The 68,153-nt window shown below is 53.0% G+C and overlaps 4 protein-coding genes across 9 annotated transcripts in view; all 4 read right to left on the bottom strand.

Moving 5' to 3' along the window:
* Fblim1 (filamin binding LIM protein 1) overlaps positions 1–403 on the bottom strand; it is a 20,260-nt gene extending 19,857 nt beyond the window's left edge. The window contains exon 1 of one of the 2 annotated variants that reach the window (XM_042669757.1): positions 378–403. The gene's annotated coding sequence lies outside the window, so the exon portion shown is untranslated. The remainder of the gene's footprint in view (positions 1–377) is intronic. The other variant, XM_042669756.1, reaches the window with a different exon arrangement.
* A 10,840-nt stretch (positions 404–11,243) lies between these two features.
* On the bottom strand, positions 11,244–16,690 carry Tmem82 (transmembrane protein 82). The gene is made up of 6 exons (XM_042669714.1): positions 16,496–16,690; positions 16,243–16,315; positions 15,893–16,067; positions 13,660–14,077; positions 12,136–12,326; positions 11,244–11,393 (listed from the first exon to the last, which is right to left on the bottom strand). Exons 1-6 carry the CDS (start codon positions 16,581–16,583, stop codon positions 11,244–11,246), a joined length of 1,095 nt encoding a protein of 364 aa, XP_042525648.1. The 5' UTR covers positions 16,584–16,690.
* Positions 16,691–17,930: 1,240 nt separating this feature from the next.
* Slc25a34 (solute carrier family 25 member 34) lies at positions 17,931–22,780 on the bottom strand. 2 transcript variants are annotated; one of them, XM_042669801.1, is made up of 5 exons: positions 22,236–22,780; positions 21,093–21,158; positions 20,857–21,009; positions 20,416–20,550; positions 17,931–19,150 (listed from the first exon to the last, which is right to left on the bottom strand). In XM_042669801.1, the coding sequence occupies exons 1-5, from the start codon at positions 22,620–22,622 to the stop codon at positions 18,968–18,970; spliced, it is 924 nt and encodes a 307-aa protein (XP_042525735.1). In that variant the 5' UTR covers positions 22,623–22,780; the 3' UTR covers positions 17,931–18,967. The 2 variants fall into 2 exon arrangements, with proteins under 2 accessions (XP_042525735.1, XP_042525736.1); XM_042669802.1 differs by lacking the exon at positions 20,416–20,550.
* Positions 22,781–24,403: 1,623 nt separating this feature from the next.
* On the bottom strand, positions 24,404–63,998 carry Plekhm2 (pleckstrin homology and RUN domain containing M2). Of its 4 annotated transcripts, XM_042669747.1 has the most exons (21): positions 63,908–63,998; positions 43,059–43,165; positions 42,730–42,839; positions 41,640–41,739; positions 41,041–41,128; positions 39,193–39,379; positions 36,767–36,826; positions 32,884–33,112; positions 30,384–31,208; positions 29,604–29,673; positions 29,404–29,494; positions 29,122–29,186; positions 28,706–28,794; positions 28,145–28,277; positions 27,717–27,907; positions 27,297–27,362; positions 26,671–26,830; positions 26,190–26,369; positions 25,981–26,097; positions 25,175–25,315; positions 24,404–25,121 (listed from the first exon to the last, which is right to left on the bottom strand). In XM_042669747.1, exons 1-20 carry the CDS (start codon positions 63,965–63,967, stop codon positions 25,178–25,180), a joined length of 3,066 nt encoding a protein of 1,021 aa, XP_042525681.1. In that variant the 5' UTR covers positions 63,968–63,998; the 3' UTR covers positions 24,404–25,121; positions 25,175–25,177. The 4 variants fall into 4 exon arrangements, 3 of the variants coding, with proteins under 3 accessions (XP_042525681.1, XP_042525680.1, XP_042525682.1); XM_042669746.1 differs by having other exon boundaries at positions 24,404–25,315; XM_042669748.1 differs by lacking the exon at positions 36,767–36,826 and having other exon boundaries at positions 24,404–25,315.
* Positions 63,999–68,153: the final 4,155 nt, after the last annotated feature.

Raw genomic sequence — 68,153 nt, 5'->3', positions numbered from 1 at the left:
CCGGCCTCGCTGCGCCCAGGGCAGCGGGCAGCGCCGCCGTCCCCGCCCGTGACAGGCGCCGAGGGCGCGGAGCCCGGACCGCGCTCGCCCCGGCCCGGTGCGCACCTGGGACGGGACCCTCCCGCCCTCCCTGGCCTGGCGGGGAACGGCGCCTTTGTGCGGGACCCCGGCTGGTGCCCGCACCGAGCCTCCGACCTCCACCCCGGGACCGGGACCCGAGGGCTGAGACGGACGGACAGCAGCCACTCTGGGGTCTCCCGAGGTTGGGGTCCGGCCGAGGATACGGGGCGCTCGTCCAGATCCGTCACCGGGGTGCCGCCCGCCGGGGGCGCAAGGACGGGACCCTCCCTCCCTCCCGGGCCCGCAGCACCCCTTACCTGCGCCCGAGCTCCCGCGGCCGCGGCCGGACGCCGGGGCGGGGCGGGACGGAGCGGCCTCGGGCCTCCCCGCGCCCGCCCCCCGCTCCCCGCGCCCGCCCCCGGCCCGGCGCCCGCGCGCCTGACCATAAAAGGTGAGGCTCGGGGGAGGGGCCGCCCCCACCTGCCCGGCCGCGCCTCCCCGCCCCCTCCCTTTGTTCCCCGGCCCCCTCCTCCCCACTCAGTGCCCCCGAGTGGCCCCGCCCCCCCGGCCCTGGGTGGGCGACCGCGGCCCAGACCCTGGGACCAGGTGGTCACTCCCCGCCCCCCCAGCCTCGATGTCTGCGCTGGTAATCCGGGAGACACTGCCCACCTCGCCAGCCTGGCCTCGGAGGACGCAGTCGGTGGCTACATGATGGGCTCGGGCCTTCCTCAGGGGCGTCCGCCCGGGGGAGCAGATCTCCTTGACTTGCTGTCCTGGGCTGCCCCTGGGTCTGGACCCCCTTCGTCCCTCCGCAGGTGGGCCGGGCCGGCGGCCGCTCAGGTCGTTGGATTTGTCCCTAGGCCAGCCACTGACCCCTTCTCCGCCTCGCTCCGGCGTTCAGGAGGGCTCGGGTAGGGTAGGGGGAGTTTACTGGCCCCCCTCGCCACCTCTCCTCTGAGTCCTGGACTGCTGGGGAAGAGGGGAGGGAGAAGCGGGATGGGCCGGCCCGGATCCCTGGAGGCCAGAGAACATTGCTGGGAAAAGGGATCTGGGTCTGATTCAGAGGCAAACTGATCGTTCTTTTGATTAAAGCACAGTGGAGGAGGCCAGGGGAGCCCAGGGCCCAGCACCATTGCAGCCAGTCAACACCCCACCCCCCACCCCCAGCGAGGCTCTTGGGTTCTGGTGAGGGGCTCCGTGGTGTCCATGTGTCAATGGAGGGGTGCCTGGGCGCCGGCCCCCTCCTCCCTCTTCTCTAGGTCCCTCACCTCCTGACCTGCCAGGCCCTCCCTGGAGCACCTTGTCATAGCTTTTTGTATATGACCTTTGGCCTCTGCAGTGACAAAGGCAGTTGCTGCAGTGGCTGGGTTTCTAGAAGCTTGTGTGCCTGGTGCAGACCTCTCATTCAACCCCCCAGACTCCTCACACCAGGGTTGATTGCTCCTGCTTCTCAGGCAAGTGGACCCTGCCACTGGAGAGGCTCAGGCCCGGCTAGGGGTCAGAGGTTGAGCTGAATTCAAGCCAGCCATTGGGCATATTGCTCTGCTGGTCTGCAGGTCCCCCCTCCATGACTCAGAGTCCAGTGCTGAGTTGTCCACACAGCCTGTGCCCACTGCGCTGGGCATCTCAGCCTGGGAAGGCGGCCTCTGGCTCTGCCACAATATAGAAGAGACACACTGCCTCCGAAGGAGGAAGGAGGGAGCTTCTGAGGCACTGCCTGGGGTCACAGTCACAGTGGGTTTTCAGAACCCCAGAGGTTTGTCAGGTTGAAATGGAGCCACCCCCCACTCCCCAGATCTCCATATCCCAAGCTATACCTCACCGCAGAAAAGTTGACTTGGGGCTTCACCCAAGGTCAAAGCTGCTCAGGCTAAGACCCAGGCCTCCTGCTTCTGGCCTGGGCTGAGTCCAACTGGGAACAGCAGAGGGGAGTGTTGGGGTCCTCCTGAGACCACTCACCGGCTCTGCAGCACCCCTGGCCTCCGTCCTACCTGCTGCTCCAAATGGAAAGGACTGTCCTGGCCAAGGCTCCAGCACAGCCTGGGTGTCAGTGTCACTGATAGGCAGGTGCCAAACTTCCTGCAATGGAAACCCAGGAAGTGTGCTAGCTGAGAACACACGCCCTTTGTGTGCCAGCACTGAGGCCAAGCTCCCCTCCTACCCCCCTCCCTGCCCAGCTCAGCCCAGCTTTCTCCCCTTTCAGATGCCCCAGCAGGTAAAGGACTAGACTTCTACTGAGGCCATGTCAGCCAGACCCTGGGCAGCAGGGACTGGGAGGGAGGATTTGAGACATGATCCAGGGCCATGGAGGCCGTGTGCTGGCCACACCGCTATCCAGCACTGGCTGGACAGTTGAGGCAGGCGTCAGGGAGCCAATAGGAATTGAGCCAGACATCCTGTGGGAAATGGAACTGGGACGGGTGGAGACATTAAAAAAATAAGATTAGCCGGTGCCAGTAGCTCACGGCGCCTGTAATCCTAGCTACTCAGGAGGCTGAGATCTGAGGATCACGGTTCAAAGCCAGCCCGGGCAGGAAAGTCCATGAGACTCTTTTTTTTTTTTTTTTTTAACTTTGGAACTATAACCGTTTATTCATATTTTACAGATAGACAAATTGACAGACATGTTGGTACACACATGATGGAGCATGCTTAGATTTTAAAATCGGCCGTTTAAAGTTTTTGGAATTCTAGCAGTATTACTTTGCCTAATTATCATGGAACCACATGGTCAATTTAAAACACAAACCTTTGCCAACAACAAGAAACCTTTCAGTACACAGGAGACAAGACACAGGCATGTGGCATGGCATAATGGTGCCAGGGCTGGTCAGGTCAGGGGGGAGGGTCACAGAATCAAGTCTAGTTGGTGTGAAATTGAGTTGGCGCGAAACAGCAGCTGAGCTTCCATAATGCCAAGATGGTGCATCTGCCACATGGTCAATGCTGGGGTGAGACTGTTGTGCCAGGCCGCAGACCCCTAAAGACCACCAAAGAGCCGAATCCGATGCAAGCACACCAGAGCCATTTATTGCAAGCTTGAGCATGGACTCAACAATCGTCACCAAAGTAGCAGGTCAGAGTTGTGAGTCCGTGAGACTCTTATCTCCAATAAACCACTAGAAAACCAGAAGTGGTGTGGTGGCTTAAATAGTAGAGCGCTAGTCTTGAGCTGAAGAGCTGAGGGACAGCGCGCAGGCCCAGAGTTCAAGCCCCAAGACCGACAAAAAAAGAGTAAATGAAGGAAGGAAGAAAGAAAAGAAAGAAGGGGGGGGGAGAGAAGGAGAAAAGCCAGAGTGGAGCTGTGGTATAAGTGGTAGAATGCTAACCTTGAGCAAAATAAGTTCAGGGACAGTGTTCAGGCTCTGAGTTCAAGTCCCAGGACTGCCACAAAAACTAAAGAACCTAAAAAAAAAAAAAAAAGGACTGGGAAGGTGGCTCAAGTGGTAGAGCGCTAGCCTTGAGCTGAAGAGCCGAGGGACAGTGCCCAGGCCCAGAGTTCAGGCCCCACAAACGGACCAAAACAAAACAAAAACATAAACAAGGCCTGAAGTAACTTGCTCACAGTCATCCATTCGTGAGCTCCTCACACAGTCTGGCTCCAGGCCCCTGGACCTAGGAAACCAAGTTTTAGAGCAGTTATTGCTCAAGAGCCATGCTGGGAAAGTAAGGACAGTGTGTGGTATTGCGTGCCTGTAATCTTAGCAGGCAGGAGGATAGAGCGTTCAAACCCAGTCTGGGTAACATAGGAAGATCCAGTCTGTCTCGAAACAATAACAAAAAATAGATTAGAGGGCAATGACCCAACCATAGATCTAGCCACACCGAGTGCCCATTCCCAGGCCCCAAGTCTGTGTCCATCTGCCTCACTAGGCAGTGCCCTGGCTGTGACAACATGTCTACATGTTAATCCCCTCCTGGTTCCGGAGCCTAAGCCAGCCCTGACCAAGCCTGCTGGTTCCCACGGATCCCAGAGTGAGGGGTGAGGAGTGGGGGACGACCAGACCTTGTAGTCAGAGCTCCTTTGCCAAGTGAGGAGGCAACCCTCACTTGGAGGGACTCCAAGCCCTCAGTATTTTGCCTCTGTCCCCTCACAGATCCCAGCACCCTCCTTGAGCTCCTTCCCACTGGAAACCTCCTCTCTTGATAGTCTCACAGGCTTTCCTGCCTGGGCTGGCTTTGAACTGTGATCCTCAGATCTCAGCCTCCTCAGTAGCTAGGATTACAGGTGTGAGCCACTGCCACCTGGCTTCTTTTTACTAACTGGAGATGAATCTTGCAGATTCTAGCAGGCGTCTTCCAGCACCCTAATCCCCAAAGCCTCATTCTTTCAGCACAGGGGAAACTAGCCCCCAGTGGGTTCTGACCACCAAACTCCTGCCTAGTCCCCCGTGGGCTCACTGCGAAGTTAATAGAACTCACATGCTCGTGAGGCCTCTGGGAAAGCCAAGGTTATGGTTGTGGGGGTAGGGGAGGCAGGGAGGCCGGGTTCTACTCAGAAAACCTTTCCATTAGCCATTCCTGGCAAACGGCCCAGAAAGATGTCAGAAGAATGGACTCCAATCTGCACCTCTCCAATAATGAATTGCAATTCCCTTTCCTAAAGGAATGTGAGCTGTGGCTCAAGTGGTGGAATGCCTGCCTGGCAAACATAAGGCCCTAAGTTCAAATCCCAGTACAGCCAAGAAAAATGTGCTTTTTTCCTAAAGGGATTTCTTAGCATTTGATTTCGTCCCTACTCTGACTTCCCAATCAACTCTCCAGCCAGACTGTCTCCCTAGATCTGAAATCTTACCGCAGTGACAGCCTCGTACCTTATGAGGACCTTCAGCCCTGAACTCAAATGTGGGCAAGTTCCAAGCATCTCCTGAGGGCCCAGGCTTACCCCTTTGTTTAGTCCCCACTGGAGATGGTGGAGCCTGGTGACTTTCTTATAATACAGTGTGGCAAAAAACAAGGCTGTCAAGTGGGGTGTGCTGCTGGCTCTAGCTACACAGGAGACTGAGATCTAAGGATGAAGGCTCAAAGCCTGCCCAGGCAGAAAAATCTGCAGATTCATCTCCATTTAATTAGCAAAAAGAAGCCAGGGGGCAATGGCTCACACCTGTAATCCTAGCTATTCAGCAGGCTGAGATTTGAGGATTGTGGTTCAAAGCCAGCCCAGGCAGAAAGTCCGTGAGACTCTTATCTATAATTATTCACAGAAAAAGCTGGAAATGGCACTGTGGCTCAAGTGATAGAGTGCTAGCCTCAAGCAAAAGAGCACAACACCCAGACACAGAAGTTCAGGTAGAGGACCCAGGCCAGAGTTCAAGCCCCAGGACTGGCAAAAAAAAAAAAAAAGCAAAAAGTCAGAAGAGGAGGAATGGCTCATGACTCATATGGCAAAACACCAAGCTTACACAAAAAAGCCGGAATCAGCACACAACAAAAAACGGAAGTCACTTCCCAACTTCCCATACTCGGTGACCCAAAGACCCAAAGATGGCTGCTTCCAGCCTGAGCCTGAGTCTTTGTCTTGCCCTCTCCCTTGATTGAGGGAAGCCAGCTGCCCCTGCAAAAAGAGGAGGAGGGGGGCTGGGAAGGTGGCTCAGTGGTAGAGTGCTTGCCTTGCATGCATGAGGCCCTGGGTTCGATTCCTCAGCACCACATAAGCAGAAAAAAGCCAGAAGTGGTGCTGTGGCTCAAGCAGTAGAGTGCTAGCCTTGAGCTGAAGAGCTGAGGGACAGCGCCCAGGCCCAGAGTTCAAGGCCCATGACTGGCAAAAAAAAAGAGGAGGAGGCTCCCCCACCACAGGGGACACCCAGTTCAGCCTGCGTCCTAGTCTGTGCGAGATGTTGAGGCAGGGGTCATGGCTGAGCTGCACTTGGATTCCGACCCATCGAAAAAGTGAGGCCTAGGGCTTTTGCGGTTGCTGGGGAGGCAGTGTTTGTTCCACAGCTGCAGATAACAAATACACTTTTCTGAGTCTGCTAACCCTGTACACAGCTTCATTTTTCTTTGCAGCACAAATTGTCCCCAGATGTCATGCTGTTTTTATCCTTCCCCCTGGAGGGTAGCCTCCAGAGGCCCAGGGAGGGTGTGTGAATTACTCATCCCAGCATCCTCTGAGCCTGCCTGGTGTCTGGCCCCTGAAAAGTCGGAGTGGTGACTTACTGGCTGAATGATGCAAGACACCCGAGGGGACACTGTCTTATCTCAGAAAAACCAGTAAAGGATCTTAGAAGGGGGAGGCAGGCCCACCTAGTTTCCCCAAGTCATCACCCACTCTTTTTTTTTTTTTTTGTCGGTCGTGGGGCTTGAACTCTGGGCCTGGGCGCTGTCCCTCAGCTCTTCAGCTCAAGGTGAGTGCTCTACCACTTGAGCTACAGCGCCACTTCCGGTTTTCTGGTGGTTTATTGGAGATAGGAGTCTCACGGTCTCTCCTGCCCGGGCTGGCTTTGAACCGCGATTCTCAGATCTCAGCCTCCTGAGTAGCTAGGATTACAGGCGTGAGCCACCAGCGCCCGGCTCATCACCCACTCTTAGCAGGGACCAAGGATGCTGGCCTCTATGGGTGCTGGGATCAACCCTAGGGCCTCAAGCACATGCTAAGTAACCACTGTGTCACTGAGCCATGCCATCTGCCTCCTACTTCTTGTAATTTTGTGTCCATACTGCGGATTGAACTCAGGGCCTGGACGCTGTCCCTTAGGTTTTTCATTCAAGGCTGGTGCCCTACCACTTGAGCCAAGGCTTCACTTCTGGTGTGTGTGTGTGTGTGTGTGTGTGTGTGTGTGTGTGTGTGTGTGTGTGTGTGTGTGTGTGTGTGTGTGTGTGTGTGTGTGTGTGTGTGGTGTGTGTGTGTGTGTGTGTGTGTGTGTGTGTGTGTGTACCACTTGAGCCAAGGCTTCACTTCTGGTGTGTGTGTGTGTGTGTGTGTGTGTGTGTGTGTGTGTTTAATTGAAGATAAGAATCTCAGGGGCTTTCCTGCCTATGCTGGCTTTGAACCTTGACTGTCCGATTTACAGGAATGAGCTACCAGTGCCCAGCTTCTCCCGCCTCTTTAGAAAGATGTCACCCCCTTGTCCAAAAAGAAATGTACTCTTGGGGCTGGGAATGTGTCTTAGTGGCAGAGGCCTTACCTAGCATGCGTGAAGCCCTGGGTTTGATTCCTCAGCACCATGTAAACAGAAAAAGCAGGAAGTGGTGCTATGGCTCAAGTGGTAGAGTGCTAGCCTTGAACAAAAGCAGCTCAGGGACTGTGCCCAAACCATGAGTTCAGTCTCCAGGAGTGGCAAAAACAACCAACCAACCAAACAAAAATGTACTCTTTACCTGACTTATGTAACCGTAACCCCTCTGTACATTCCCTTTATAATAACAATTAAAATTTTCAAAAAAAAAAGAAATGTCACCCTATCCCAGGGCCTCCATCTTGGTAGTTGCACAGATCCCTGGGTTTCCTCTCATCTCTATTAAAAAAACAAACAAACAACAACAACAACAAAAAAAACTAGTCTGAACGCTGGATGCAATGACTCCAACCTCTCAGCTACTCAGGAGGCAAAGGCAGGAGGAGCTTGAGTTCAAGGCCAAACTAAGCAAGTTATTAAGACCCTATCTAAAAAACAAAATAGAAGCCAGGCACTGCGGTTCATGCCTGTAATCCTAGCTATTCAGGAGGCTGAGGTTTAAAGATCACGGTTCGAGGCCAGTCTGGGCAGGAAAGTCCATGAGACTCTTACTCCAATTAACTACCAGAAAACTGTATGTGGCACTGTGGCTCAAAATGGTAGAGTGGTAGCCTTAAGCAAAAGTGCTCAGGGACAGCACCCAGGCCCTGAGTTCAAGCCCCATGGTGACAAACAAAAAAAGAAGGAATAACAAAAACATCCTGAAAGGTTGGAGGTCAGGCTCAAGTAGTAGCAGAAGGCCCTGGACTCAATCCACAGTACAGGAAAGAGAAGAGGAAAGGGAAAGGGAAGGAAGAGCTTGGTGCCAGTGGCTCATGCCTATAATCCTAGCTACTCTGGAGACTGAGATCTGAGGATCACAGTTTGAAGCCAGCCTGGGCAGAAAAGTCCAATTACCAATCTCCAATTACCACTCAAAAACTGGAAATAGAGTTGTGGCTCAAAGTGGTAGAGTGGTAGCCTTGAGCAAAAGAGCTCAGGGACAGTGTCCAGGCACTGAGTTCAAGCCCCATGACTGACAAAAAATAACATAAATAAAGAAGAAGTAAAAAAGAGAGGAGAAAGCTGGGCACTGGTGGCTCACACCTGTAATCCTAGCTACTCAGGAGGCGGAGATCTGAGGATCTCGGTTCAAAGCCAGCCCGGGCAGGAAAGTCCGTGAGACTCTTTTTTTTTTTTTTTTTGGATCCAATAGTGGGGCCTGAACTCTGGTCCTGGGCGCTGTCCCTCAGCTCTTCAGCTCAAGGCTAGCACCCTACCACTTGAGCCACAGTACCACTTCCAGCTTTTATTTTTCTGCTTATGTGATGCTGAGGAATCAAACCCAGGGCCTCAGGCATGCAAGGCAAGTGCTCTACCACTGAGCCACCTTCCCAGCTTGTCAGTGAGACTCTTATCTCTAATAAAAACCACTAGACAACTGGAAGTGACACTGTGACTCAAGCGGTAGAGCACTCGCCTTGAGCTGAAGAGCTGAGGGACAGCGCCCAGGCCCAGAGTTCAAGCCCCACGACTGACCAAAAAAAAGAAAAAGAAAAAAAGAAAGAGGAGAGAGAGAGAGAAGGGAGGGAGGGAGGGAGGAAGGGAGAGAGGGTAGGCTAGAGTCTCAATAGCAAGTGTTAGTTTCTAGATTAAAACTTGTGTATGGAAAGAAAAAGAGAAGTAAAAGATAAAAAGTATTTTTCATCCACATCATACAATGCCAACTGCCCCGTGTCCTCTGGCCCTAAAACCTGTTTCTCCTGCTAGGTTTCTAACCCTCAGTCCTTCACCCCCCCTCATAGGGATGGAACCCAGGGCCCCACGGTACTCTACCACTGAGCAGCCACCCCAGTCAGAATGATGCCATTTTTATACCCTTGTCAGACAAAATAATGCCTACAAAAATAATTTGATAAGGAAAGAATCCTATCCCAGCTCACATGTTCACATTTTTGTTTGGAAAACGATCCCAGTGCCCATAAAAAGAAAAGGACAGTGGTGTCCTGTCCCCAATTGGTCTCCAGCAGCGCCAGAGGCTGAAGGCTGGAACACCTTCCAGCAAAAACATTGGGCCCCCAGTTGGAGCCCAGAGCCACGTCTGGGTCTGGTGGAGCTGGCCCCGTGCCCACCCAGCTGAGCCATTTCCTCCACACGGAGCAAGCTGCCTACCTGCCGGGAGGGAAGGGTACTGGTGCCTAGGCAGGGGTGGGGCTTCCATGGGGATCCCCCATTCTAGAGGAGGATGCTCAGGTACCCTGTAGGTGCTAAAACCACCCAGGGCTTTGCAAGCCCAGAGCCCCTGGCCCTGCCTCTGACCCATACCCTGTAAGTAGTCCTAGATGGTGTGGCTGGTTTTGCTTTTTTGGTTTTGCTAAGACTGAGGCTTGAACTTAGGGCCTGAGTAGATATCTTATCATCCTCACTCAAGACTGGTGTTCTGGGCTGGGAAGGTGGCTCAGAGGTAGAGCTCTTGCCTCGCATGCATGAGGACCTGGGTTCGATTCCTCAGCACCCCATAAGCAGTAAAAGCCAAAAGTGGTGCTGTGGTTCAGTGGTAGAGCTCTAGCCTTGAGCTGAAGAGCTGAGGGACAGCGCCCAGGCCCAGAGTTCAGGCCCCATGATTGGACAAAAAAAAAAAAAAAAAAAAAAATATATATATATATATATATATATATATATTGGTGTTCTACCACTTTGAGTCTCATGGACTTTCCCTTCTAGGCTGGCCTTGAACCATGATCCTCAGGTCTCAGCATCCTGAGTAGCTAGGATTAGAGGCATGAGGCATCAGTGCCCCACTTAGTGGTCTTTGTGTGAAAAGACTGCCCCTCAGAGCCTGGAGTCCTTAAAGGCTCTTCTTCAGGCTGTACCTCCTTCCGGTAGTCCAAACAACCAGCCCCTGGCCTGGAGGCACCCCTGCCCCCTGCCCTCTGCCCTTTGCCCTCTTCTGGGATGGTTCTCATGTGAATGGTAGCCTCTGTCTCTGCAACCAAACCACTCACAGGGCAGGCTGGCTGCCTGACCTGGGAGAACAGATCTATTCGAAAGGCCCAGACACGGGGCTGGGAAGGTGGCTCAGTGGTAGAGTGCTTGCCTTGCGTGCATGAGGCCCTGGGTTCGATTCCTCAGCACCACATAAGCAGTAAAAGCCAAAAGTGGTGCTGTGGTTCAGTAGTAGCGCACTAGCCTTGAGCTGAAGAGCTGAGGGACAGAGCCCAGGCCCAGAGTTCAGGCCCTACAACCCCCCGCCCCCCCAAAAAAAAAAAAAAAAGAAAGAAAGCTGCCAAGGATATTCTAGAACCTTCCAGGAATGAACCTACCTATTTCTCAGGACCCTGTGAACTTCCCTGGCCCCCAATTTTCAACCAGAAGAGGGAAGCAGGGAACATGCAAAAGCTCAAGAGGGGCAGCGCTTAGCTGAGATTGCACGAAGGGAGACGGAGGAACTAGTCCCCAACACTGCGCTTTGCTGGCCTTCCTCTTGCCTCTGAATGGGGTAAAGATGGGAAGGACATCCATGATCTTCCACAAGCCAAGGCTGGGAGCTGGGGACCAACAGCACTGTCACGCTCCCTCCAGCTCCACTCGGGGATGGGATGGGACAGGCACCATCCCCCGGGGCTCCTCTGCACCTCAGTATTATATTCCTCCCTGTTCCAGACCCCAGTCTCTCTTCTGCAAGGAGCACTGTCCCCAGGAAACCCACCTGTGCCAGCCCGGAGATACATGTGTCTCTCCCTCTCCTTATCTGGGATTCTAAGCACAGGATGAGAAAACCATCTTTATTGTTCATGAAGAGGACAGCGGGGCGGGGGGGAAGGGGGGGTAGTGGTGGGAGGGGGAGATGCTAGTCTGAGGACACAGTCACCCCGAATCCCTGCTCACTCTGACAAGAGGGACTAATGGGGGGCTCTAAGAGCCCTGTCCACTGAGGTCCCCCCTCCCCTTAGGGCCCAACCCCATGTCCAGATGGGCTCCGCCCTGTCACTCCGCCTCCTGAGCAGCATCCTGAGAAGGCCTGGCTGGTCAGCTCTCCAGTGTCTGTGCCGACTCCAGGGCTTCCCTGGGGATGTCAGGAGACGCCATCCTCTGGGACGGGGCTGCCAGGGTAGTAGCAGTGGGAGATGGGGGCTGGCGTGGAGCTGCCCCAGACGAGGGCCTCAGGGGTGGAAAACTCTGTCGGAAGGAGGGGAGAAAAGTAATATGCAACACCACCCAATTTCCATCCCTCCACCCCCGCTTGGCCTCAGGACCCCCATTAACTGAGACCTTCCTCCATTCTGGCTTCTGGGGTACTGAGCAGGGTGGGGTGCTGCTCTACCTTCTCCCTCCCAGAGACCCCAAAGCTCAGCCACCAAGAGGCAAGAATCAGGAGATCCAGCCCACTCTCCCTGGCTGCCAGTTTTTTGGTTTTTTTTTTCTTCCTCTTCTCCTCCTCTTCCTCCTCCTCCTCCTCTTCTTCTTCTTTTTTTTGGTTGGTCATAGGGCTTGAACTCTGGGCCTGAGTGCTGTCCCTCAGCTCGTCAGCTCAAGGTGAACACTCTACCACTTGAGCCAAAGTACCATTTCCGGTTTTCTGGTGGTTTATTGGAGATAAAGAGTTTCATGGTTTGGGGCTGGGAAAGTGGCTCAGTGGTAGAGCGCTTACCTTGCATGCATAAGGACCTGGGTTCAATTCCTCAGCACCACATAAGCAAAAAGAAAAAAGCCGGAAGTAGTGCTGTGGCTCAAGTGGTAGAGCGCTAGCCTTGAGAGCCTTGAGCTGAAGAGCCGAGGGATAGTGGCCTGGCCCAAAGTTCATGCCCCATGACTGGACCCAAAAAAAAAAGAGTTTCATGGCTTTTCCTGCCAAGGCTGGAAAGAGTGAGACAAAGATTTGGGTGTAGATTCTGGGGAGTATATGGGGGAGGGTGCCCACCTGTATCTGGCAGAGGTCCAGCAGGATATGGACGCCCAGCAGGCACCAGAGCTCACCCAGCAGGGAGACAAGTATGCCCAGGAGGTCCAGCCAGCGGCCCACAGTCAGCAGCAGCACGAAGAGGCCGCCCATGCGCACAAGAACTGTCTGGACCTGGCTGTGCAGGCTGAAGCGCTGATGCCGCTGCTCTTCTACAAGACAGGCCCCGCCTGTCACCACCGACCACTGCCATACCCAGGCCTGGCTGGGCCAGCCTGGACCTCTTAGCTGCCCAGCCTGCTCCCAGCCTTCCTCCCTGCCCTCCTCAAACCAGTTGCTCTTTGAGCAGCACGGGGAGCCCAGGCCTACCTCCCAGGAGGCCGTACTCTGCTGGGTGAGGCCTGAGCCCTAGTGCCTCTGGCTGCACAAACCTATGCTGATCACCCCAGCCACTTCACCAAAGCTTAATGGAAGTCCACGCTCCTACACCACACCCTTGTCCCATCCACTTCCTCTCTCCAAAGCCTCTCATGGTTCCTGGCTTCTATTGTTTTCTTTTATGCATATGCCCACAGTCCTTAGGCTTGAACTTGGGGTCTGGGCATTGCTCTAATCTGATTTTTTGCTCCAGGCTAGTACTTTAGCTTTTTAGTGGTTAGTTGGAGATAAAGAGTCTCACCAATTTTCCTGTCCAGGCTGGCTTCAAACAGTGATCCTCAGATCTCAGCCTCCCTGCATGGCTAGGATTACAGGTGTGAGCGGCCAGCACCCCACATGTTTTTTTCATTTCTTTGAATTGGATCTCTCTACCTGTGTCTAGACTGGCCTCAAATGCAAAATCATCCTTGCTTCTAACTCTTGAGTGCTGGGAATACAGGCAAGTGCCATTATGCTCACCTGGTTCCTGACATTATAATCCAGTCTCTACTGATCAGCTAAAGTGACCTTTTAGCCATATCAACCAGATGAAGCTGTTCCTCTGTTTATAACCCTCCCAGGACTTCCTGTTGAGTTTAGAGTAAAATCCAAACTTCTCTCTATACTGACATGCAAGGTCTTGCTTGCTGTGGCCTGAGCCACTTCCAATTTGTAGCTGACTCATTCCCCGCTGCTTCCTACACTTCCTTTTTGCTCATTGGACATATTGAGCGTATTCCCACTTCAGGGCCTTTGCACTTGCTGTTCTTTCTGCCTGGTCCTGCAGCTCCCACCCCATCCTTACTCTGCAGCCAGGTGGCTTATCCCAGACGCCACATCTAACCAGATGCCTTTTCCTGCTTGGGACTCTGCAGTGGTTTCTCATTACACTGCCCAGCCTGGTTGATCAGTGGGGTCTTTAAGAATGTGGCCAGCCTTCCCCAACACCTCTACCCCATGCCATTTGGGTATACTGGTGCATGCTGCACATGGGCAACTCCAGCTGCTCTGAAATGCCCCACCAGACTGTGTCTGTCCCAGACCAGGATGGCAGAGCTGGGGTCTGAGCCTGGGGCAAACAGTGGGCTGTGACCACCAGTCGGGAGGATGCAGCCTCTTGGCCCTCACCCTGCATGTAGATGACCAGCAGTGCATAGCAGATGGTGAGTGGTGTCCAGAAACGCACAGCCTCTGAGGTGCTCAGGAAGTCCCGGTTGATGAGGGCCACAGCTGCCAGGTCACCCACGGCAAAGGCCACGGCCAGAGAGCGGCCCAGCAGCCTGGGGAGACGGTAAGCACTGGCCAGCAGGCCCAGGCAGACCCCGCAGTAGTTCTGGCTGCTGTGCAGTTCGTAGAGACAGAAGACGTGGCGGCGGAGGCGCTGGGCACTGGAGCCCAGCAGTGCAGCCAGCCCCAGGCTCAGCAGCAGGTTCAGTGTGCGGTGAGGGGCGCCCTCCTGCAGGAAGCTCAGCCCGCAGCTCAGGCCGCAGCCCAGTGAGTACTGGCACAGCAGGTAGAGCTTCAGGTGTTCTGTGTTCCCAGGGCCCTGTGGGAGAGGCGGCTGCTGGGGGCTGTCATGTCACACAGACTCCACTGCAGGAGGCTGGGGGCTGAAAGGACCTAGAGAGCCTTCCAAAGAGGGGGAGCCCTGTCTTCGGGATGGGCCCTAGTGGAGGGTTTCCACTCGCCCATCTGACTCCTGGAGGATGACCATCAGAGCCCAGAAGACTTGGCTTCAAACTCAAGTTGCATGGGATGGGTATACCTGTAATCCCAGCACTAAGGAAAAAGGATCATGAGGTCAAGGCCAGCCCGGGCTACAGATCATGAGCCTGTCTAGCCAAGTACTGACGCCTTACTCTTGTAATCCTCGCTACTCAGGAGGCTGAGATCTGAGGATCATAATTTGAAGCCAACCTAGGGCAGGAAAATCTGGGAGACTCTTCTCTCCATTAAACCACACACACACACACACACACACACACACACACACACACACACACACACACACACACACACACACACATCCAGGAGTGGTGCTAAGGCTCAAGTGGTAGAGGACTAACCTTGAGTATAAAAGCCCACACCCAAAATTCAGCAACAACAACAAAAAAAGCCTGTCTCAGCTGGGTGCCGGTGGCTCAAGCCTATAATCCTAGCTACTCAGGAGGCTGAGATCTGAGGATCTCAGTTCAAAAACAGCCCTGGAAGCAAAGTCCATGAGACTCTTTTTTTTTTTTGGTCGGTCATGGGGCTTGAACTCTGGGCCTGGGCGCTGTCCCTCAGCTCTTCAGCTCAAGGCGAGCGCTCTACCACTTGAGCTACAGCGCCACTTCCGGTTTTCTGGTGGTTTTATTGGAGATAGGAGTCTCACAGTCTCTCTTGCCCGGGCTGGCTTTGAACCGCGATCCTCAGATCTCAGCCTCCTGAGTAGCTAGGATTACTTACAGGCGTGAGCCACCAGCACCCAGCTTCCATGAGACTCTTATCTCCAATAAACCACCAGAAAACTGAAAGTGGTGCTGTGGCTCAAGTGGTAGAGTGCTCGCCTTGAGCTGAAGAGCTGAGGGACAGCGCCCAGGCCCAGAGTTCAAACCCCAGGACAAAAAAAAAAAAAAGCTTGTCTTAAAATAAAAACCTCCTAGGGCTGGGAAGGTGGCTCAGTGGTAGAGTACTTGCCTTGCATGCATGAGGCCCTGGGTTCGATTCCTCAGCACCACATAAGCAGAAAGAAAAATAAAAAATAAAAAAAAATAAAAACCTCCTAGACTCCATCCCTGCTGGCTGTTGACTGTGGGCTCCAGCTGAGCCTTAGTTTCCTTACCTAGAACAAAAGATCACATCAAGCCCTTTGCTCCTATGGCCATGGGGACTGTGGGGAGTGGGGGGGGCGCACGTGAGCGTGCTGTGTGGGTATACCAGGGCTTGAACTCAAGCCTCATGCTCTCACTTAGCTTTTACACTCAAGGCTGGAGCTCTTCTACTACTTAGCTATAGCTCCACTCCTGGCTTATCCTGGGAGATAAGAGTCTCACAGACTTTCTTGCTGGAGCTGGCTTTGCACCTGGTACCTCAGATCTCAGCCTCCTGAGTAGCTAGGATTACAGGCCTGAGCCACTAATCCCCAGTCAGGCTGGGGGGATTAATGAATGCCGATGAATGAATGAATGAATGATGTTCCAAGCCTGGCTTTGGGAAGCTTGGTATCCAGAGCCAGCTTCTTTTTCTTGGTATCTGCTGGGAGTGCAGATGTGACTTAACCCTCACCAACCCAGGGAATAGGCAACTGCTCCTGGCCTAAACCGGAGGGAGGAAGGGGCTCCAGTGAACAATCCTCCTCAGTCCACTCCTGTGCTCTTACCTTGTTCAGGGACAGCAGTGTGGACACAGCCCGGAGGGAGAACTCCAGCACCACCAGGGCGGCCACCCGGGCCCCCACCACCATCAGGATCAGGGCCAGCCCCACCAGGTGCACGGGCTCCAGCCAGGCCCACTGCGCCCGCAGGCGCTCCTTCTCAGGCTGCCGCTGGGGGGCACTGTGGGGAGGGGGCACGGTGGGGAGGGGGCACTGTAGGGAGCAGGTGCCAGCACACCCCCCTGGGGGTGGCCCAGCCACCCACCAGTGGAGGCATGCTCCTCCCAGCCCTCCCCAGAGAGGCCAGGGTCCCCACAGGACCCCCTCCCCCTTCATATCCCCCTCCCCCCACTCACTTGGCACAGCCCATGAAGAAGTACACTTTCAAGACGCTGCTCAGAACCGAGACTCCAAATGCTCCCACCAGGCCTGGGACGGGGCGGGCGGGGCCGGAGGAGGCCAGGAGGCCGCCGCAGGTGGAGGCATGGGGTGTGGGTGCAGGCACAGGTTAGCTCAGGGCCACGTGGATAGGGGGAGCCCAAGTGGGAGGGACCCACCACGCCCACCCCACAGCGGCGGGGCCCAGGCGGGAATGGAGGGGGCGCTCACCTTGCAGGAGGCTGTCCAGGAGATTGGAGCCCCATTCCAGGGATGGGAGGCTGGGGAGCCAGGCAGAGAGGGACGGCAGGGAGAACATGGCAGCCGGGACGGGCCCCAGCCACCAGCTAGTTCGGCCAAGGGACAAGACCTAGTGATGTCACTGGGCAAAGGTATGGGGACTGGTGGTGGGGAGGAGCCAGGAGAGGTCAAAGGCCAAGTGGGGGAGCCAGAGGCCTTAACCCTTGAGGGCTGTGGGAAGGAAGGCCCAGGCTGGGGTTCAGGGCCCCTGGCTGCCCCCCCCCCCTGTCCAATGTGGGCGGTAGGCACAGGGGTGTCTATAGGCCTCTGTCCTACTAAAGTCTGGCTTCCACTTCTTTCTCCTCCCTCAGGGTTTTGAGCCTCACACTCCTTTCTGAAGCCCACCTATGCCGGTCCTGCGCAGTTTCAGCCTAGGTGTGGTCTGTCCTTCGCGGTGAAGTAAGGGTCTCCCCTAGCCGAACACCAGGCTCTGTCCGAGGGGCTCCATGAAACCCGAGGTCAGGGTCTGCTCTCTCCACGTGAGGCCTGAGGTCTCCCACTGCCTGGTCTCAGGTTCTGTCATCTAGCGCCCAGTGGCCAGGCTTTGTTCTACATCTCTCCCAAACCGAGATCAGGCCCTGCCCTCAGCCCAAGTCTGGGTCCACGGCCAGCTGTCAGGCTCCAGTCTGCTTCCAGCCAGTCGGCAGGTTTGGACTCTTCCCCAGCTGAGGTCACTGCAGGGGCGCTGTGACCTTGGCGCTTACATTCTCAATCGCCCACTAGGTGGCAGGCCTCACCTGGCCAGATGAGGTAGGGCTGGCTGTTGGAAACCTTTCTAGTCCTCCACCCTCCCTTCCTTCCCAGAAAGAGCCAGAGCTAGGATGAGGTTTCACGAGAGCAGCTAAGTACAGAAGAGACACAGAAGTAAACAAAAGTAAAAAATTAAAAAAAAAAACACTTTTATTGGAGTGTACGTGGGGGTTGCTTCTGGGAACAGCTCCTCACCCTTGGGGAAAAACTGCTTGACCCTGAGCTGGCCTTGTCCTGCTTGGTGTCTCTGTAGTGCAAAACTTAACTCCAGCTTTCTAAAGTAGCCCATGGTGGGGTGTGGCTGTAGTATGGAGTCTTACTAGACTCTGCCTTCTATTATCTGGGTCAGCCAGTAGGTCTTCAATAAAAAAAAAAAAAACCCTGGGTAGTGTCTGAGCTGAACTGTGTCCTCTCAAATTCATTGCTGAGGGCTGGGCATATAGCTTAGTGTCTGTAGAGTGCTTGTGTAGCATGCATGAAGCCCTGGGTTTGATTCCTCAGTATCAAACAGAAAAAGCCAGAAGTGGCTCAAGTGCTAGAGTGCTAGTCTTGAGCAAAAGAAGCTCAGGGACAGTGCCCAGGCCCTGAGTTCAAGCCCAGGACTAGCAAAAAAAAAAAAAAAGCCAGATGAAGTGCTGAAGCCCAGTCCTGCCCCACTAGAGCTAGGAAATGGCCTCTGTCAGTTAACATGAAGTCCCGGGTCCAACATGACTGTTAAGCTTTTCATATTTCTTGTACCAGTAGTGGGGCCTGAACCAGAGTCTCATGCTCCCTCTTAGCATTTATTTATTATGTATTTATTTGCTTAAGGCTGGTGCTCTACCACTTGAGTTACATCTCTTCCAGCTTTTTGCTGGCTAATTAGAGATGAGTCTCCCCAATTTGTCTGTGCCAGTTAGATTCAAACTTTGATTCTCAGAGCTCAGCCTCTTGATTAGCTAGGATTACAGGTGTGAGCTACTAGTACCCACCTGGGCTGCTAAGAAACAGCTGGGACCTACATACACACAGTGGGGTAGTCAGGAGAAAACAGAGTAGGACATTAGGCTGGCACAGCATATGCCTAGCATGCTATAAAGCAATGAAACTAAACAAACCCTCCCTAATGCTTGGATCTCAGACTTCCAGCCTCCTGAATGTGGGAACAGTTTCTGTAGTTCCAGTCTCGTGTCCATAGTTCCAGTCAGGGAAGCCATGGAAGACCTCACGGCCTCACTGGGGAATCCTTGGGGCTCCTCGTGTGGACAGTGCCCCCTAAGGGACACCCAGCCCCATGGTCCTGGTATAGTAATGCCCTTGTCCTGCCACTTGAAAGCTGTGTGGCTTTGGCCAGGGCTGTGCCATGCTAAGCCTCAGCGTCTTTGTAGTCAAAGAGGATTTTAGCATCACATTAGAACTGATACAGTCACTCAGCTCATGATGCTGTTCCTGCCACAGCTCCTACTATGATAACAAGCAAGGTGCTGGGAATCAGTGACCCAAGACAGAGAAAGGACTTGAAGGCTTAGAGTGGAGCCTGGGGTTGTCTGCACTCTCTCCCAATCTGTTTGTAGGGCCTGGGCCTGAGTCTGTGGCTGGTCCTACTGGAGCAAGCCATGTCCTCTGTCCAAGTGCCAGACTGTATCAGGAGGTAGGGTCTGGCCAGTGTCAGGCCTAGGTGCTTTGGTGTTGGGTCTTCCTGGCCAGTTTCCGTAGCTCATCCCAGAAAAGCATGCTGAGGATGGTATGGGGTCCCAGTCGCAGATAGGCAGGGCCCAGACCCTTGTAGAGCGCCAGAGGACCCTCTTGTCGGCAGGTCTTCACCAAGCAGTCAGCAAGGCCCTTGTACAGCTCACCCTGGGAACACACAGGGACAGGGGTCACTGCAAGGGCTGCTAGCCCCCCGCTGGCACAGCCAAGTGTCTGAGTGCTCAGGGCTCTGGCTGGCACATCAGAAAAGGCTCTGGTCCAGCTGGGAGGATGATAAGTGACCGCTCAGGAGCCTTCAGACAGACACAGTCCCTGCCAGGGAGCGCAGCGGGGCTAATGGCACATGGGCACCTTTGTCTTGGTCACATGGAGGCCAGCAGTGCCAGGGGAAAGCAGCTGTTCTGTCCTGGCTCCTCTGTTTACAGATGGTGAGTGACATTCTCAAGAATGTCACTTGACCTCTCTGACCCTCAAATTCAGCAACAGGGCAAAGAATGAAATCCTCAGCAGGAACCAGTGCTGGACACCTGTAAGGCTAGTGGCTCAGGAGGCTAAGATCTGAGAGTTGCCATTTAAAACCAGCCTGAGGGGCTGGGAAGGTGGCTCAGTGGTAGAGTGCTTGCCTCACATGAGGCCCTGAGTTCGATTCCTCAGCACCACATAAGCAGAAAAAGCCGGAAGTGGTGCTGTGGCTCAAGTGATAGAGTGCTAGCCTTGAGCTGAAGAGCTGAGGGACAGCGCACAGGCCCAGAGTTCAGGCCCCACGACCGGACCCACCCCCACCAAAAAACAAAAAAAACAGCCTGAGAAGAAAAGTCTATGAGACTCTTCTGTTAACCAACAAAAAGCTGAATTAGAGGTGTGGCCCAGTGGTAGAGTGCCATCTTTGAGTGAAAAAGCTAATGGACAGTGCCCAGGACTTGAGTTCAGGCCCCCAGTATCAGTGTGCACACATGCACACACACAATTTTTTTTTTTTGCCAGTCCGGGACTTGAACTCAGGGCTTGGGCACTGTCCCTGAGCTTCTTTTGTGCAAGACTAGCACTCTACCACTTGAGCCACAGCGCCACTTCAGGCTTTTTCTGTTTATGTGGTACTGAGGAATCCAACCCAGAGCTTTATACCTGCAGGGCAAGCACTCTACCATTAAGCCACATTCCCAGCTCGACACATAGAAATCATATCAGAATGCTTGGGCCAGGTACCGTGGTTTATGTCTGGAATCCTAGCTGAGATCAAGCCCAAGTACTGGCAAGGAAATAAAGCTCCGCACAGATGACTGGGACCCAGGTACTCAGGCAACAGTCTCAATGGGATGCTGCCTACGGGGCATGTGTCCTCATGCCTTTGGCTAGGTGCTTGGGTTGGGGGACCCCCTACTCTCCAGTTCTCCTCCCTCACCCCTGCTCACCCTGCCTGCTCCGTCCACGGGCTGATTGTACAGCCGTGTGCTGACCACGTCGAAGGGGGTCATGATGGCCACCACAGCCACGCTGCTGATCATGCCTCCAGCCAGGGCCACCAGCCAGCTGTCCTCCAGGAACCACTGTAGGGGTGGCATAGGCTGCTGACCTGTACCCACCCATGTGGCTACCCCCCCCCCCAACACGGAAAGGGCTGGTACGGGTAGCAGATGAGATCCTCTTACTGTTCCCACCCCTAGCCTGCCACCCCAAGATCCTCCACAGCTTCATGGTCACTGCTGATCCCTAACTCTTGCTGGGCTCAAGGGCCAGGCCACAACTTGGTTAGTTGAAGGGCTCTGATTTGTCAGCTCCCTTGGACTTCCCTGTGTAGGAGGCCGGTGACCTGCTCCCATTTGTGTGAGTGACCAGGCACCCTGGCCCCTTACCTGTTTCTCCTGTACCCAGGCCTTGGCAGAGGCAAAGGTTGCTAGCTGAGCAGCTGAGCCCACCATGACTCGGGGGACGGCCCCACCCACACCTCGCCACAATCCCATCAGGCCCTGCTGTCGCCAGATGGTCTCCAAGGCCCCTAGGACACTCTGTGGGGAGGGGAGGATGCAGATCACTAGCCAGCCCCAGCCCAGCCTGGAGTCCAGCCCCCCGGGACAGCCCCTGGGCTCACCTGGTGCTGGTGCTGGTGCCCCACGACCACTGTGGCCACAGACTGGGCCTGCAGCTGTGTCTTTACCTATGAAAGCAGAGGGCCTGAGGGTCTGGGGTGGAGCTGGGGGGGAGGGGGGGATGAGCTGGGTGGCTGTGTACAGGCCCCTGTCCTGCAGAGAGCAGCCTAAATCCAGAAGCCCCAGCCCCAAACCTGAAGCTTGAGGGCGGTGAGGCTCTGGGTTTGGCCTGGGCTGGCATGTTGCTGGGACTTGGGGCAAGTTCCTCAGCCAACTCTGAGCCTCAATCTAACATTCCTAGAGTGAGAACTGAGTGAGAAGATGACTGTGCTGTGCCCTGCCCCCTAACAGGACCTGGGATCCTTGCTTAGAGGCAACTCTGCTTTTTTTTTTTTTGGTGGGTTGTGGGGCTTGAACGCAGGGCTAGGACCCTGTCCCTTAGCCTTTTTGCTCAAGGCTAGTTCTACCGCATTGAACCACAGCACCACTTGCAGTTTTCAGGTGGTTAATTGGAGATGAGTCTCAGGGACTTCTGCCTGGGCTGGCTTGGAACCTCAATTCTCAGATCTCAGTCTCCTGAGTAAGCTAGAATGATAGGCATGAGCCACCAGCACCTGGCTTCAAGCTGTGCTTTTTGTGCAGGTACTGGGGCTCAAACTCCAGACCTTGAGCTCCCACTTGGTTTTGTTCCCCTACCACTTAAACCACAGCTCCACTTTAGGCTTTTTGGTAGTTCATTGGAGATAAGAGTCTCAGACTTTCCTGTCCTCAATCCTTAGATTTCAGCCTTCAGAGCTAGGATTACAGGCATGAGCCACCAGAGCCCAGCTCAGAGGCTTTTCTTCTGAACATACACTAGACCACAAAGAAGGAAGAAATGTCAATCCAAGATTTCAGCCAGCCAGCCTCTGCCCTCTCCCCAGGCAAGGACCAGAAGGAACCCAGGGGATCTAGGATCAAGGAAAGGTCCTGGTGCCTGGAGCCCAGAGCAGATTACACACCTGAGTCAGAGATTTCCCAAGAAGTAGCCCCACCTGTTCTGGCCCCACCCTGCCCCACCCCGTCCAGGATCCCAGAGCGTTAGTGGTTGGAGTGTCTGTGCAGCTGGGTCACGGGGTGGCAGAGAATGGAGACAAGGCACTTACCAGGTAAGCAGGGCTACCCACGAAGGCTCCCAAGGCCCCAGCCACCGCGCCAGCCACCACAGTACCACCTGGCTGCTGGGCGAGGCCGGCCTGGCATGCTAGGCTATAGCAGTAAAAGCGGACGCCGTTCATGAGGCCCTGGTAGAGAAGGCCAGCAGCCAGTCCTTTCTGCAGGCCCCACAGCCCGTCAGCCCGGGCCACGGCTACCACTGAGGCCACAAAACCCCGGTAGAGCCGTGGGTAGGTGCCTTGGGCCTGAAGCTCCCCCTGTAGCTGCAGCCGCGTCTTTACCACCTCCAGGGGATTGGTGAACACGCAGGCCAGGCAGCAGGCTGAGGCACCCAGCACCAGGTCCACAGCCGGAGGCACTGTCTCCACAGACTCCATGCCAGGAGTCAGGGCTATAGGATGGCAGGAATTATGCTGCTTGTACCTCCGCAGGGCCACAGGGCTGGAGACGGCAGGGACCAAGGGTCATGTCGAAAGAACAGGGGTCCAGATCAGATCGGCCCTGCCTGGTGTGTCTTGGAAATCCACCTGCTGGGCTCTGCTTAGCTCTGTGTGCTGGAGCCCGGACACGCCTCCTCCACCTCTGACCAATCAGAGCTGCTTCTGGCCTGGGCGGGCCTGAACCCTGGGATCTGGGGCAAAGTTCACTTAGGACTAGAAGAAGAGTGGGGGTGGGGAATAGGTGCTAATTAGCTGGTTGAGCTCTTTCTTCTCTGGTCTTTTCTCCGATTAGACGTTGTTCTGCTCCAGCTCAGAGCCCTGGGCCCAAGGCAAGTGTCCTGGCAAGGCTGGGCACAGGGTTCACAACAACTCAGCAACTGTCTCATTTCAGCCACAATTGGTGTGACTGCCCTTCCCAGGCCTCAGCCTTCCAATCTAGCACTGAAAAGCCGTGGTTCTATGTTCAGCAACAGCAAAGGAAGAGCAAGACGCTGGAGCCCTGCAGAGGTATTCTGCTTTTTGCTTTTGCTCTTTTGGTGGTGCTGGGACTGGACACAGGACATTGAGCATGCCAGGTAGGCCCTCACTACTGAACTACACCCCTCAACCCTGAATCATAGGTGCTAGGAGCATGGGACCGTGCCCAGTCACCTCCTTTCTGAGCTTGAGTCTTCCATTTGTGCCCCCAGAGGGCGGGATCTGTATGGGATCCCAGTGAGTGGGTTCCTGGAACTGCCTACTTTCCCTATTTAATTCTTGCAAATTTTAACAAGCACAGCCTATGACTTCCTTCTCTCTCCTTCAGTAGAGCACTTTCAGGTTTTCATTTCCAGGACCCACTTCCTGCTGCTCTGGCATGTCTAGATTGTCAGGGCTTTGGGACCACCACTCAGTAAGGGCCACTTGAACACAGGTACTGCCACACCCCCACAGTACTAACAGGTGGGCCAGGTACACAGCAGGGAGATGCTGGACAGAGGGATGTTGGCATCATAGATTTACTACTCAAAATGGGGCACAGTTTAAAACTCACTTGCTTGTTTCTGGAATTTCCCATTTCCATATTTTGAACGGCCACTGACCTGAACTATGGAAGGTGATGCTGATTAGGGGCTGCTGATTGGTGGATTGTGTGTGTGTGTGCGCATGTGTGCCTGTATTGAGGCTTGCACTTAGGACCTCCTGTTCTCGCTCGGCTTTTTCCAATATTAAGTCACACCTCTACTCCCGGCTTTTTGTTTGCTGGTTCATTGGAGATAAGAGTCTTAGACACTTTTATGCCCAGGTTGGCTTTGAACCATGATCCTTAGACCTCAGCTTCCTGAGTAGCTAGGATGAGAGGTGTGAGCCACCAGCTCCTACCACTTCTCCCTTGCTCTCCTGAATACTTCATTCCTGGGTGGGATAGAAGTGGACAAATCAGGGCCTTTGTATGAAGAGGGACTTCCTGGTTCAAGCCATTTGACATTAGCACCTGCTTCCTAGTGCCTCCTCGTGGCAGCAGTGCATGAAGCAGGAAGGGTCAACCCCCCCCCCTCCCCCAGGGCCTGAGGCCTCCCACAGCTCAGGCTGACCCAGTGCTGTGAATGTGAGCGGATGATAGAGGCCCTGGCGGTGAATCTGTGTGTCTGTTGTGAGGGCACAGAGCAGATGATGGAGGGTTTGGAGACCCCCTCATCCCCATCTTGCTCAAAAAGAGCCAGTGACAAATCTTGGCAATATAACATATCTATTTTATTTTTTAAAAAACAAACAAACCCCAGACCACCTGCCCCCTGCTCTCAAGGGCTCGGACAAAGCACTGAGGAAGGGCCAGCTCCAGCCAGGCCAGGGACAGCCAGATGTCAGCGGGCTCTGCTCTCCTCTCCCCACTTCGCTCCTGGGCCCTAGGTAGGCTCCAAAGGATGGAGGAGAGGCAGGGCAGGGCAGGGCCATGGGCATGCAGGGCCTCTGGGCAGCCTTCCAGAGGCAGGCCGCAACGTGTGGTGGGTTGGTGAGGAGGAAGCATGCAGACACCTAGTGTTCCCGCTTCCCTACACAGCTGGGAGAGTGTTCAAAAACGAACAAGGACGGCCGGGCACTCAGGACCCCCAGGGGGCCCTGAGCCTCTGCCCAGGCTCCTGACCCAGGAGAGGAGGGGGCCCCTGTCCTCCTGCTTCTTTCCCTCTTCCTTAGACGGCATCATTTCCATGGCCAGAACCGAGGCGGGGACCCAGAGCGGTCAGAGCATGTCTGCAGAGCCCACAGGGCTCAGACCTTTGCCCCCAGCAACCGCAAGCTGCAGCCCACCGGACATGATGTCCAGTGGGCACCACTCTGGATCCCTGGGAGTGGAGAGACTCTGTCTCAGGCCACATTGGGGGTGGGTGGGTCTGCCCCCCCCCCCCCCCGGGCACGAGTGGGCGGGCTCCTGAACAGCATGATGACACACAACAGTGTGTCTGCTGGTCAGCTGCGGCCCCTCCCCGCCCTCCTGGATGCCACCTGCCGCCTCAGCACCAGGGGTCTCGAGAAGCTCGGCCTCGGCACAGGCTGTCGCTCCGCTGCCACGCGCTATGGATGAGGCTAAGGGCATCCTCGAACTTCTGCTTGCTGGAGGCTTCGTGGATCGCCTTGTGGGGGAGGTCCACCTGTGTTGGGGTGAGTGGGGAACATGAGGGCTCCTAGGGCCAGGAGGTGGGGTCCCGGGCTGCTGGAGGGGTGGAGCAGGAGGGGAAGGCCTCACTCAGCCTCAACCAAGAGTGGCCCTGTCCTTTCTCAGTAGTGCCGCTGCGTGGTGTGTCTTGTCCTGTCTTTGCCCTAGGCTTGTGCGCAGGTACCTGTGATCAGAGGCCCAGGCTCCAGGTGAAAGAGCCCTTCCCTGCCACTCCAGTTAGCTCCAGGCAGAGGAGGGTCCTGCCAGTCTGTATCCCTATCTGAGTGAGTACTATGTACAACCCCCCCCCTTTTTTTTTTTTTGCCAGTTGTGGGGCCTGAACTCTGGGCCTGGGCACTGTCCCTCAGCGCTTCAGCTCAAGGCTAATGCTTTACCACTTGAGCCACAGTGCCACTTCTGGCTTTTTCTGCTTATGTGGTGCTGAAGAATCGAACCCAGGGCCTCATGCATGCAAGGCAAGCGCTCTACCACTGAGCCACCTTCCCAGGCGCTCTCCTCCCCCTTCTTGGTTGACATCTCCTGGTATCCTTTTCAGCTCTTGTCACAGACTCAGTAGGAGTCAGGGCTTACCCCTGTGTCTGTCCCTGAGCTGCTGGCACAGTTTTGTCCCCAGGACTCTTCCCAGGAGGGAGTCAGTACCTGGTAGATGGCCTTCCACCCAGAGCTCAGTGCAGCCAGGAAGCGGTCCAGTTCAGAAGTACAACTTAGGTAGATGACCCAGGGTGGGAGCAGCTGCGGGCCGTCCTGGGAGAACTCCTGGGGAGATGGAGCTGAGGTGAGCAGATGGACACAGCTCTCTGCAGGGCCTGCACCCCTATCTCACCAGCCCCTCCATCCCGCCAGCTCACCAGGACACAGTATTCCTTGCCCGGCTCTGTGGAGACAGCACTGACGTCTGCCAGCCTGGCTGTGCCCAGGGAGCGGAAGAAGCTGGTCTGGCAGTCCTCGTGGCACGTGAAGAGGCGGTCCTCAGTGATCACCAGGCAGCAAGGGACGCAGGGGCTGGGTGCAAGCCCCTGAGGGATGACCTAGACATGGGAAGGGGGCAGGAGTGGCAGAGGGCATTTCCCGGGGTGTTATGTACCAGCACACTGCCGCCTCTGGGGGTCTGGCTAGCTCTGTCCACCTTAGTAGCGCAGGTGGGAAGAGGGTGAGGAGGGAGTGGTCTCTACCACAGGCTGCTCTGCACTCCAGGCTGTTCCCCAGTTGCCCTTTACGGGGGCCCCCAATCAACGTCCTCACAGGCATCTCTGTGAGTGATGCTGGCGCCGGGGGCTGGGTGCGGTGGGCGGGGGGTGGGGGGGGGGCAGTGGGGGCTGAGACACTCACTCCTTTGGACACAGCCTGGCAGAGGTGCTGCATCCAGCCGGCCATCTCAACCTCGCTGTCGGCACTCAGCTCCAGGCAGGGTCGGTCGGCAAGAATGACCTGGAAGGCGTGGGGCCGATCCGTGGTGTTGGATCTCCGGCAGCCACCGCACTGTTCCCCCCTGGGCCAGAGGAGGAGGGTGAAATGGGAGCGAGGAGACACAGGAGGCAGCGGTGGCCAGTGTGGGAGCCCCTGGGGTGGGCCGGAGACCTGTGGACTCATGGTCTGCTGGCTCTCAGGTGGCTTCTGGATGGCCTGAAGCCTGCCCTTTCTGTCAAACACCTTTAACGTCGAGAATCGACAAGCTCCCATTAGATACCCACACCTGAGCAGGGAACAAGTGTGAACTGGCTCCTGTACTCTGCCCAGGGGAGCAACACCTCTTCCTCCGCCCTTCCCCATGATGCCTTGTGGCAGAGCTCTGCAAATCCCAGGGCACCGGTCAGGGCTGGAGGGGTAGAGGAGGAGGGAAAGGAGCAGGTAGAAACCACAGAGGGACAGCCATCCCAGACGGGAGATGGAAGCTGGTGACCAGGCAGGCATCTGGCCCCAAGCCCTGCCCAGCACGCCATGGGGGGGTCACTCACCCCATGTTCACGGAGAGCAGGGGGATGACATCCGTGCGATCAGGGTACTGGTAGAGGATCCCATTGCTGTGGGGGTGCAGCACAGCAGGTGAGATCCAGCCAAGGAACTGGAGGCCAGATCCCAGGGGTGCCTCAGAAGGAAAGCAAGCCAAGGGCCTGCTTTCTATGGAAAGGAGGTGGGTGGACTGAGAGGGACAGCTGGGAGTGCTGGCCCTCAGTAGACCTGGGACACCAGGTCCAGCAGCCCAGATCTTCATCTGAGTACCTGAGGATGTCTGGGCCCAGAGGAACCCCTCCATCCTGGGTGTGTACCCCAATGCCCTGTGGAGAAGGGAAAGCCTCCCTTGGGCCTTTCTTGTGACCAGCCAGAGTTCCCTGACTGCCAACCCCCGCTCCACTTGGGGCCGTGGGGGCTCCCACCTGAGTACCACAAAGCAAGTCTTCCAGTACTCCTTGCCCAGGTAGGAGGTGCCCGCCTTGTAGTGCAGCATGCCCTCTTTGGTGATGGTGCCCTCTGGAGGTGAGCAGTGGCAGGGCATGGGGCCCAGGCACTCATCCATGGGGTCCTCCCAGTGCACGAGCCCGTAGAAGTGCACAGTCACTGCAGAGGCCTGGAGATGGGGACAGCAGATGAAGCAGGTGAGGCTCTGGCCAGGCAGGCGCTGGGTCAGGACTCGGCAACCCCCTAGCCCCGCTCCAGGCATAGGTGTTCAGCCTGGGACACAGCCGGGAGGCAGGGGGCCAGGCCCAGGCCAGACACCTTGTGCTTCACCCAGCCATCAACCAAGGCTGACCACCCCAGCTCTTCACAAACTGCTTCCCAGCTGCCTCCTCCGCTGCCTGCCCACCTCACACTTGGATTCCTGGGCCACAAATTTAGCCAGTGCCAGCTTTTCCATGGTGGCATCAGTCAGGATGCTGGGGTAGGGTGGTTCCCGGCAGCCTTTGATCATGGCCGACTTCAGAGAAGCCAAGAAGAACCTGTGCCAGGGATGGGGGTTGCTGTCAGAGGCCTGAGGATAAGCACTGTGCCCCGTGAGATGGGGCGCAGAGCCTGGGGGAGGGGCTTAGCTGGAGATGGCGCTCAGTGCTCAGATGGTATAGGTAATGGTCAGTGGGATCCCATGGACACATGATGCTGTGACCTCGCACAGCATTTGAGGTAATGCCTGGCACAGCAGGCCCCGTGTGCCCTCATACGGTTCCTTCCTCTCTGTAGGTCAGCAGGGGCTTAGGTCGCTGAGACAAATATGAGTCAGCCCATGGGTGACTGTCCCCTCCCCAGCATCTCTGGCCGGGCTGCTGACTTTAGAGAGATGTGTGCTGTCCACTGCAGGTCTCCCATTTTACACCTTCCACCCCCAGCCCCACCAAAGCGGGTGCTGCTGAGGGGCGAGATTGACACTCACTCAGCCAGGGCCACATCCGCTGTGTCCAGCAGAAACTGCTTCCTGCGGTTGGTGCACACCAGCCTCACTGTCTGCTGGTCGAGACCGACCTGGAGGAAACCATACAGGGCTTGGCCACTGCTTGGCAGAAGGGGCGTCATGGCCAGACCGAATGCTGGCTAGGACCAGGGAGGTTGGAGAGCAGACCATGGGGTGAGGTCCCCCAAGGCCTGGGGCCCAGCACGAGGTAGGGGCGGGTGGTTGGAAACCTGGTGCAAGGAGAGGCAACCTCACACTTGGCTCTTGCACCCAGCACACGTCCAGGAACTGAATCCTGTGGATACCCAGCCCTGGGATGTGCCTTGCTCTGTAGCAAGGGGGTGGGTGGTACCCCTGTACCTACAGCGGGTACCCCTAACTGCGGAGCCCGCACTCACCGACACATAGTCAAGTTCATTGTAAGAAACGGCCTCTTCCACCAGGTATGGCTTCTCTGTGGCCCCTGAGAGAGGAGACCCCAATGCCTATTACCTTGCTGGCTTCCCTCCCCGGCCCCATTTTCTAAGCAGAGAGGACCCATTTTGTCCTGTAATCAGATGACAGGGTGGCAGCATGACAGAAAATACCCACAGGAGCCAGGTCCCCAGGCTCAGCTAGCAGGGGAGAGGGGGAATGGGACTCTCAACCTCAACCTGCTCTTGGCCTGGGGTGGCAGGCACCTTTCCGGAGCAGGTAGACGTAGCAGTCTGTGAGCAACACGTACAGCAGCTGCAGGTTGCCCTCCATGTGGCCTGTGCTCATCCGGATCATCTGAGAGCCCAAAGCAAGCAGAAGTCAGGCCTGGCATGCCCCGCTGCGCAAGGCCGGGCCCACCCTGCCTGGCCTTGCCGTGTCTCTTGCAGGAGTTCCTGGCACTCACTTTGTACAGTTGCTCTTCATTTTCTCGAAACACATGGATCATCAGCAAGAGTAAGTGATTGTTGTCAACTCTGTGAGAGGGACAGGCATGGCAGGATAGGAGATCAGGCTGGGCTGGGGCCACACGTCTTTCCACCTCCCCCTCCAAGCCAGGTCATCGGCCAGCTGTGCCTCATTGCTGGGAGGTCAGAGGGCCCAGTCTTCTGCTTCAAGAACCCGTGAGCAGAGGCCAGTAACCCATGCCTATAATCCTAGCTACTCAGGAAGCTGAGATCTGAGGATCGCCGTTCAAAGCCAGTGCAAGCAGGCAAGTCTGTGAGACTCATCTCCAATTAAGCACCAGAAAACCAGAAGTGGTGCTGTTGCTCAAGTGGTAGAGCGCTTGCCTTGAGCTGAAGAGGCTCAGGGACAGCACCCTCCCAGGCCCAGAGTTCAAGCCCCACGACCAACAAAACAAACAAACAAACAGGGCTAGGAAGGTGTCTCAGTGGTAGAGTGCTTGCCTCGCATGCATGAGGCCCTGGGTTTGATTCCTCAGCTTCACATAAAGAGAAAAAGCTGGAAGTGGCGCTGTGGCTCAAGTGGCAGAGTGCTAGCTTTGAGCTGAAGAGCTGAGGGACAGTGCCCAGGCCCAGAGTTCAAGCCCCACGACCAACAGAAAAACATAAAACTAAACTAAAGGACAGTACCCAGGCTCTGAATTCAAGTCCCAGCATCACACACACACACACACTCACACACACAGCCTAGCTTGGTGCCAGTGGCAGAGGACAGTATTCACCTGAACTCTGAGGAATGCATCATCTCAGAAGGGCTCCCTTGGCCCTCGTCCACCCCAGAGTCCTCAGCGCTGCTCAGACATGGGCTGGGCTGGTCTCGCTTGAGCTGGCAAAGAGCCTCTTGGGTCGCTGACACTGGCTGGAGCACAGGCTCCTCGCTGGTCAGGGGTGACTGGGGGTCCAGTTCCTGGGGTTCTGGCTGAGCTTCCGTTTGTGCCTGTCCCTCTGTCCCTCCTCCTCCTCCTCCTTCTTCTTGGCTAGCAATCGCAGGGCTACCAGGAACATGCAGCGGTTGGCCAGGCCCTGCAGTGTCATGGTCGCTGCCACCTGATGTAACAGCACTTGGACTCTCGACGGTAAAGCGGTAGAAGTCCATTGGGGCTGGAAGCCCCTCACTAAGGTCGCCAAATGCTGCCTTCTCCGGGGCCTCCCCGGGAGAGCGGGTCCGAAAGGACTGGTCTGGGAGCTCTGCGTAGGAGCGCCAGGTGCTGGGGTCCAGCTGCCCGTGGAGCTGGTCAATGACCTTGCTCAGGGGCTGTCCCAGGCGCTCCATGGAGGTGTCCTTCATCTCGGGGATGAGCAAGTCCATGTGGCCGAGCTCTGAGTGCTCATTGCTCTCGGCCGTGCTGCTAGGCCCCACTCCCTCCTCCTGCGGGGAGGTCAGGGTGGTGTCTGGGGAGTCCCGGCCAAGGCCTGGGCTGCTGACAAGGCTGTCACTGTCCCCATGCCTGGCACACTTCTGCTGGCCAGAGGCTGGGTGTAGTGGACTTGCTTCTTCATCTGACCTGGGCTTCTTCTTCTTGCCAGCTTTCTTCTTCTTGGTAACCCTGAGATGGCAGTGACAGAAGGGGTGCTAACACCCGAGATCCCAGTACGAGGGGGATCAGGCTGGCTAAGAACGCACAGGTCCTGGGAACGTCCCTGTGCTGGCAGAGGTGGGGGGGCATGGGCTGAGGCAATAGCCACAGGTCCTAATCAAATCCCACTAATTCCAGCTGATAAAACTCAGCTACCGCTGGGTGCCAGGGGCTCACACCTGTAATCCTTAGCTACTCAGAAGGCTGAGATATGAAGATCATCGTTCAAAGCCAGCCTGAGCAGGAAAATCTGTGAGACTCTTACTCCTATTAACTGAAAAAAAGTTGGAAGTGGTGCTGTGGCTCAAGTGGTAGTGTTAGCCTTAAACAAAAGAGCTCAGGGACAGTGCCCAGACCCTGAGTTCAATCCCCAAGACTGGCACCAAAACAACTCAGAAGCTGGGCATGGTGATACGCACTATCTAAGCACTTGGGTGGCTAAGGTGAGAAGATCATGAGTTCAAGTCCAGCCTGGGCTAAATAGTGAGATCCTGTCTCAAAAACAAAAACCTGCGCTGTCTGTTGAGGAAACAAAAGCAGGCCACCATGGTTGATTGACCAACAACCAGCTCTGTGCAGCCCTCCTCTCAGGGTACTGAGTCTCATGGGAAAATACACAGAAATGCACTCCAAGTTTTGGGGCTCTAAGTCCTGTCCCTACTCTTGGGTTCCAGGTTGACTAGATGAGGAACCATTAGAACCATTTTATTCTTTAACCGGGGTCCGGACCTGGGAAGCTGGGCACCTGCCCAGGGCCAGCAAATATGACAGGGCACATAGGCTTCTCCTGTCAGCTGGTGTGGAGAGTTCCAAAAGCAGGGTTAAGGAGCTGAGGAGACTCTAGCCAAAATCCACAACTGTCATTCACCTGCTCCCACCCATCTGTGTCCCTGTGCTGAGCTAGACCTGGCGTGAATCTCAGAAATTGTGCACTGACATCCAAGAACTCCTGAGGGAAGATTCTGGGAAGAGAGAGTTTTCTGCTCTTGGGTGGACCACACAAAATGGCCCCTGGGCTCAGGCTCAATCCAGTGCCAGAAACAGCTACTGCCTGTCCACCTGCCTCCCAACAGGGATGGCGCCCTCATAAAAATCAACCTGAGGCTGGGCGCTGATGGCTCACACCTGTAATCCTAGCTACTCAGGAGGCTGAGATCTGAGGATCCCGGTTCAAAGGCAGCCCGGGCAGGAAAGTCCGTGAAACTCTTATCTCCAATAAACTACCAGAAAACTAGAAGTGGCACTGTGGCTCAAGTGGTAGAGCGCTCGCCTTGAGCTGAAGAGCTAAGGGATAGCGCTCAGGCCCAGTTCAAGCCCCATGACTGACCAAAAAAAAAAAAAAAATCAACCCGAGCCGTTCCCTGCTTTGCCATGTCTGTGTGAGGCACGAGGGAACATGGGTCCTTCTGGAAGAAGGTTCTCAAGGAACTGGCCATGTGGCACCCAATGGCACCGGCTCACAGAGGACCAGCACTCCCTGCTGGCCTGGATCAGAGAGCTGCCTCAGGTCCGAGACAGGCGATTCCTTACTCTCCTCTCCCCAAAGAGCTCCACTGCCCTCCAGGCAGGCCCGATCTACCCCGGACTATACCACCAGGCCAGCAGAGATGGGCGGATGCCATCCTTCCACCCTCTCCCGGCTGACCTGATGACCTCCAGCTCCGTGCAGGCGTCCGGCAGGTCCAGGGCCCGGGCCTCCCCCTGTTCCTGGCAGACGGTGTGCACAGGAGTGGTGTCTGGGGAGGACACAGTCTCCGCCTGTTCCTCGTTGAAGGGGTTGTGGCGCTGGGTGGGGCTCCTGGTGGAGGCCTTACTGCTGGTCACGTCTGAGGCGGTGGAGCGGGGCCCGCTGACGGTGTCCGTCACGTCGCCATCTGGAAGGACGGGGAGGAAGGACACGGCCAGTCAATCGCCGTCTGGGCCCTAGAAGATGCCTTGTTTCGGGGGCGGCAGGGAAGCTCCTCCCCAGGAAGCCTGACCAGGGCAGCCCTGCTTCCAGAGCCAAAGATGGAACACAGCAGGATAGATCTGTGCTTCAGGAGCATGGTCCTGGGTTATCTTCAACTGCACAGTTTGGCCAAGTTCATGCTGCGGGATCCGGGGTGGATCCTTCCGCCTTCCGCCTCCATCCCCCAGGTAAGGTGAGCTTGGGATCTGGGAGACCCCAAGAACAGATAGGCTCTAGGCTATCCCTAGAGCCCGTCAGATGGCAGACCCCAGCAGCCCCTCAGCCCCACTCCCTGGGCCTTTGGAGGGCCCCTGAGCACAGGGAACATGAAGTGAAAAGAACAGAGGAAATGGGGGGCTGAGACGGAGGCAAGGGCCAGGAGGAGGGGAGAACAGGGCCAGCGGAAGGACTCAGCACAGAGTAGGCACCAGGAGAGGCAGACGGGGCCACGAGGGGGAGCTGCGAGAAGAGGGGTGTGAGGGCTGCCCTCCCAAACCCCTGTGGCCCCTCTCTCCCCATAGCCCTCGGAAGTCCTAAAGGAGCAGGATCAGGAGCGCCTGTAAGGGTGGTGTTCAGAACTGGATTTCATTCTTTTCTTTTTTTCTTTTTTTTTGCCAGTCCTGGGGCTTGAACTCAGGGCCTGGGCACTGTCTCTGAGCTTCTTTTGCTCAAGGCTAGCACTCTACCACTGTCCCACAGCATCACTTCTGGCTTTTTCTGTTTATGTGGTACTGACGAGTCGAACCTGGGGCTACATGCATGCTGGTAAGCACTCTACCACTAAACCTCATTCCCAGTCCTTAAATTAGTTTCTTTTTTATTTTTCCCCCAGTCCTTGGGCTAGAATTCTGGCTGGGCTTGGGTGCTGTCTCTGAGCTCCTTTTGCTCAAGGCTAGTATTCTACCACTTGAGCCACAGTGCTGCTTCTGAGAATTGGATTTCTTAAGCTAGGCTTTGGGTCACAAGTGCACCCATGGCTCTCCCTGGCAAGAGCTGGGGGCTGATGCTGCCCTTCCAGAGAGGGGCTGGTCTCCCTGGCCCCCCTCACCCTTCCCTCCATCCCAGATCACTGGAAGCTTCCAGACAAGGAACACCAGTGACAAGCACATGATCACTGACTGGTAGATGGCCTGGGGACAGGCTGCTTGTGCTCCATTTGCCCTATCTGCCCATTATTAGCTGCCCACAGTCCCTTGCAAGGGGCCAACCTGCTGTCAACTTATCGGTGGACCTGGAAACCACTGGCAGCTGCCAGTTGGTGCAGCATACCACTCATTAAAAAAGTTACTTCTGCTAGAAGGCGCTAAGGGGCAGAGCTGATAGTAATCAGGTAATTACAGCCCTGCCAGGAAAACACAAGTGACCTACGAGGTCCTTCCTATTTATTAGGACTTGGGCCTAGTTCTCAGGGGCAGTAAACCATGCCCTTTGGCTCCACAGAGTGCAGCCTGTAGGAGCGTCATGGAAGCTCACTTCATGGGAGGGGTCCTGAGGCAGCGCGCAGACCCGGGGGTGGGGGTATTGAGGTGGCGATGGCTACAGTTCTTCAGAGGAGCCAAAAGACCATGGTAGGGCCCTCTCCCTCCACCAGGATCCCAGTCTAGAGCTGCCCCCAAGTCCTGCTTTTTTTCAGAGCCAGGATAAGATAAGGCAGCCCCAGCTGAGTTTGGCTGAGTGTTCCAGGGGTTTCCTGGTGTTGAACTCAGGAAAGCAGGAGATCATGGCTGAGAAAATGCTCCCCCTGCTCAGGGGCCCAGTCTAAGCAAGCATTGCAATGTGGCTGTTAGTTCTGAGGCTGCGAGGAGGCCAGGCCCCGCCCTCCAGGCTCATCAAGGAGGGGTTAGTAGTTAGAATCACAGGGAGAACCCACGTCCACCGTGTGTGCAGAGGAGGCCCAAGGGTAAGTGATGTCATGATGGAATTCTGGGCTTCAAGCTAATGGAGCTGAGACAAGGAGCCCCGCCACTCTGCTCTCTTGGGCAGCTGGCACAACCTGCCTCCCCCAGTGCTCTATCTTATTTCTCTCAGAGTTAGGGACTTTCATAGTCTCATTACTTGGGAAAGATGGTCTGTCACTCACTGCTCAGAGATCATGCCCTAATAATGCAAGGACCCTCTGCTCCTTGGCTCAGGACAACCCCTCCGAGGCTGGAAGGGGGTCCCCAGTCGGGAGCTAGTACTGGGGCTGGAACTCAGGGCCTGGGTGCTATTCTTCAGCTTTTTCCACTTAAAGATGGCACTCTACCTATTGAACTACACTTCCACTTCTGGCTTTTTGGTGGCTAATTGAAGATAAAGAGTCTTATGGATTTTCCTGCCAGGGCTGGCTTTAAACTGTGATCCTCAGACCTCAGCCTCCTGAGTAGCTAGGTGAGTAGCTAGAATTATAGGTATGAACCACCAGTGCCTGGTGATAGCTTTTTTTTTTTTTTGGTGCCTGTCCTGGGCTTAAACTTGGACCTGGGCATTATCTCTGAGCTTGTGTGCTCAAGGCTAGCATTCTACCATTTAAGCCTCAGATCTACTTCCCAGGTTTTTTTTTTTTTTTGCTAGTTAATTGAAGTTAAGAGTCTTCTGAACTTTCTTGCACTGGCTGACTTCGAACCATAGTCCTCAGTTCTCAGTCTCCTGAATTCCTAAGATTACAGGCCTGAGCCATGGGCACCTGGCTGACAGAAGCTTTTTAAGGAGTCTGGAATATCCCCAGATATTTTTTTGTTTTGGTCAGTCATGGGCTTGAACTCAGGGCCTGGGCGCTGTCCCTCAGCTCTTCAGCTTAAGGCTAAAGCTCTGCCACTTGAGCCATAGCGCCTCTTCTGGTTTTTGAGTGGTTAATTAGAGATAAGAGTCTCACAGGGACTTTCCTGCCCAGGCTGTCTTTGAACCGTGATCCTCAGGTCTCAGACTCCTGAGTAGGTAGGATTACAGGCATGAGCCACCAGCGCCTGGCTTTAAAACCAGATTTGCCTTATCAAAACCTCAGCATCTGCTTTGACTGGGCATAGCAATCTGGGGAACTGCTTCACATAAGTTTATAGCAACAGAGAAATGCCCCAGGCATGGCCACTGCCTAAAGACAGGGTGGAAATGTGACAGATATTTATTTTAATTTGCTATAAAACTTCAAAAAAGAGACTCTCCTTATAGGGCCTTTCACCTTTCCAGTGTAGCCCCCTGATGCAGACCTGGATCTCTCAATAACACCTGAGAGGAACACCTTTCTCCTAGGTGCTTGTCTGGTTGAGCCTGAGGAGCTTACAGCCGTCAGGTTTGGACCATCACTTTTCTAGAACAAGCTCCCTGTGCCTCTGGTGGGGGTTAGCAGGCACTGGAATCAGGAAGGGAGCTCTGGTGGCCCCTGAACACAGTCGCTTTGTGAGCCCTGCACAAAGGCAGCAGCGCTGCCCTGGGAAAGGGGCTGCCTACAGCGCAAGGCCTTGCTGCAGAATTCCATCTGTGAGAACACCGGACCGTGGACGTGATTATAAATAATAAGGAGGAGCTGATTTTGAGACATGCAGCGAGCTTGGCATGGGCATGATGCGGAACAGGAAGAGGGAGACAGCGGACTCTATCCCACCTTCCCAGTCTGTGCTGGGGACAGACGGCACCGCTGGAAACACATCTCCAAAATCATAATCTACAAAACGAGGGACAAAACTGAGGATTAGAAACACGGGCAGTGGAAGGAGGATAGGGCAATGGTGGGAAATCGGGGAGGAAAGCAGATAAGGAAAAGAGCTCTTTCTTTCTTTTTTTTGTCAGTCTTGGGACTTGAACCCAGGGCCTGGGCACTGTCCCTGAGCTTCATTTGCTCAAGGCTAGCACTGTACCGCTTGAGCCACGGCGTCACTTCAAGCTTTTTCTGTGTATGTGGTACTAAGGAATGGAACCCAGGGCTTCATGAATGCTAGGCAAGCACATTACCACTAGGCCACATTCCCACCTGAAAAGAGCTTTCTATATGTCCTATGTCAATGTCACAGGAAACGACAGAGTGCTTAGCTGCTTGGCCGGACGCTGCCCAGGGCTCCTGACCAGCTGGAAAGCCTCTGGAGGCCAGGCCTCTCTAAATCCAGCACTTGGTCAGTAGAGGAAAGCCTGGGCTCTGCTACCCAACACGCCTGACCTCCATTCCTTCTGTGCCTCGTAAGCTATGCAGTCCTGCTCTTGCCTCTGAGCTGCTGAGACTAATGGACCTGGTGTCTGCACTCTCTGGCAGCCGATGGGCCAGCCTAAGAGGCTGAGGTATCTAGTAGTACAAGGAGCAATGTCATTCTGTGGACAGCAAGTCTGAAGTGAATCCCCCTGGCTTTGGGTCATATGACTCATGGCACAAGCAGAAGTAAGGGAAGAGGTAAGAGGTAAGGTCTCGATGCTAGGCCTTTCCATGGAGCCCAGAGGCTGAAGATCTGTTCACATCCTCTGATGGAGGTGAGCTCAAGGGACTGAGCAGATCGATACCTCTCAGGGCATGAAGTGGGGCTGTGGCCATCTTTATGTACACCATAGTTTGGGAGAAAACAGGATGTTGTATAAGCTTCTCTGTGTGGTGTGTGTGTGTGTGTGTGTTGCTACTGAGGCTTGAACTCAGGGCCTCAGGCTCTTGCTTAACTTTCCTGCTCAAGGCTAACAGTCTACCACTTGAGCCACATCTCCACTTCTCCGGTTTTCTTCTGATAGTTAATTGGAGTTAAGAGTCTCTCAGACTTGTCTGCCCTGTCTGGCTTCATATTGCAATCCTCAGATTTCAGCCTCCTGTGTAGCTGGGATGACAGGTGTGAGCCTCTTGCCCCACTACTCTAGCACATTTTTTTTTTTAATTTGGTCAGTCGTGGGGCTTGAACTCTGGGCCTGGGCGCTGTCCGTGTACTCTTCAGCTCAAGGCAAGCGCTCTACCCCTTGAGCAACAATGCCACTTCCAGTTTTCTAGTGCTATATTGGAGATAAGTCTCATGGACTTTCCTACCCGGGCTGGCTTTGAACCGCGATCCTTAGATCTCAGCCTCCTGAGTAGCTAGGATTACAGGTGTGAGCCACCAGCGCCCGGCTTTTCCATTTTTTTTTTTTAACAGTACTGGGCTTTGAACTCAGTGTCTTGTGCTATACTACTTGAGCCATGCTATGCTGCCAGCCCTCGGTGTTCTAATAAATTGCTAGACAGAGCATCTCTCATGTAAAAAATTGCTTGTCTGGCAAGCCTGAAGCCCTGCGTTCAAAGCCCAGTACTGGAGGGGAAAAAGCTGGAATGAGGCAACAGAATGCCCTACAGATTCCTCCTGGCCTCCGCGGTGCTAGGCCAGCTGTCCTGAGGAGCCAGCTTGGGTGGAGGACTTGACCCTCTCCATGTCTATTTTCGGGGACTTGCTCAGCCTCCTTCCTCCCTCTCAGAACCTCGGGTAGGAAGTGCTCCCCAAAGCAGGTAACAGTCCCTCGATGTCAGACAAGTTTCCAGGGCATGCTGCTGCTCACCCTGACTCCTCTAGACAACAGTCCCTGGACATGTTTCCAGAAATGTACTGAACATTCAGAAATTCCTGCTTTCAGGCTTTTTGTGCCTGAAAATCCCTCCCTTTGTTTTAAATGCCAGTCCTGGGGCTTGACTCGGGACTTGGTGCTATTGCTGAGCTTTTTTTGCTCAAGACTAGCATTCTACCTATGAGCCATATCCCCACTTCTAGCTTTCTTGGGAGTAGTTAATTGGGGATAAGAGTCTCTCAGACTTTCCTGCCTGGGCTAGCTTCACACCACAAACCTCAGATCTCAGCCTTCACCTGAGTAGCTAGGATTATAGGTGTGAACCAGCGGTCCCCAGCTGGAAACCTTTTCAGCCACCATAAGGTCTATGGAAATAAAGGGCTGGGATGGCCAGCTCTGTTCAGCAGCACATCCCCACCTCCAGACCAAAATGAGTCCAGAAGTCACCCAGCATGGCTGGCCAGGGCTCCGGAGCTCCTGGGTCTGTTTGAGGCTGAGCCTCGGCTCCTTTCTGCCCTGGGCACTTACCCTCACTAGATGGGGCGATGGCGCTGTCGTCCCATTCTAGGTTGGTGGAAGTGACAGAGTTGAAGGAGTTGAGGGAGAGGCTGTCTGAGCCGTGGACTGAGCTGGGAAGGCGCTCTTCGAAGTCCAGTAGGTACTGAGGTTTATAGTAATCAGGCATGTAGGGGGCCAGGTCTAAGTAGGGGGCGTCCTGGGGAGAGAGTGCGAGAAGGCCATGGGGTGGGAGGCCTCGGGTGAGCAGGAAGCAGGGTCCTCTCTGGGAGAGGAATGGATTAATTAAAAGAGAGGATCCAGAGGAAGGGGAATGTTTGTGGCTCCTAACAACCACAGACTCTGGGCTGGCAGATGAAAGGACCATGGCCGCACACTTGCCTGGCCTGCTCGAGGCCCTGGCCTCCATCCTGTCAGAACCCAAGGAGACCCTCAGCTCTGATCTTGGCTCTCTTATGATAATTGTCATTTTTTTCAGTTCCCACCAGGAAGGGACTGGGTCGCAGTGCGTGGCCTCACCTGTCCTCGGGAGCCTGGGTACTCGCGAGGCATTGGGGGTGCTCCGAGCTGCCTTTAGGTTATCATGTCCTAAGTCTGAGGTTTTGTGGTTTTGGTTACTCAGAGTCCAACAGTAAATGGAAACTTCTAGAAATAAAACACTTTTGTGGTTTTTTGTTTTGTTTTGTTTTGTTTTTGGTGCTGGTCCTGGGGCTTGATCTCAGGGCCTAGGCACTGTCCTTTGGCTTTTTCACTCAAGTCTGATGCTCTACCACTTGAGCCAGAGCTCTACTGTCATCTGGCTTTTTGGTGGCTCAATTCACATTTTAAATAATGTATATTATAGCTATTGTTTTTAATCATCCTATCTTACTATTAGTTTTTTTTTTTGTGGGTCATTGGCCCTGAACACTAGGCCCGGGCACTGTCCCTCAGCTCTTCAGCTCAAGGTTAGCACACTACCACTTGAGCCATAGCACCACTTCCGGCTTTTTCTGCTTATGTGGTGGTCAGGAATTGAACCCAGGGCCTCTGCATACAAGGCAAGCACTTTACCACTAAGCCACCTTCTCAGTCCCTGTTTTTGTTTTTGTTTTTTTGGTTGGTCGTGGAGCTTGAACTCTGGGCCTGGGTGCTGTCCCTGAGCTCTTCAGCTCAAGGTGAGCTCTCTACCACTTGAGCCATACTGCCACTTCCAGTTTTATGGTGGTTAATTGGAGATAAGAGTCTCATAGACTTTACTGCCCGGGCTGGCTTTGAACCATGATCCTCAGATCTCTGCCTCTTAAATAGCTAGGATTACATGTGTGGGCCACCGGCACCCGGCTACTATTAGTAATTGTGGCGCTTAATTTATAGGGAAAACTTTACCACAGGTAGGTACATAACAGGAAAATAGTGTGCCCAGGGTTTAGTGTGATATGTGGTTTCAGGCACCCACTGGGGTCCTGGGACACCTGCCCTGTGAGATGAGCACCACTGCACAGTGCATGGTGACGAGGGAGGGTGACCAGGAGCATGTTAGTGGGGGAAGTGTGGGGCTGACGACATGTGCCAGAGCCCCAGAAAACACCACATGAATCTGTCTCTCTTAGACATTCATGTCCTAAGCACGCAGGTGAAACCCTCTGGACTAGGATATTTAAAGCAATGTGACTTTCCCCCAGGCGGGCAGAGAGACCGGAAGTTCCCTGCTCAATGCCACCAATCCTGAAGCCTTCTATCACCAGAGCAAACAGGCGCTGCCAAGCTCAGCCATATCCAACCAGCTTTGGACAAATGGCAAAAATAAAGCCCCCTGTGCTCCTCCTCTCCTCCCCCGCTTCCTTGCCCCCCACAGCAGCCAGAATGCTGGAGCCTCACCAGATCCAGGTCGAATCGAATGAACTCCAGTCCAGACACCAAGGTCAGGAAGAGTGTCAGGTGATCATGGCTGCAGACGAGGGCATTCCTGCAAGACATGAGGAGCAACACTGGTGCTTCTGAGTCTGGTGACCTGCTTGGCTCAACCTCACCAGCAAAAGCACACATGTGGAACTTGGTGACAGCCCACTCTGCACAGCACCCAGCTTGACCTGGGTGTCCCCATCACTTTTCTCCAGCATTCTCCTGGGTTTGGAGCTGCACTGCCCTTGGTGGCCTGTGTTTCCGGAGATAAAAGGTTTGTCAGGCTCTTAGGGGCTCTATAAATACTCTGTCCCTGTAGTAACCCTGGCAAAGGGTGAGGCAAAAGTTGGGCGTTTGGTCATCTGAGGCCTGGGTGGAAGATCAGGCAGAAGCAGAACACCTAAGTGGGACCGGGTGCTCTGGAGGAAGCCGCTGTACTGCCAGCAGGGCTCCAGGGCACCACAGACATGTCCTCAGCATGCGATGCCAGACGAGCCTCTGCTGTGTTGTGGTGTCTAATGTGACAGGAGCTTAGGGAACTTAAAGCTAGGGGAGGCAGGATGTTCCCGACTCACCTGACATAGTACTTCTGTAACAGACCCAGGTTCTCCTGGAACAGCCGCAGGTAGCTCTCCAAGGAGTTCTCGTTGAGAGCCAGGTACAGCCAGGCCCGGCCTGGGAATGGAAGCAGGAATGACTGTGAGGATGTCTAGCCAGGTATGACTTTTTCCCCCTTTGGCAAGCAGGGAAAAGAAAGAACAAGTGTACAGCCAGGCATCAGTGGCTCACGCCTGTAATCCTAGCTACTCAGGAGGCTGAGATCTGGGGATCACAGTTCAAAGCCAGCCCAGGCAGGAAAGTCCATGAGACTCTTATCTCCAATAAACTACACGAAAACTGGAAGTAACACTGTGGCTCCAGTGGTAGAGCACTAGCCTTGAGCTGAAGAGCTGAGGGACAGCGCCCAGGCCCAGAGTTCACGACTGACCAAAAAAAAAAAAAAAAAAAGGAGTGAGCAAGTGTGGGACCAGGTACTCTAACAGCTTTCAGGCCCTAACCTGTGGTAGGCCACGGCAGATGAGAGAGGTCAGGTGGAAGACTATTTTTTGTGTGTGTGCTGATACTGAAGCTTGAACTCAGGGCCTAGGCATTGTCATTTAGCTTTTTGGCTCTAGGCTGGTATGCTACCACTTGAACCACAACTCCACTTCCAGCTTTTTGATGGTTAACTGTAGGTAAGAGTCTCATAGACTTTCCTGCCTGGACTGGCTTTGAACCATGATGCTCAGGTCTCAGCCTCCCGTGTAGCTAGGATTACTACTACACCATCGTGAAATGAACTACTACAGCCAACCTGATGGGTAGGGATGTAGAGGCATGCTGCCTCAATCCCACAGGCCTAAGGCTCCTAGCTCAGGGAGGAATCCAGACTCCTGTGCTGGAATCCCAAGGAGCCTCATTCAGTTCTCCTGCATATCATGGCCGCATCCACATACTGACCTCTGCAGGGAGAACAGACGCCATGTGGAAGGCACTGGCCTTTGAAAGCTTACTGCAATTGGACCGTACCAGGCAGTCAGCCTCCTGGAGCTGACCCCAGCTGGACCTGCATCCCAAGCCATCCTGTCCACAGGGAGGGTGTGGCGGGTCTCCGGTTCTACTCACTGCGCCCCAGGTTGGTGGCCACGTGCTGCAGCACCTCGATCTGCTTGATGGCTTCTCTGCGGGTGAAATGAACTACCAGCACCCAGTAGCCAGAGGAGAGGTCTTGCAATCTGTGAGGGCAGGGCAGCAGTGCTGGGGCCCAGGAAGCCGTGGTTAACAGGTCCCACAACCACACACCAGCACACCACCCCTCTCTCATCCCCATGTCTGCCTAGTACTCTATTCGGTAGACCAAGGCTGACAAGGCAGGCCCGGGAACCCTCTCTGGAGGGCATTGTAGCTTGCTGCGCGTGCCTGGGCATGCCTAGCCCTGGGAAGCCTGCTCTTACCCATAGAGCAGCGCGTGGTCTAGGTGCTCACACAGGCGCTGGAGGACCTTGTCGTGGTTCCGGATGGCTGGGGTCTCATCCTCACATGCAGCAAAGTAGCTCTGGAGCTAAGAGGAAAAAACAAGACAAGCAGGAAATGGGAAAAAAGGAAGAGTGAACATTCTGAAACCAAAGAGGGCACTGAGAGTCAGGGTGATGGGGGCTCACTCCGGTAAACCCAGCTTCTCAAGGGGCTGAGATCGGAGAATCATGGTTCAAAGCCAGCCTGGGCAGGAAAGTCCATGGGACTCTTCTCTCTAATTAACCTCCAAAAAAGTCAGAAGGGGAAGTATGGCTCTCAAGTGCCAGAGTACCAGCCCTGAGTGAAAAAGCTAAGGGACAGCACCTAGGCCCTGAGTTCAAGCCCTCAGTACTGGCACAAAATAAAAAAGAAGTAAAAACAAGAAGGGAGCTAAGAGAACCTTGGACAGGCCATGTGCTCACGATGACCAAGTCTACCTCAGACTGCCCTGCCCCACTGCAGACCCTGCCCTGGAGTTCCAGAGAGCAAAAGCTGCCTCCTCACAGCCCAGCCCCAAGGTCCCCACACAGGCGTCTGCTGAGACTAGGCCAGGTCTGCAGGATGCTGTAGTCTGGGGACCCAACCCAACAGCACTGTCTATGAAAATCACACGCACACACAGAGTGCACAACACTGCAGGCCTGCTCAGAGCTACCCTCTGCACACACTCAGAGTTGATCAGCTGATCGCCTTCTCCCAGTACCTTCTTGCCAGAGGCTGACATGGGCACTGGCTTTGCCCAAGGAGACTGGCCCGGCTGACCACAGATCCGGGTGTGTGCCAGATTCCTGTCAAGCCTGGTACCAAGAAGGACACTGTTGCTAGGCCTGAGACTGGGCCACAGGTGAGGTGAGTGAGCACGCGGCTAACTCCCTGGCGCCTGGGCCCGGTCCCATGAGGAAGGCTCAGCTGAGCGCTCTGCCTCGGCAGGTACCCAGGGCCCCTTTCAGGCAAAACTTTGAGAAGAGTCTCACCTAGCTCACATCAGCATGGCCTGCTTGGCTGCTACCTTTCCAACTGCACAGATCCTGAATCCTGACTTGTCGCGTGAGTTCCTGGGACAACTATGTCCTCGTGTTTTCTGGAAGGCTGCACAGGAGGCAGGTGGCATCAGCCACACCAGCGAGCATGTGCTCTTGGAGAGAGGCCACCATTCAACCCCCACAACACAAAACAGCCTCTCTTCTCTGTGGCCCAGACAAGCCCAGCAGCCCTGCTGATTGGGGACAGACCTCAGTCCTGAGGGCTCCTCTGCCTACCTACCAGACAGGTGGATGAGGCACCAGGAGGAAAAGTCTTCTAGAGTTGCAAGAATACAGAGATAAGCCCACAATGCCCACACACCGGCTCCTAGCAATGGCTAAGGGCACGCATGCACACTGTAGTGTTCAGTGGACAACCTGAATGCAGTTGCTTTTTTTTTTTTTTTATTTCAAAATCTGAGGTCAGAGCATTTCAGGTTGATCCTAGAGCTAGAAGGATCCTTACTGGCGAAGTTCAACTTCCTTATTTTAAAAGTAAAACAGGGGGCTGGGAATATGGATTAGTGGTAGAGTGCTTGCCTAGCATGCATGAAGCCCTGGGCTCAATTCCTCAGTACCACATAAACAAAAAGCCAGAAAGCTGAGTGCTGGTAGCTCACATTTTGTAATCCCAGCTACTCAGGAGGCTGAGATCTGAGGATCACAGTTCAAAGCCAGCCTGGGCAGGAAAGTCTGTGAGACATTTATCTCCAATAAACCACTCAGAAAACCAGAAGTGGCGCTGTGGCTCAAGTGGTAGAATGCTAGCCTTACGCTGACCAGATGAGGGACAGCATTCAAGCCTCATGACTAACAAAAACAACAACAACAACAACAACAAAACAAACATAAAAGAAACAGCCAGAAGTGGTACTGTGGCTCAAGTGGTAGAGTGCTAGCCTTGAGCAAAAGAAGTTCAGGGACAGTGCCTAGGCCCTGAGTTCAAGGCCCAGGACTGGCAAAAAAAGAAAAAGTAAAACAAGGCTGGGAATATAGCTCAGATTGCATGGATAGCCCTGGAAAAACCCCAGGAGCACAAAATAAATTAAATAAACAATAAGTAAACAGCAGCTGTTTGGTGCCGGTTCTGGGGCTTGAACTCAGGGTCCGATGCTGTCCTTGAGATTTTTGCCCAAGGGTAGCACTCGACCACTTGAGCCACAACTCTGCTTCTGGCTTTTTTGGTGGTTAATTGGAGATCAGAGTTTCATGGCCTTTCCTGCCTGGTCTCTGAACTGTGATCCTCAGATCTCAGCCTCCTGAGTAGGTAGTATTGTAGGCCTCAGCCACTTGCACCCAGCTTCACATTCTTGATTATAAACAACAAAAACATGAGAAACAAGGAAAAGTATGCATGCATATGCATATATTTATAAACAAGAAAGTGATTAAATCCCTCAAAATGATTTTCCACTAAGTGATAGACCAGGAAGGAACTAACTCTTCTCAGGTGAAGAAAATTTGACACCCCCTCCAAAAAAAAAACGCCAGGCTGGAGACATGGCTCAAAGGTAGAACACCCAACAAGGAAGTTCAAGGGCCTAAGTACAAATCTCAGTACTGGCAAAAACAACAAATAAAAAACACAAAACATAAAACCATATTTGCTTATTGTTAAAGATGTAAAGATGAAGTATGAATCCTTGAGTTTAAACTCCACTACTGCAAAACCTTTTTTTTTTTTTTTCAAAGAAAAGCAATCACAAAGGGTACACCAAGCATGAAGGCCTCTTGCTCCCTAGTCCCCCTTGTCAGTAGCTTGAGGTGCTTGTATCTATGCAACTTTGTTTTATGTGTGCTGGAAATGGGGCTTGAACTCAGGGTCTTATGTTCTTGCTTAGCTACCTGCCCCTCCCAAAGCAGGTGCTCTACCACTTTAGACAAATCTCCTCTATCATTTTGCTGGTTAATTGGAGATAAAAATCTAGGTTTTGTCTGCCTGGGCTGCCTTCAAGCCTAAGTATCTGGAATTAGCTCCTGAGTAGCTGGAATTACAGGCATGAGCCACCAGTGTCCAGTTTGTTTTGTATGCTTTGATCTTTTTTTTTTTTCTTTTTGCCAGTCCTGGGCCTTGAACTCTAGGCCTAGGCTCTATCTGTGAGCTCCTTTTACTCAAAGCTAGCACTAGAGCACCACTTCCAGCTTTTTCTGTAATTGGAGATAAGCATCTCACTGACTTTCTTTCCCAGCTGGCTTCAAGCTGCAATCCTCAGATCTCTAGCTAAGATTACAGGCGTGAGCTGGCAGTGCCCGCTATATTTTGATCTTAATCTGTGAAATGAAGAATTCATATTCATTAATTTCTGGATGGATACTGATTTCCCTATATTGATTAATGGCCCAGTCTCTCCTACTAATCCATGATTCAATATGCCTCTTTCTAGACTATGTGATTGGTCTATTATCTACTCCTGTATCGGCCCCGGCCCCATTTTTAATTATTGCCACTTTTGTGTTTTGTTTTGTTTTGATTTTACCAGTCTTGCGGCTTGAACTCAGGGCCTAGGCACTATTCCTGAGCTTCTTTTGCTCAAGGCTAACACTCTACTTGAGCCACAGCACCAATTCCAGCCTTTTCTGTTTGTGTGGTACTGAGGAAGGAATCCAGGGCTTCATGCATGCTAGACAGGCACTCTACCACTAAGCCACATTCCCTGCCCAATTACTGCCACTTTTATCAGCACTTTGATATGAATACAAGACCACCCTAGCTCCCCATCCACCTATCCTTCTTCAAAACTATTTTGCGCTGAGTGTTGTGGTACACATCTGTTATACCAACATTGAGAGGCTGAAGCAAGAGAATTGAAAGTGTGAAGCCTCAAAAAAAAAGTGGTTTTGATTATTCTAGCCTGTTCTTTCTTAATCATATTTCACGCAGTTTTTCAGGGTGTGTACCCAGTGTTATATAACACTGCTGACTGCAGAGATTTGGGTGGAGAACTGGCATCTTTGCAATCACATGCCTTCCTAACTGGGAGCATGCGTGCATGGATCCCCTCCCTCCCCATTTATCCAGTTCTCCCTGTCTCTCCTCCCTGTCTCTCCTCTCTGTCTCTCTCTCCCTCTCCCTCTCTGCCTGGGCTCTACCCTTGAGCCTCTGTGTGTTCAAGGCTAGCATTCTACTACTTGAGCCACAGTGCCACTTCTGGCTTTTTTTGAGTAGATTATTGGAGATAAGAGTCTCATGGACTTTCCTGCCTGGGCTGGCTTTGAACCACAATCCTCAGATCTCAGTCTCATGAGTAGTTAGGATGACAGGCGTGAGCCACTGGTGCCCGGCTTTTATGGCTTTCTTTAGATAGGTCTTGTGCATTTATTTCAAGCTGGTTTGCAAACCTACACAAGAAGGATATTACTGAGGGAGAGAATAATCAGCAGCCATGAGACAGTGACTGCCAGACGCACACGATGGGGCAGGGCGGACTTGCCAGGGGGAACCAGGTCCAAAGCCTGGCTGCACTTGTGGGACACTGCTTAAACACCTGACTCACTTTTTCCTCATCTGTAAAATGGGTTCAAAGGACTTTGCAGAAGCTGGGAGCCAGTGGCTCATACCAGTAATCTGAGCTAGTCAGGAAGCTGAGGTCTGACAATAGTGAATCAAAGCCAGCCCAGTCAGGAAAGTCCGAGACTCTTTTTTTTTTTTTTTTTTGTCAGTCCTGGAGCTTGAACTCAAGGCCTGGGCACTGTTCCTTGAGCTTCTTTTGCTCAAGGCTAGCACTCTACCACTTGAGCCACAGCGCCACTTCTGGCTTTTTCTGTTGATGTGGTACTGAGGAATGGAACCCAGGGCTTCATGCATGCTAGACAAGCACTCTACCAATAAGCCACATCCCCAGCCCAAGTCTCAGACTCATACCTTCAATAAACTACCCTGAAAAAGTAAGAAGTGACACTGTGGCTCAAGTGGTAGAGTGCTAGCTTTGAGCAAAAGTAGAGACAGTGCTCAGGACCCTGAGATAAAACCCCAGGACCATGGGGCTGGGAAGGTGGCTCAGTGGTAGAGCGCTTGCCTTGCATGCTCGAGGCCCTGGGTTCGATTCCTCAGCACCACATAAGCAAAAAAAAAAAAGCCAGAAGTGGCACTGTGGCTCAAGTGGTAGAGCGCTAGCCTTGAGCTGAAGAGCTGAGGGACAGCGCCCAGGCCCAGAGTTCAGGCCCCATGACCGGACCCCAAAAAAAAAAAAAACCCCAGGACCAGCAAAAGCAAAGCAAAACAAAATAAAACAAAACAAAAAACCTTTCTGGAATTGGACTGCTTTGAACCCTCAAGCCACATATGACTATTTAAATTAATCTTAAACAACCTTCAAACTTCAGCTCTTGTGGCACCAGCCATATCTCAAACACCCATCAGCTACATATGGCTGGGGGCAGTGTCTTCATGAAGACACACAGGTTTCCAGAAGGCTCCACGGCAAGGTTGGTAAAGGGTCTCCCTCATCTCAGGGGACAAGAAAATCCTGAATCAACACCACAACCTGCATTGATCTTCAAAGGAGCAGAAAGAAGAAAAAGAGGGTCCGGGAATCAATGATGCAACCACCTGCTGAATTGCTATGGTAATAGCTTGAGCTCATACTTTGGGAGCTAGTCAGCAGAGCAAGGTCAACAAACACCCACAGCCAGTGATATGCTTCCCATGCTTCCCACACCAGCAGGACCAGCAGGACCAGCAGGCAGGGAAGGGGCAGGAGCCGAGGAGAACAAGCATCCCATGAATAAGGACCACACAGTGGCAGAACTTAAGGACCCAGTACAACAAATACCATTTTCCATTGTTTTGTGTGTATGCTGGTCCTGGGGCTTGAACTGGTTGCTGTCCTTTAGCGTTTTTACTGTTAGTGCTCTACCACTTGAGCCACACTGCCATTTCTGGCTTTTTGGTGGTTACTTCGAGTCAGCTCAGGCTGACTTTAAACCAAGATCCATCCATCTGAGCCTCCTGAGCTAGGATTGCAGGCATGAGCCACTGGTGCTTGGCTTCATTTACCATCTTTTTTTTTTTTTTTTGGTCAGTTGTGGGGCTTGAACTCTGAGCCTGGGCACTGTCCCTGAGCTCTTCAGCTCAAGGCTAGTGCTCTACCACTTGAGCCACAGCGCCACTTCAGCTTTTCTGAGTGGTTTATTGGAGATAAGAGTTTCACAGACTTTCCTGCCTTGGCTGGCTTTGAACCATGATCCTCAGATCTCAGCCTCCTGAGTAGCTAGGATTATAGGCGTGAGCCACCTGCGCCTGGCTATCATCTTTTATACCAGTTTACTCTTCAGTGTCTTGAGGGCTGTCTTGAAGGTCCATTAAAGGGCCCGACACCCTGCAAATGCTTACAAGAGGCAACTCAGAAGTGTGATTTCATTTCATCATCACAGCAATCCCATGAAGTAGGTCAGAGTGAGACAGTGGCAGGGCCTGATTTTAAACCGAGGTTGTGGATGGGGTAGAGCTTGATTGGCCAGGCTTGCCACTCAAGCAAGAAAACCAAAGCAAAACAAAACAAACAAAAACATTGTTCTGTATGTAGTAAAGCCTGTGAATGCTGGGGCCTCTGTTCTACAGTAAAGCCCGTGAATGCTGGGGCCTCTGTTCTGTAGTAACGCCTGTGAATGCTGGGGCCTCTGTCCCAAAGGCATGCTTCCAGACCATCCCCAGATTGACTAAGTTACTTTCCTGTCTCTGACTGTTGGGGTCTTCTCACCAGGCCCAGAGAGACCCCCTCAGCCTATCCTGGACTCCCTCAAAGCCAGGACAACAGAGATTCCAGAAGACTGGGATCCCACGAGACTGTACCAGTCTTGCCACGTGAGCTGGGGGAGTGCAGGTGACACACTCCAGCAAGCCTAGAAACGCCCAGAGCATCGTAATTAGGGTTCTAGCCGCCACAGCCCAGCCTCTGGACTTGTCTCTTCCTTCCAATATCCCTTACCATGGCTGACACCAAAAATTCTTCCAGGTGAGTCACTAGCAGTTGGGTCAAAGGCAGCTGTGGGAGACTGTAAGTTGAAGCTGGCTGCTGGTGGCTCACACCAGTAATCTTAGCTACCCAGGAAGCTCACAACTGAGAATTGTGGTTCGAAGCCAGCCTGGGTATAAAAATCCCCGTGAGACTCTTATCTCCAATTAACTACTCAAAAACTGGAAGTGGTTCTGTGATTCAAGTGGTAGAGCACTAGCCTTGAACACAAAGAGGCTCAAGGGCATTGCCCAGGCCCAGAGTTCAAGCCCCACAACCGACACCCTCCCCCCAAAAAAAATCTACCCATAGTAGCCATGCTTAAATAAGCTCAACTGAAACTCAGAGTCAGACACTTTATGTCTGTGGACTTTTTTTTTTTTTTTGCCAGTCGTGGGGTCTGAACTCTGGGCCTGGGCACTGTCCTTCAGCTCTTCAGCTCAAGGCTAGCGCTCTACCACTTGAGCTACAGTGCCACTTCCGGCTTTTTCTGCTTATGTGGTGCTGAAGAATTGAGCCCAGGGCCTCATGCATGCAAGGCAAGCACTCTACCACTTAGCCACCTTTCCAGCCCTCTGTGGACTTTTTATTTCTATTTTTCTTGCAATATTGGGATTCAAACTCAGGGCTTCATGCTTGCTAGACAGATACTCTACCTATTGAACCAGACCCCTGGGACTTCTTTGCTTTTGTTATTTTTTGAACAAGGGCTCAAATTTTGCCTGGGCTAGCCTGGTCTATAATCCTACTTATGCTTCCCTAGTAGCTTGGAAAACAGATGTATACATAGTGTCCAGCTTTTTTATTGCTGAAGATGAGCTCTCAAAAACTTTTTTTCAGCCAGATGCCAGTGGCTCATGCCTGTAATCCTAGCTACTCAGGAGGCTGAGATTTAAGGATTGTGGTTCAAAGCCATCCTGGGCGGAAAGCCTATGAGACTCTCTCTCTCTCTCTCTCTCTCTCTTTTTTGTAGGTCATGAGGCTTGAACTCTGCGCCTGGGTGCTGTCCCTCAGCTCTTCAGCTCAAGGCTAGCACTCTACCACTTGAGGCACAGCTCTACTTCTGGTTTTCTGGTTATTTATTGGAGATAAGAGTCTAAAGACTTTCCTGCAGGGTCTGGCTTTGAACCGTAATCCTTAGCCTCTCGAGTAGCTAGGATTACAGGTATGAGCTACCAGCACCTAGCTCATGAGACTCTTTTTTTCTTTTTTCTTTTTTTTGTCAGTCATGGGGCCTGAACTCTGGGCCTAGTGCTCTACCACAACTCTACTTACAGCTCTTTTTGGTGGTTAGAGATAAGACTTTCCTATTGAGTTGGATTCAAACCATGGTCCTCAGATCTCAGCCTTCTGTGTAGCTAGGATCACAGGCATGAGCCACAGGTGCCCAGTAAGTTTGGGCTTCTTGACCAATATTTGCCACCTGACACAAGAGCCAATTCTCTAACCAGGGGAAAAAGAGAAGCATCAAGGCTGGAACGGTGCATGGATTTCTTTTTTTTTTTTTTTTGGGTCTAGTCATGGGGCCTGAACTCTGGGCCTGGGCGCTGTCCCTCAGCTCTTCAGCTCAAGGCTAGCACTCTACCACTTGAGCCACAGCGTCACTTCCGGCTTTTTTCTTTTTGCTTATGTGGTGCTGAGGAATTGAACCCAGGGCCTCATGCATGCAAGGCTAGCACTCTACCACTGAGCCACCTTCCCAGCCCCCTGGATTTCATCTTTCTGCACTTTCTTTGCAGTGTAGAGCAATGATGATTGGGCAGGCCAGTTTAATTGGACAATTTCACAGAATATGGTTTCTCAAATCATGGACTAGAGATAACAGCACTGTTTGGTCCCTAGCACTGTAAAATAAGCAAATAAATATCAAACAAAAGGCAGGGAATGTAGCTTGGTGGTAAAGTGTTTGCCTAGAATGCATGAAGCCTCAGGTTTGATTCCTCAGTACCACATAAACAAAATGCTGCTGTGGTTCAAGTGGTAGAGGGTTAGCCTTGAGCAAAAAGAAGCTCAGGGACAGTGCCTAGGCCTTGAGTTCAAGCCCCAGGACTGGCAAAACAAAACAAAATAAAATCAAAGTTTTGTGCCAGTGGCTATACCTGCAATCCTAGCTACTTAGGAGACTGAGATCTGAGAACCAAGGTTTAAAGTCATCCTGGGCAGAAAAGTCTGTGATACTCTTATCTGCAATGAACTACCAAAAAGACAGAAGTGGAGTTGTGGCTCAAGTGGTAGAGCATGAACACAAAAGGTCATGGCCAGTAAACACTCAGGCCCTGAGTTCAAGCCCCAGGACTGGCACAAGAAAAAAAAAAATCAAAGAAAAGAGTTACTACCCCTATTCTTGGAAGGAGTGCCCAACCCTCAAGATGGCACCATTCTTCTTTCTTACAATTAGAGCTTGCCTCTGACCTGGGGTGCCTCTGACAGTGGTAGTGAGAGGCTCTGCCAACAGGTCCCTGGGCAGACACCAGAAGCCAAGAAGCAGCCAATGGCTGAGGGATCACCAGCACAGCCAACCTACTATGCTCCCATGGCTGAGCAGGAGGCAGGGGCTGGCAGAAACCCTGAGTACTCCCCCGAAGTGCTATGGGAGCCTTGGCAGGAGACTGAGATTTCTTTAAGCCTCATTTAGGTCAGTCTTTGAAAGCTGGGCATTTGGCTGCTTCTGTATTCCTCTTTCACTTCCCCTTTCCTCTCTCAGCTGTGTGACCACGTGACCCCCTAGTGGTTCCCCCACCCAGTGGCAGGATGCTAAAGGAAATTGGCCACCTAAATCTCAGTGTCTGTCACAGGGCTAGACCAGGGGACACAGCAGGGACCCCACCTCCATTCCAGGCCCTGGCAGCACTGTGGGACACTAGACGAGCTACAAATACTAACAGGTGAAGGAGTGTGAAGGAAACTTCCTACCATCACAAGCCATAGTTATCAAAGCACTATGGGGGAACGTGGGGTACATCCTATCTACTGTAATCTCCAACGGATGCCTCATGTCTTCGTGTGTGTGTGCTGCTCCTCACGCTTGAACTCAGGGACTAGGCACTGTCTCTGAAATTTTTTTGCTCAAGGCTAGTGTTCTATTACTTGGGCCACAGCTCTGCTTCTGGATTTTTGGTGGTTAATTGGAGATAAGAATCTCATGGCTCTCTCTTGTCCTCAAGCCCAAGATGATGAAAAAAAAAAAAAAAAAGAAGGAACAACAGTTGAGCCACAAAGGGCCGAGACCACGTGCAACCTAATCACTGTACAAATTGCACCCAATGTGTGTCCAGCGTCAAGGCCATTACGAAGTCTGTCATTCAGAGCACAGTAGGAGCTGTAGCCTCTACTCAGGAAGCTTCTGGGCTTCCCCAGCCCTATGCAAAGCCCAATTACTGTGTGAGCTGTGCCATTCACCGCAGGATGGGCAGCAATTGATCTCATGATGCCCAAAAAGCCCCAACACTCCCACCCTGATTTACACATACTGGGGCTGCCCCCGACCTCCACCAAAACCCATAGAAGGGGCTGGATCCTTAAGGACTGCACAACTGTCTTCTGGGGAAAAGTTGTTTTGTTTTGTTTTTGTCAGTCATGGGGTTTGAACTCTGGGCCTGGGCGCTGTCCCTATGCTCTTCAGCTCAAGGTGAGCACTCTACTGCTTGAGCCACAACACCACTTCCGGTTTTCTAGTGGTTTTTTGGAGCTAAGAGTCTTACGGACTTTCCTGCCTGGGCTGGCTTTGAACCATGATCCTCAGATCTCAGCCTGAGTAGCTAGGATTATAGGTGTAAGCTACCAGTGCCTGGCAAGTTATACTTAAAAAAAAAAAGGGGGGGGGGGCTGGGAAGGTGGCTCAGGGGTAGAGTGCTTGCCTTGCATGCATGAGGCCCTGGGTTCAATTCCTCAGCACCACATAAGCAAAAAGAAAAAATCCGGAAGTGGTGCTGTGGCTCAAGTGGTAGAGCGCTAGCCTTGAGCTGAAGAGCTGAAGGACAGCACCCAGGCCCAGAGTTCAGGCCCCACGACCGTACCCAAAAAAAAAAAAAAAAAATCTGGGCTGGGAAGGTGGCTCAGTGGTAGAGAGCTTGCCTTGTATGCATGAGGCCCTGGGTTCAATTTCTCAGCACCACATAAGCAGAAAAAGCTGGAAGTGGCACTGTGGCTCAAGTGGTAGAGCACTAGCCTTGAGCTGAAGAGCTGAGGGACAGCGCCCAGGCCCAGAGTTCAGGCCCCACAACTGACAAAAAAAAAAAAAACTCACAGTCTTTCCTGCCTTGTCTGGCCTTGAATCACGATCCTCAGATCTCAGCCTCCTGAGTAGCTAGGAGGCATGAGTCACTAGTACCTAGCTGCCTAATATCTTTTCTTCTAGAATGTTAAGTCCTCAGGATAGAGGCTTCCCAGGATTGGTTCAGTGTGCAATCTTCAGTCAACAAAGATGTCAAATGCCATAGGTCACTTTCTGAATGACTGGCCCACAAGTCTGACCTATGGGATTCAAGACAGACATTATAGAAACAGACAGAGAAATGAGAAAGTAGGAACTGGAAAAATGGTCCTGAGCCCAGTTCTGCACCTTATGAGCTTTATGACTAGATGTTCCTAGACATCATGACATCATTTCCCTGTGTACTAAAATAGGCAACAGGAGCCAGCCCTGCCAGTTATGCTGTCACTGACTGGGAAAGGGCTTGTGGACATGGGTGGGGTGTGTGTGTGTGCGCGTGCATGTGCAGAGGATGTGAGATTCCCTTACTCTCAACATGTTTGAGCAGCTGGGAACCTAAAAACAAAGAACTTTCATCAAATTACATGAACAATTAGGAAAGATGACTCCCAGAAACCAGTGTGGGGATTTCTGTGGATTTCCCTGTGCTCACACATAGCTATCCAGGGAGAAGGGGGTTATGGGAAACTAATACATTCTTCCTTGTGCAGTTCTTTAGTGTTTTCAGTTATAAGCAAGGGGAGCTGGGTGCTGATAGCTCACACCTGTAATTCTAGCTTCTTAGGAGGCTGAGATCTGAGTATCACAGTTTAAAGTCAGCCCAGGCAGGAAAGTCCATGAGAATCTTAGCCCTAATTAATCACCAGAAAAGTGGTGCCATTGGGGCTGGGAAGATAGCTCGGTAGTAGAGTGCTTGCCTGGCATGCATGAGGCCCTGGGTTCAATTCCTCAGTACCACATACATAGAAAAAGCCAGAAGTAGTGCAGTGGCTCAAGTGGTAGAGTGCTAGCCTTGAGCTGTGAAGAGCTCAGGGACAGCGCCCAGGCCCAGAGTTGAAGCCCCACAACTGACAAAGAAAAAAAGTAGTGATAGCCATGGCTCAAAGTGGTAGAATACTAGCCTTGAGCAAAAAGAGCTCAGGGACAATGTCTAGGCCCTGAGTTCAAGCCCCATGACTACCAACAACAACAAAAAAGTAAGGGGAGCAAATATGCAAAATGGGGAGACTGTCCCTGTGGCAGAGCCAGCTACCTCTTTGGCTACAAGAGAGGAGATGCTTGCCAGTTGCTGGGGGCTTACATTTGTAATCCTAGCTGCTCAGAAAGCAGAGATCTGAGGATCACAGTGCGAGGACAGCCCAGCAAGAAAGTCCATCAGATTCTTAGCTCCAATTAATGAGTATGGCACTAGCCACAAGTAGAAAAACCAAGGAAGTTCTCTCTCTCTCTCTCTCTCTCTCACTCACACACACACACACACACACACACACACACACAGCAAGAAAGTGGGGTGGAGGTGGACCTTTTTCAGGACTCGAGGGGTCACAATAATGAAGGAACAGTGACCTGACTTTCAGACCCAGCCTCAGGGACTCTCCCAGAAGCTGTCCTTGTTCTGCCACACACAGAAATTCCAGAACACCCACGCCTTAGGCAAGGAAGAGGAGGCAGGGAAGACTATCGCCCAAGCTAACCAGCACTGTGGCCTAGCTTGGCCTCTCCAGAGGACTGGCTCTGGGCACAGTTGCCTACTTCAGGGACAGGCCTAGGTTTCAGATGCCACCAGAAGGCTGCAGCAAGGGCCATGTAGGAGAGCCCCTTGAAAACAGGGTGCTGCCAGCAGTGGCAGCAATATGCCCTTGCCAAGGTGGTGAATCCTGAGGCTGAGATGGGTACTGTAGATCAGGGAAGGGAAGACGCACCAACCCAGGGGCCCAAGGGACCAGAAATGCCAGCCTCCCCTCCCCATGACTTCCAGACTCCAAGTTCTAACTCCTCTCCTGCTTACACAACACGTTACATTTCCAGATTGAGCGATGCTGCCAGCTGGAACAGATTTTCCATTTTTTCCCCCATGAAATTCCTTTCTGCATTGGGCTCCAGCTGGATGAGTTTTGAGGAAGACTCATAGGAAACGCCAAAGAGCCAGCCAGAGAGTGAGCTAGCCTTCCACCTGACCGCAGACAATTGGCCGTGGTCTACCTGTTGCCCAGGAAGCCCATCACAGCCAGCAGCTGACCTGTTCACTCCAAGGCCTGGTGCAGAGGAGAAGTTCCTGCCTGGCCCCAAATCATGATGCAGGACCTTTCCATCTGGCTGGGCCCAGCCCTGAGAGCTAGGGCCTGGAATGTTCTGTGAAGGGGTGGGAAGGCCCACAGTGTCATGGGCTTCAAACAGAATTCAGACCCTCAGGGAGAGGAAGCAGGGAGAACAAGCTCACTTTAGAAAATGTGCATTAAGTCGCTTGGGTCTTGCTGCCCTGGTGACTCAGATCCTTGGGGGTTTTTAGAACTTCCCCCTATAGCTTGCGAGTGCGTGCGTGCGCATGTGCACACACACACACACACACCAGCAGCAGTGAGACAGAACAAAACTATTGATCTAAACTAAATGGCCAAGGTAATTCTCATCCAAACCCAATGACCCATGACAGAGCTGTCTGCAGGAATGAGCTGCCTTGGCTAAATTTAATGTCCTGGCAGAGCTAACCTGTGTGGAGGAGCAAGAAGATGGGGAAAGCCCACTCCCCAGGGTGGCCTCTTCAGCGGCCCTGGCTAGCCAGACTGGGCAACAGCTGCGGCCTCATCCCAGCCATCCACAGGGAGCCTCCTGCGGAGGGGGCTCACCGGCCAGAAATAGAACTTCCTCTCAGAGCCTAGATTCTAGGATAGCGTCTGTCCCAATCACTAGAGAGGGCTGGCATGCCCCCAGCCACTGCACCACTGCCACGTTCTCATGGCTCATATGTCCTGCTTAAAGGGGAGGGGTACAGGGGACAGTTACTTTGCATTCTGTCTACTACTGAGCTATTTTGTTTTTTTTCAGATCCTAGGATTCAAACTTAGGGCCTTGCTTGGTTTATTTGCTTGGTTGATGCTCTACCACTTGAGCCATGGGTCCAGCCTAGCTTTTTGCTGGTTAATTGGAGATAAGAGGATCAAGGACTTTTGTGCCCTGAATGGCCTCAACCCATGATTCTCCAGATCTCAGCCTCTCGAATAACTAGACTTACAGGCGTGAGTCAGGTGTGAACCACCAGGCCTGGTGCTATTGTTTTCCTAGAATAATTTTCCTCTCTCATCTTGGCCAGTGCTCCTTGCTGCATACACTGCCACTGCTTTAGGGAAGTCTTCCCTGGTCACCCCCTCCAAGCTCACTTCCCTGGCCAAGCATTTGTCATGTGTTCTATTGGATGCCAGTGCAACAGCAGCCACAGCCTGAATCCAGCGCAGGATGTTTCTGTCTACTGACTGACTCCTCTTCTACTAGACTGCCATCTCCATGAGAGTGGAGTTCACGGGGCCTTCCTAAGGCCTGGAACACGAGGGGCTGAGGGAAGGCGCCCAGTGATATTTCAAATGACAGAATACTTGGACACGTGATGGCATGTACAAAGTCCACATTCGCTCTACAGCCCGATGGCATCACAAAGACTGCTGCGATACAGATGTCGTCAGCAGGTATTGATGGGTCATGCTGCCATCCTCGCTACTCAGATTTGAGAATCACAGCTTGAGGCCAGTTGGAGCAGAAAAGTTTGCAAGACTCTGCCTCTAGAATAATGAGCAAAAAGCAGGGATGGAGGTGTGGCTGAAGTGGTAGAACACTAGCCAAGCAAGTACAAGTCCTCCCCCCACCAAAAGAAAAAAAAAAGCTGGGGCTGGGAAGGTGGCTCAGTGGTAGAGCGCTTGCCTTGCACACGAGGCCCTGGGTTCGATTCCTCAGCACCACATAAGCAAAAAGAAAAAAAGCCAGAAGTGGTGCTGTGGCTCAAGTGGTAGAACACTAGCCTTGAGCTGAAGAGCTGAGAGACAGCGCCCAGGCCCAGAGTTCAGGCCCCAGGACCAGACCCCCCCCCCCAAAAAAAAAGCTGGATACTAGTGGCCCACACCTATAATCATAGCTACTCAGCAGGCTTAAGCTCTGAGGATCGTGGTTCAAAGCCAGCCTGGGCAGGAAAGTCTATGAGACTTTTTTTTTTTTTTTTTGTCGGTCGTGGGGCTTGAACTCCCTCAGCTCTTCAGCTCAAGGCGAGCGCTCTACCACTTGAGCTACAGCGCCACTTCCGGTTTTCTGGTGGTTTATTGGAGATAGGAGTCTCACGGTCTCTACTGCTCGGGGTGGCTTTGAACCACGATCCTCAGATCTCAGCCTCCTGAGTAGCTAGGATTACAGGCGTGAGCCACCAGCGCCCGGCTCTTTTTTTTTTTTTGCCAGTCTTGGGGCTTGAATTCAGGGCCTGGGCACTGCTGCTGAGCTTCCTTTGCTCAAGACTAGCACTCTACCATGTGAGGCCACAGGGCCACTTCTGGCTTTTTCTGTTTATGTGATACTAAGGGATCGAACCGAGGGCTTCATGCATGTAAGGCAAGCACTCTACCACTGAGCCACATTCCCAGCCTATCTATGAGACTGTTATCTCCAATTAACTACCAGAAAACCAGAAGTGGAGCTATTGCTCGAAGTGGTAGCTTGGTTTGAGCAAAAGAGCTCAGGTACAATGCCCAGGCCCTGAGTTCAAGCCCATGACCAGCATTCATACACACACACACACACACACACACACATACCTACAAACATTCATACATAAAATGAATACAATAAAATGCTATCTCTGTCCTTGTGCTGGACATTTCTACTACCAACACAGTAACTGTGAGCTTCTTTAGCAGCACCTGAGTAGTTTCTCCTATTAGCTTCCTTTCAAAAACATACAGAGTTTTTTGGTTTTTTTGGAGCTAAGAGTCTTGCTACGTAGCCCAAGGTGGATTTTTTTTTTTTTTTTGTCAGTCGTGGGGCTTGAACTCTGGGCCTGGGTGCTGTCCTTGAGCTTCTTTTGCTCAAAGCTAGCACTCTACCACTTAAGCCACAGCTCCACTTCTGGTTTTCTGGTGGTTAATTGGAACTAAGAGTCTCATGGACATTCCTGCCTGGGCTGGCTTTGAACCACAATCCTCAGATCTCGGCCTTCTGAGTAGCTAGGATTACAGGTATGAGCCACCAGCACCCAGTTTTTTTATTTGTTCTGTTTTAAATATGGAAATTTTTACATATCATTCTGCACAGCACCTTGCTTATCTTCTTTGTATCATTCTAATTTTATATATGTGCTGCTGAGATGAACACTGGACTTGAATTGTCAATCCTCCTGCCTCAGCCTCCTGAGTGGTAGAATTACAGGAGTGTATCACACCACCTGGCTTGAGCTTACTTTGTATTGTTACCATTTTCATGCAGTTGTTCTATCAAACTCTCTAGCACCCATGGATGCTATCTCCATTTGAGAACACAGGTCCTGGGACTTAGGTGGGGTAACTGGTATTTCATCTTTCTGGAGTTACAAAGTATGTTTCCACAGCAATGTCTAAGTGGAAAAGTAGCTGGACTCAACAGCACTGCCTGGGTAGTGGGTGAGCTTGAGAACATAGCTGGGGACACAAGAAGGATGTCTTTCTCAGTCTGGTGTTGTTCACTATATGAAAACTTATTCAGCTGTACTCTTAGTGTCTGTGTATTTTCCCGAATGTACAATCAAACTGAAGTTCAGAAATACACCTTGAAAATACAGTAATATACAATATACCTCATTTTTTTTTTTTTTGTCGGTCGTGGGGCTTGAACTCTGGGCCTGGGCGCTGTCCCTCAGCTCTTCAGCTCAAAGCGAGCGCTCTACCACTTGAGCTACAGTGCCACTTCCGATTTTCTGGTGGTTTATTGGAGATAGGAGTTTCACGGTCTCTTCTGCCTGGGCTGGCTTTGAACCTCGATCCTCAGATCTCAGCCTCCTGAGTAGCTAGGATTACAGGCGTGAGCCACCAGCGCCCGGCCTATACCTCATTTTTTTAATGCAACATCCTTTAAAAAAATGTGTCAAGGGGCTGGGAAGGTGGCTCAGTGGTAGAGCGCTTGCCTTGCATGCATGAGGCCCTGAGTTCGATTCCTCAGCACCACATAAGCAAAAAGAAAAAAATCTGGAAGTGGCGCTGTGGCTCAGGTGGTAGAGTGCTAGCCTTGAGCTGAAGAGCTGAGGGACAGCGCCCAGGCCCAGAGTTCAGGCCCCACGACTGGACCCAAAAAAAAAAAAAAATGTGTCAAGTACCAATAGTTCACACCTGAAATCTTAGCTGCTTAGGAGGCTGAGATCTGAGGACCATGTTTTGAAGCCAGCCTGGGCAGGAGAGCTCCCAGTAAACCACCGAAAAAAAACAAAAGTAGAGCTATGGCTCAGGTGGCTAGCTTTGAGCACAAAAGCTCAGGGATAGCACCCAGGGTCTGAGTTTGAGCCCCACAACTGGCAAAAAAAAAAAAAAAGGCAAAGATAAAGAAAAAAAAAAAAAAGGACCAGTAAGACCATCTTACTAGGAGGAGGAAGAAAACAGGCAAAGCAACTCTCAGGAATTTGGGTGAAGTTGACATTCAAGGGCAAGTCTGACCTCAAGACTTCTAGTCCTCGGGGCTTGGGAAGGTGGCTCAGTGATAGAGCGCTTGCCTTGCATGCCTGAGGCCCTGGGTTTGATTCCTCAGCACCACAGAAGAAAAAAGAAAAAAGCTGGAAGTGGCACTGTGGCTCAAGTGGTAGAGCGCTAGCCTTGAGCTGAAGAGCTGAGGGACAGCGCCCAGGCCCAGAGTTCAGAACCCACGACCAGACCCCCCCCCCCCAAAAAAAAATACTTCTAGTCCTCAACCTCACTTCCACAACCCATCTGATTCCAATTAGAAGTAGCGACTGATTTTGAAAATGTAATGCACTTCACAGTGCAAGAATCATGGCAGGTGTCTGAAACTGGCATACAAAGGAGGTGGTGATCCATAACCACATGTAGGTGAGAGGTACTGTCTACAGGCCTTGTGCAAGCAAGCACTTGGCTTGAAGAGCTACCATTTATTAAGACTGACTCAGCTAGGACGCTGATGGCTCACACCTATAACCCTAATGACTCAGGAGGCTGAGATCTGAGGATCATGGTTTGAAGACAGCCCAGGTAAGCAAAGTCTATATGCTTCTTACCTCCAATGAACCACCAAAAAGCAGGAAGTGAAACTGTGGCTCAAATGGTAGAATATCAGCCCAGAGCAAAAAAGCAAAGAGGCAGCACTTAGGCCTGAGTTCCAATTGCCAATACTGGCAAAAAAAAAAAAATTAAAGAAAAAGATTTACTAAAAAGATTTACTGCCTTTGAATGACCGACCCATGCTTACATCTGTGACAAGGTATCCATGTCTACCAGATCTGTAATTGAAGACTTTCCCCATTTACTTGAAACCCAAAGAAAAAAAAATCCTTTGGTATTTTGCAGCTATGATCAGCACAGATTAGACTGGGAAGCTCAGCAGTTTTTCCTCTGCCATTAGGAAAGAAATGCTTTTTTTTTTTCTTTAGCTAGTCCTAGGTCTTGAACTCAGGGCCTGGGCCACTATCCCTGAGCTCTTTTGCTTAAGGCTAGCTCTACTTTAGTTGGAGATAAGAGTATCAAGGGACTTTTCTGCCCTGCTGCCTTCCAACTGTGATCCTCAGATCTCAGCCTTCTGAGTAGCTAGAATTACAGGCATGAACCACCTGTGCCTGGCAAGACATACTGCCTTTTTTGGGGGTCCGGTCCTGGGGCCTGAACTCTGGGCCTGGGTGCTGTCCCTCAGCCCTTCAGCTCAAGGCTAGCGCTCTACCACTTGAGCCACAGTGCCACTTCCGGCTTTTTTTCTTCTGCTTATGTGGTGATGAGGAATCGAACCCAGAGCCTCAGGCATGCAAGGCAAGCTCTCTACCACTGAGCCACCTTCCCAGCCCGACATGTTGCTTCTTAAGGAAGGAATGGCTCACTGTGCCTTCCTTGAATAAGCAAAAACTATACCCACTGCATTGACCAAGCATAAACCAAGCTCTCCTTGGACCTTTGCAGGTCACCTCTCACTTTGAGTGTTGCAGTTTAGAAAGATTATTTTCTCCCTCCCTCCTTTCCTTCCTTCTTTAACAAAACATAAGATTGCTTCCTTGTGTTAATTTTGAGGAATTTAAATGGAGGGGTCCCAGTTGTGTGTGTGTGTGTGTGTGTAGTTTTCTTGTTTTGATGCCTGTAGGTAGTAAAATAACTATTGAGTCCCTCTACCTAACACACACACACTCACACTCTCACACACACTCACACTTTCTCACACTCACACACACGCACACATGCACACTCACACACACTGTCACACACTCACACACTTTCTCACACACACTCGCACACACTCACACTCTCATACACACTCAGCCTCACACACACACTCTCACACTCACACACACTCACATTCACTCTCTCACACACACACTGTCACACACACACTCACACTGTCACACACTCACACTTTCTCACACTCACACTTTCTCACACGCACACTCACACACACTCACACACTGTCACACTCTCACACTCACTCGCACACACTCTCACACAGACACACACTCTCACACTCACACTCACATTCACTCTCACACACACACTGTCACACACACACACACTGTCACACACTCACACTCACACACTCACACACTCACACTCACACACTCACACTTTCTCGCACACACTCACACACACTCACACTCACATTCACTCACACACACACACTGTCACACACTCACACTCTCACACACAGTCACACTTTCTCACACACACTCTCACACACACACTCGCACACACTCACACACTGTCACACACTCACACAGACACTCTCACACTCACACACACACTCTCACACTCTCACCCGTTCCTCAGCCAAGCAGGTGAACCAAGAAATCAAAATAGGGAAAGAAAAAAGCTCCGTTCTGGCGGAGCACTTGGGTTCTCAGCGGATGTGAATTCATCCACGGTGGGGCTTTTTCTCCCCGACACGCTGACTTCATTGTAAATGCTAGCTTTCCTCGTTCTTTTCTGAGCCAGGCTGGCTTTGAACTGGATTCTCGGCCGGGCTTTCCCGGGCTGGGGTGACAGGCGCGGCACCGGCCCGGGGAGCCCGGTCCGACCCGGCTCCGCCAGCCCCTCGGGCAGGCGCCCGCGGTCGGATCACCGCGCAACCCGCCTCGCTGCCGCCGTGGGGCTGACACGACCCGCAGTCACCTTGCCCGAGAACCGCGATCCCGGCGAGGTCGCCCGGGACTTCGCGGGCCGCGGGGCTGCCGCGGGGTCACGGGGCGGGGAAGCCGGGGCTCGTCCCGCGGCCTGCGCCCGGGATGCAGGGATGCTGCGGGCTCCCCCCGTCCGCCCGGGGCTGCCCGGACCCGGGTGCCGGCCTTCAACGACGGCCCGGAGCGGGCCCCGGGGCCGCGGAGGCCCGGGCGGGCGGGGCCGGGTCTTCCGCGTCCTCCGGGTCCCTCGGGTCGCGGAGGCCGCAGCCGCGCTCACCTTCTTCACCGACTGCGAGATGTTCTCCAGGATCCGGTCCTTCACCTCCCGCGGCTCCATGGCGCCGCCGCCGCCCCGCCGCCGCCGCCCTCGCCGCGGGCCCCGGGCCGCCAACCGCTGCCGCCGGCCGTGCGGAGGCTCCGTCGTGCCGGCCGCGGGCCCCGCCGCCCGCCGCCCGGCCTCGCCTGCCCGCCCGCCCGCCCGGGCCTCGTTCCAACCCCGGCCCGGCGGCTCCGAGCGCGGCGGGCGGGGACGGAGGGGAGGAGGCCGCGCGCGCCGCCGGCGGAACTGATGTCAGGCGGGGCGGCGCCACGGGGACCCGCGCCCCGCCGCCCGCGACTCCCGGGCCGGGGCCCCGCAGACCGGGACCCACGCATCTCGGGGACCCGCAGATTCCAGGTATCCATAGGCCTGGGACCCACAGATCCCAGGGACTTACAGACGCGGTACCCACAGATCCTGGGCCCACAGACCTGGGACCCATAAATATCAGGGCCCAACAGATCCCATGACCCACAGACCTGGGACCCAGAGATCCCAGAGACCAGCAGATTCCAGACACTTACAAACCTGGAACCCACGGATCCCAGGGATTTACAGACCTGGGATCCCACAAGTCCAGAGACCCAAAGAAGTGGGGTCATTAGGCCCTGGCACCCACACACCTAGGGATTCCCCTTCTTTCCCCCACAAACACTGAGACTCACACAGACCAGGCCCACACAGACCCCCAGGACTTGCCCAGACCAGCAGCCCCTCCAGGCCTGAGGTATCAGCGGCCTGGCTCTGCTGCCCACTCTCACCCACTAATTCAGCCCCTCCCTATCCCGAGGGCCCCGGTCTCCCATACCTGAGACCCTCAGACCCGAGACCCGCCATGTCAACCTCTTTACAAACTCACCAGCACTCTACAGAGTTCGCAGTCTTCCAGCTTTACTTGGTCCCCAAATAAAGTATTTCCTCCTAATACTCATTAGTCCCTTCTTTCAATTCTCAGACCTCTAGTTCTCTGCCCTGACTGCACACCATTCCCTAGTTTCTGTTCAAGCTACCTCGAGCCCCAAGACACCTCCAAATCTGAAAGCCAGTAGGAGAGGGACTCCACCTCCACATCCAAACCCTTCACCAAACCCTTGTTTTCCAAAGATAGTGGGACAACCTTCTAATTTTATTTATTTATTTAGTCAGTCATGGGGCCTGAACTCTTGGCCTGGGCACTGCCCTTCAGCAATTCAGCTCAAGGCTAGCACTCTACCACTTGAGCCACAGTGCAACATCCTGCTTTCTCTGCTTATGTGGTGCTGAGGAATCAAACCCAGGGCCTCATGCATGCAAGGCAAGCACTTTACCATTGAGCCATCTTCCCAGCCCAAATTTTTTTCTTTTTATGTCACTGGATAAGGGGCCACCAAAAACTCAGGAAAACAAAAAAGAAAACCTGGATTATTACATTCATTAGTCTTTTGGGCCTTTCTGCAGGAGTTGCTGGCACGAATGATGAAGGTCAGACTTTCTACCCTGCAGGGAACCCATGGCTCTGCCTCCTGTGGACTTACACCAGCCTCTGCTACAAACACCTCAAGAGTCAGGAGTTCAGGAATTTGCCTGAAAATCATACTGCAAGTGATAGAGCCCAGACACCAACCCGGGATTCAGATCCCAATATTTATCTACTTTTCTGGGCCAAGAATGTCTTCACAGTTTTGCAGACTGTAGTCAACTCCTAGGACTTGGGCTAACCTTTAGGGGAAAAATTTCTTTTTTTTTTTTTTTTTGTCGGTCGTGGGGCTTGAACTCTGGGCCTGGGCGCTGTCCTTCAGCTCTTCAGCTCAAGGCAAGCGCTCTACCACTTGAGCTACAGCGCCACTTCCGGTTTTCTGGTGGTTTATTGGAGATAAGAGTCTCACAGTCTCTCCTGCCCGGGCTGGCTTTGAACCGCGATCCTCAGATCTCAGCCTCCTGAGTAGCTAGGATTACAGGCGTGAGCCACCAGCGCCCAGCTAGGGGAAAAATTTCTGTAGCAATTAAACCCAAGGATTTTCTATTCACACAGAATTCAGAAAAATAAAATATAATTTCCATGGGTCTGGGAAGAGGACAAAATAAGGATAGGAAGCCTTGGGTGACAATGGTTCATTCCTACAATCCTAGTTAACTACCCAGGAGGCTGAGACCCAGAGGATTGTGTTTTGTTTTTGTCGTTCATGGGGCTTGAACTCTGGGCCTAGGTGCTGTCCCTTAGCTCTTCAGCTCAAGGCGAGAGCTTTACCATTTAAGCTACAGTGCCACTTCCGGTTTTCTGGTGGTTTATTGAAGATAGGAGTCTCACGGTCTTTCCTGCCAGGCTGGCTTTGAACCGTGATCCTCAGATCTCAGCCTCCTGAGTAACTAAGATTACAGGCATGAGCTACCAGCGCCTGGCCCGAGGATTGTGTTTTGAAGACAAAGTAGGCAGAAAAGTCCTTGAGGTGGGGCTGGGAAGGTGGCTCAGTGGTAGAGCACTTGCCTTGCATGCCTGAGGCCCTGGGTTCAATTCCTCAGCACCACATAAGCAAAAAGAAAAAAGCCGGAAGTGGCGCTGTGGCTCAAGTGGTAGAGCTCTAGCCTTGAGCTGAAGAGCTTAGGGACAGCACCCAGGCCCCAAGACCGGACCCCACGACCGGACCCAAAAAATAAATAAATAAACAAAAGTCCTTGAGGTCCAATCTCCAAAATAACTTGCAAAAAAGTGGTACTGGGGGTTCTGCTCAAGCGGTAGAATACCTGCTTGAGCAATTAAATTCAATCCCTTTTACAGGAGTGATTACAGGCCCTGTAATCCTGTAATCCTGACAATTTAGGAGGCTAAAATATGAGCATAGTAGTTAGAAGCCATCTGGGACAGGAAAGTTGACTCTTTTCTTTTGTGGTTGTTGTTATTGGTTGTAGGGCCTGAACTCTGGGCTTAGGAGGTGTTCCTCAGCTCTTCGGTTCAAGATTAGCAATCTATCACTTGATCCACAGCACCACTTCTGGCTTTTTCTGCTTATATGGTACTGAGAAATTGAACCCAGGGCCTCATGCATGTGAGGCAAGCACTCTACCATTGAGCCACCTTCCCAGCCGGGTTGTGAGACTCTTTAAGCACCAGTTAAACACCAAAAAAAGCCAGAAGTGGAGCTGTGGCTTACTAGCCTAGAGCAAAAAAACCTCAAGGACAGCACCCTGGTCCTGAGTTCAAGTCCCAGGACTGGCACCAAAAAAAAGAAAAAAAAAAAGGGAGCCAGGCACTGGTGGCTCATGCCTATAATCCTAGCTATTCAGGCGGCTGAGATCTGAGGATCACATTTCAAAGCCAGCCCAGGTAGGAAAGTCCATGAGACTCATCTCCAATTAACCACCAGAAAACCAGAAGTGGTGCTATGGCTCAAGTGGTAGAATGCTAGCCTTGAGCTGAAGAGCTAAGGGACAGCACCAGGCCCAGAGTTCAAGCCTCATGACTGACACACACATACCCCACCCCACCCCACCCCCCAAAAAAGAAGGAAAATCAAGGCTACAGTTGATATCTGGGCAGAGAGAACACATTACACTGACTGATGAAAGAATTAGCCAGATGTACAAAGGTGTTTGTAGAGGCTGGGAATGTGACTTAGTGGTAGACTGCTTGCCTTCCATGCATGAAGCCCTGGGTTCGTTTCCTCAGCACCACATAAACAGAAAAGGCCAGAACTGGCTCTGTGGCTCAGGTGGTAGAGTGCCAACTTTATGCAAAAAAAGCACTGACATTTCCAGGTTCTGAGTACAAGCTGCAAGACTGGAGAAAAAAAAAAAGTGTGGCAAGGTGAAAGAAGTTCAGCCTGAATGACTCCCTTCTTACTTCCTCCCTCCTGGTCATTGAGTCTGTACATCCCAACCTGTGGGATATAATGCTGGCTCATGAAAACCTCCTTAGCGGGCTGGGAAGGTGGCTCAGTGGTAGAGCGCTTGCCTTGCATGCATGAGCCCCTGGTTCGATTCTCCAGCGCCACATAAGCAAAAAGGAAAAAGCCAGAAGTGGGCTGGGAAGGTGGCTCAGTGGTAGAGTGCTTGCCTTGCATGCATGAGGCCCTGGGTTCAATTCCTCAGCACCACATAAGCGAAAAAGAAAAAAGCCAGAAGTGGCGCTGTGGCTCAAGTGGTAGAGTGCTAGCCTTGAGCTGAAGAGCTGAGGGACAGTGCCCAGGCCCAGAGTTCAGGCCTACGACCGGACCCAAAAAAATAAAAA

Source organism: Dipodomys spectabilis, unplaced genomic scaffold (genome assembly GCF_019054845.1).
Source record: "Dipodomys spectabilis isolate Male_0828 unplaced genomic scaffold, ASM1905484v1 ptg000504l, whole genome shotgun sequence".
NCBI classification, from domain to species: domain Eukaryota; kingdom Metazoa; phylum Chordata; class Mammalia; order Rodentia; family Heteromyidae; genus Dipodomys; species Dipodomys spectabilis.
The sequence above is the reverse complement of the archived record's forward strand: the minus strand, read 5'-3'. Positions and strand labels throughout refer to the sequence as shown.

Excerpts from the sequence above, each read along its gene's own strand:
- Tmem82 (XM_042669714.1), bottom strand. The coding sequence starts at position 16,583 with ATGTTCTCCCTGCCGTCCCTCTCTGCCTGGCTCCCCAGCCTCCCATCC. Across the intron at positions 12,327-13,659 it reads GCTGGTCATCTACATGCAGG|AAGAGCAGCGGCATCAGCGC; the intron begins GTGAGGGCCAAG and ends CCTGTCTTGTAG. Across the intron at positions 11,394-12,135 it reads TGGACCTCTGCCAGATACAG|AGTTTTCCACCCCTGAGGCC; the intron begins GTGGGCACCCTC and ends TCCTTCCGACAG.
- Slc25a34 (XM_042669801.1), bottom strand. The coding sequence starts at position 22,622 with ATGGAGTCTGTGGAGACAGTGCCTCCGGCTGTGGACCTGGTGCTGGGT. Across the intron at positions 20,551-20,856 it reads CCTGGGTACAGGAGAAACAG|TGGTTCCTGGAGGACAGCTG; the intron begins GTAAGGGGCCAG and ends CCACCCCTACAG. Across the intron at positions 19,151-20,415 it reads CCGTGGACGGAGCAGGCAGG|GGTGAGCTGTACAAGGGCCT; the intron begins GTGAGCAGGGGT and ends GTGTGTTCCCAG.
- Plekhm2 (XM_042669746.1), bottom strand. The coding sequence starts at position 63,967 with ATGGAGCCGCGGGAGGTGAAGGACCGGATCCTGGAGAACATCTCGCAG. Across the intron at positions 28,278-28,705 it reads GCGGATGTGGCCCTGGCTGA|GTTCTTCTTGGCTTCTCTGA; the intron begins GTGAGTGTCAAT and ends TCCCTGGCACAG. Across the intron at positions 26,831-27,296 it reads CTGCTCTCCGTGAACATGGG|GGGGGAACAGTGCGGTGGCT; the intron begins GTGAGTGACCCC and ends CCTCTGGCCCAG.